At 45.0% G+C, this 72,089-nt stretch overlaps 1 protein-coding gene and 1 pseudogene across 1 annotated transcript; both read right to left on the minus strand.

The window, feature by feature from the left end:
* Positions 1-1,546: 1,546 nt before the first annotated feature.
* On the minus strand, positions 1,547-4,542 carry LOC149343737 (uncharacterized). The gene is made up of 5 exons (XM_089546042.1): positions 4,420-4,542; positions 3,035-3,100; positions 2,939-2,951; positions 2,810-2,835; positions 1,547-1,989 (listed from the first exon to the last, which is right to left on the minus strand). Exons 2-5 carry the CDS (start codon positions 3,084-3,086, stop codon positions 1,763-1,765), a joined length of 318 nt encoding a protein of 105 aa, XP_089402168.1. The 5' UTR covers positions 3,087-3,100; positions 4,420-4,542; the 3' UTR covers positions 1,547-1,762.
* A 26,271-nt stretch (positions 4,543-30,813) lies between these two features.
* On the minus strand, positions 30,814-56,814 carry LOC149343738 (uncharacterized; annotated as a pseudogene).
* Between the last annotated feature and the right edge of the window lie 15,275 nt (positions 56,815-72,089).

Genomic DNA, 72,089 nt, shown 5'->3' on the forward strand with positions numbered 1-72,089 from the left:
TATTACACTGAAAAAAAAATTAATTTTGGTCTACAGTCTTCGAATGAGGAGATAAACTGTGCCGTTTTTTCTCTCGCTGTAATTTATGTTTACTGCTCGCATAGCTTTTGCTTAGTAAATACATCCACTTTCTCACAAGAGGTCCCACTAAAGCTTTCAGCTCCGGGACCTCTTTCTGTAATGCGTACGTAGTCTGATGCACTGTATTTTTAGCTTATACTAAAGTTGAACTTGAACTTAAAGGAGATCCTCCCAAAAACCTTGCGGTTCCTGCATGCCCACCGTTTTATGGAACTAAGTTTAGATCTTTATCTAAAGGGAGCCTTTCGTTTCCTCATTGCGTTTCTATTTTGAGGCGTAGCTGGATAATATCATAAAGTTAAACGTGGTAATGTACAGCAACACGACTGTAACAAGTTCAAGAGCCGCGCTCATCGCGGAACCAGCGCTGTGACTAGTGGTTTGTTTTTTCATTGCGATATTTTGTTACCGAATGCCTTCAATTGGTGAGTGTTTGAGGGGGCCAGTATCTTGTTGGATTAGAGCGTATTGCGGTGATAATTATTTAATCTCACGGGGTTTGTATCTAGCTGAAAACACAAAGCTCGAAAGAAAGTACGTTGTTAAAAAAAAAAAACGGAAATTGACGTTTTACAGTGTGTTATCCTTCTTATATATTGAGAAGGTGTTAACGATAAAACGTTTGCTGAGCATTTTTCTGAAATTTCAAACGAGGTGGAATTCAAAAATATTGTCATCTAGTTTAGAGGAGTGTCCATATCTCCTCATAAGCCAAACCTTAGTGGAATGCGATGTCGTTATCGAAATCTTGGCACCTTTCAACTGATGAAACACGCATGGGGGTACTGAACATATCTAAATATAGGTATATGAATGGTGTAACGGGCCCACTACCAAGCGTTAGTTCGACCTTAAGACACGAGATAGGAGAATTAGCCGCTATTAGACTGAAAACAATGTGCCTCTGTCGCCGAATGTATCTTCGAAAGCCTTGCGCAAACAGCGGTCAACAGCATAAGTAAAATATGAGCAATGATGAGCTTGACGAATCATAAAAAATCAAATGTGTCATTCTGTTTCGAAAATGCATGGAAGCTATGCCCTAGATGACTTGAGGCCATTGAGACCAAACCGCACTGTTTTGAATGCATATAGAAATCACCTCTGCATAGACTACGAACATCTTTCTCACTCCAGCGTAGACAAATGAACTGTGATCCACTGCTGTGCATCGGTAGTTTTCTTTTTTCGTGTCAAACGGTGCAGAAATGCACTTCCCATTGCACAGAACAATGCTATCAACTCTGCTAAATACTCGGGTAGTAGGAAAAGTGGTATATTACAATAGACCGTTCGGAACCTTATCTGCATTGTTAAACTGTGCATAGGTTTGTACTGTTCGCGCTTCCTTTCTCTAGCGGATCATAATTTTACGCTAACCAGGAGCTTGATTATCACATTCATGCTAAGGGTACCTTGGATACGGGTAACCACGTTTGCTGTAATTCAAGAAGCACCCAGTGAGTTGCTTGCAAACATTCTTTGTTTTTTTTTTTCTGGTTGCAAATGAAGCACAATCGAACATTCAAGGAAAACTGAACATCCGTTGAAAATTCGGTCACCTTATCAGTTCTTTTTTCGGCACAGCGACGATATAGCACTGCGCATCATCAATACTTAACGGTGGGAAATCACTCAAAACAAATACTTTAGCTATCGATTACAAGGCTAACGATTGCCTCTAATCAAACAAGTCAACTTTCTCTCCGTTGTCAGCAGCGTCCGCAACCTTGTTCAGCAACTGGGCGATTTTTCTTATGTGTTCGGTGGTGAAGTCTTGCTGACTGATGGCGGAGTCATCGGCGGAGTAGAAAGATGGCTGGACTTCCGCTGACTGTTGAAGCCACCTCCCAAGTTGCTCTAGAATCCATCCCACAGGCTGCTTCCAGTACTCTTCCGTCGACTCATCTGCGATTTTCATCACTGAATGTGAGAATCCTTTGATATGTATTGCTGAAGCGTACTTGGTCGCAGCTGTGCACGTATTTTTTACATTCTCCAAAGTGAGATTATGAGTAATATTTGCACTTACTGCCAAGAATTCGTTTGAGATATGAAAACTAGTCGGCTATTTTCCATTAACGATATTATATTGAAGAAGGAATCGGTGACACATTTTTAGCCCTATAACTTTCGTTTTTCTCCAATATTTCACAAATGTTAGCTAAAACAATAAAAATATGCGAAAGAAGACCTTGTGGAACATTTTCTCCAAAACAAGGAAAGCAACTGGCGCTCATAACACCTACTGTAAGATAACTCGCGAGTTTATGTAGCTAAGAATTTAAATATTTTAACCAGACATCTTCATTAAATTTGTGAGTGATGTAGCAGCATGCCTTTTTTTAATTTCCACTCGGATGCTAGTTTGTTGTTAATGGCTTACTATTAGCCACAGTCTCACCAGCACATTGCTAAGTTAGCATACCTCTGAGAGATAATGCATAGATAAAATGTGTTTTCATCACAAAGCATCGGTAACCACGAGGTCTAGCCGAACAATATCAGGTTTCTGACACTGGGTACCTGTAGTCAAACGAATAGTTTTGCTGCACAAAATATAGCGGTGGCTAGCGACGCAAAAAATAACTGCGACTTGACAGAGATCCAAGCTGTCAAGAGTAATTTGTTTGTTTGCGCAGATGGCACACTTGTACAGCAATAAAATTTGCACGAACACGTTTCCCCTCTTAAGGAAAAGCAATTATTAGTTTTATTTCGTGCTTACCATGCTCATCATTTGCCCTTGGGTACCTGCGAAAGAAAGCAGTTAAAAATTATGCTGGGAGTTATTCCTATTCATGCTTAAAACGCAAGGTAAGGAAAGCTGTTTTCAAGATTTATTTCGGTTACTTACAGTGAGCTTCCATCTGAAACAAGAAAACATTTCTAAGCGTTACTACTTCTCTGCTTTGCCAAAAAATATTCTGGCACTACTAGTCTCTGCACTTACAGGCATCAGTCACTGCCACGGCAGCTACAAAAAGAAGCACCAGGACCTTCATGTTGTACGCTCTTCCTGTGCAATCAGAAAGAAAAGGGTTGATAACGCTACAATTAAGAAACAAGATTCATGGATGCGTCCGCATGCTGACCACGGTATTTTCGAGATCAACGCTCCTCGCTATGAATGGGCACACATCACTACCCTGGTTCACTTTTCAACAATGTAGACAGGGTTCTTAAATGAACCTTCAAACATATAAAACTGGGAACTGAGATAGATGGAAAGCTGTCCTCATTTTTTTTATAAAGTTTTTCATAGCTTCAGCTGTCTGTCACATCTTTGCACGTGGTAATACTTTATAGCTGCCAGCACTCTATCTTGCACAACGCCTCTTCCATTAAACTTCACCTTTCTCGAGAGCATGATAAACATTACAAAGAACAATTAGTTACTGCAGAGTAATCTTAAAATGTTACATTTTTTTTAACCGAAAACCTTCTGCGTGTGGCTCAAAGTGTGAAGTCAATATTTTTCGGCTCTGAGGCGTTACAATCCCGAGAGCAAGAGAACGAATGCACCAATTTCTCAGTGCATTGTTGAAAAAAGTTTACTGGATGCGGGCTTGTGGAAAATAATTTGTTTCATCGGCAGCCAATCAGCTCGTTCAAGCTGAGGGAGCACGCATGTTCCCCATGCTTATATCTATTTCTGTGACGGTTTGCTTCACCTTGCAGCAGTAATTTTTTCCTGGTAGCCCTCATCCTGTAAACTCCTGTTCAAGACCGTACATGTAAAAAGCAGCAGGGGGTACTTGAAAGTGATTCGTAGGGCACTTTCGTTCGCCACGCTCAAAAGTCTTTCCATTTTTAAATTTTGCACTCGTCGCATTGGTAGTTTTCAAGTTTCCAATTACTGAAAAAGATGGCGTGACAAGAAAAACATCGCTCAATGAATAAAGAAAATCGGCAGCTAATACATCGAACACTTCACCCGTAAAACCGTGTGCCGCTTTTAATAAAAAATTATACATAAGCTTAGTACAGACTGAGCTCGCAAGTTAGAGCTGATGCTGAGGCTCCTGGCGAACAGTAGAACATAGGGTCCTACCACGTATTCAAAATCATGTTGAATGGTACGCCAAAACAGCGCTGACGGACGGGACGGAAGAAGATGACACAAACACATGCGCTTTCTTCAATGGGCTTTCGCAATCAGCTTTCTTCCGTCCCGTCTGTCAGCGCTGTTTTGCCGTACCATTCAACATGAACCAACCAGCCCGACTCAGCCCTCTCCTTGAATTCAAAATCATGGTTACTTCTTATCAGTGGCATGAGGCAAAAAGTTAGTGGAAAGTAGCAACAGGATAAGCACCTTCCATTGCGAACACCTACCTATTGCCGAAGTCAGCGAACCGGGTGGGTGTCGCAGTAGGCGCAGTAGACGCACGAGTGCCTTTATATGCGTTCTCAAGCAGTCCTTTCTGTCGAACTTACATTCGTGGGTGCAAGAATACCGCAGAGCACATGCTTGTGTAGACAGTATGATTTCCGTGCCTTTTATCAGTATTATGCATGTGTCGACTGATAGCGTTCCTTAACCCCGACTGTCACTTTTCCCATGGAACATCACGCAGATGTTAAACACAGGCACCTTCTCGTCATCGACGGCAGCAGACGCCAACGCTCAGTTTGTTTCGTGACCTTTGGGATCTTTGGGAAGTTTTTTTGAAAATATAACATGATGGGATAGAGGCTTTCACTCCTAACCTTTTAACTTCTCTTAAGCCACCAGCGTATTCAGCGCCAGCTTCGTACCTCAATCAAAGGCATGTGCACCCATGAGTTGAACTCTCATTGAATATTTACAGCAATGGCACATAAAAGCTTATTTTCCGGAGCAAAAGAAATGCGGGATAAGGTAAATTGTAGATTTAGCTTGAAACAGTGCAAGTAAAGCAATTTGGGGTGTACACTGTGGTAGCAGCATTATTCTGCTATCCTCGTGAACAAAACTACGAAAAGCACCACCATGGACATTAACTTTCAGGCTCACCACGATGTGAAGGGACGGCCTCTGGTTTACTGCACACCACTGAGTCTACGATGTTTACCTCGAAGAAATTGCCTTCAGCATCTATCAGTGTAAAAAGCTCCCGCTGTCAAAAGCACTGCACTGGGAACCAGACCTTAGTCTACTTCATTAGGATGCATCTGAGCTTGAACATAATCAGCTTTGTTCAGCGATATAAATTTTCTAGCTATATTGTATGTAGTCTTTTACTCAAAGCGGTGGATATAGGCCACTTTGGTGCTCATGGCAGATGATCGTCGCTCGAGCATCTGAGCTTTAATCTCGAGTATTTTTAATGCTCGAGCGCCTGAGGTTAAAGTTGGGTGTGATTAATATATACAGATATACAAATAAATTTACCTTGGCTTCCTGTAAGAGTGAACGAATGTGTAATGATATGCTGACATTACGAAAAATGTTTCCCCAGTTGACTAAGAAATAACAAGCATTCAGTGAAAAATAAGGAAAATACTTGCATAAAGTCAGAGCTTGCTGCAAAACTGGCAATACGTGCCATTGCGTTGTTTGCAAGTAGGAGAATTTGGCTAATTTGTCAACCATTCAGCAAACTAGGCAGCAAATAACTCCATATTTAAGCAACCAACCTCGTTCTGTTCGTGGAAATTTCTTACATTGTTTGAGCATCAAGAACCTTATCAGTCCTGCGTACACACTTCAGGTGCATGTGAGAGGCCACATTACGACCTATTCCCAATGGCCTTTCAAGAGTAAACGAGCTTATCGACAGCACATGACTTCCCGATCAAACTGGAGGCATTTCTTTGGCACCAGGTGGCAGAGAAAGCGCTTGCTTCTCCGACGAAGCCATTCTCTGCCATTTAAGGGCACTATTCCTGTCGTTATTTTCAATTGCAGCACGTAATAGCATAAATAATTCAGAAGTCAGAAGGCCATTGCGTTTCGTGCAGGGCGCTTCCGAAGGGGCGTTCTCCACGCCGAAATTTAAGTTTCATTTTCTGTGATGAATCATGGCTAACTACTGTTGAAGATCTCGTTTCCACTGTTAGAGCCTCAGAGCCGCCGCGGTGGCTTAGTGGTTACGGTGCTCGGCTGCTGACCCGAAAAACGCGGGTTCGATAACGGCCGCGGCAGTTGAATTTATTTGGAGGAGAAATTCTAGAGGCCCGTGTACTGTGCGATGTCAGTGCACGTTAAAGAACCCCAGGTGGTCGAAATTTCCGGAGCCCTCCACTACGGCGTCTCTCATAGCCTTAGTCGCTTTGGGACGTTAAACCCCATGAACCAAACGAAATTGCTAGAGCCTCAATAGACCTGGCGAAAAATTAAGCAAGCTCTTGAGAGGTTGGTTCATGATGTATATAATAAATTTACATACAGTTTGCTCAAACTTATACAAAATTGTGAGCATTTTACATAAATTTACAAAAATATATTTATAATTTTTATAATAAAAATACAATTCCGTAACAATTTATATACAATACTGTATAAATTTTTGGAAAACCAATAAGCTCAGGCGAAAGTTTCCCTCTCTTGCTGATTTTTGCAATAAAGCTGCGTGAGAAACACCCGCTAGTATAAACAGCGCTGGTACCATAGGCAGTGGCAGAGAAATCTCTAAATGACCTCCTGGACAAAGAGAATTGCACCTAGGTAGAGCTGAGCTATGATGGTTGTATTTAAAGGTTTGCTTTGGTTTAGTTTATGGGGTTTAACGTCCCAAAGCGACACAGGCCATGAGGGACGCCGTAGTGAAGGGCTCCGGAGATTTCGGCCACCTGGGGTTTTTTAACATGCACTGACATCGCACAGCACACAGGCCTCTAGAATTTCGCCTCCATCGAAATTCGACCGCCGCGGCTGGGATTGAACCCACGTCATTCGGGCCAGCCGCCGAGAACCGTAACCACTGAGCCACAGCAGCGGCAAAGGAGTGCGGTCTACTCCACATTATGCTGCCTCTTGTGGTTACGTGTGGTCTGGGTAGGCCTGAGATCGTTAGGACTTGTGAAGAGCGCTGCAGTATAGGATAAAACTACTGCCTTATCTTCCGCACTACGAAAATGAAAATATGTCAGTAAATCACCTAGCTAGTTTGTTGCAGAAGAATTAGCATAGGAGCATATCAATATAGGCAGAAGGAGGTTCAAAAGTGAGAGACTGAGCCAGGACCTCCATTCAATAGCAGCAAAAATTAGAAATCGAAATGATTTGGGACGAGGAATACTGTTCACAACCGCGAGGTTGTAGCCTCGCCACCAGATTGAAGGCTGTTCTTACCTTGCACAGGTTTTTGGTGCGCAACATGCAGAACATTAAATTTCGCATGTCGCAGAAAATCCTGCATCGTAGTCGTCGGTGGCGTGAGCAAAAAAGTCTGATTGATCGAAGAGGTGGCTATGTCACACATGGAGCGGTAAATTTTACAATGAATGAAACATTACAAACGACATTAGAAGGTCGCAATAGGAATCAAGCGCCATTAAAACATGCAAGTATATGAGGCTAATTATTTACGCTGTAAAGAAAATTGTGTCGAGAGATTTTTTTTGTAGGCTGATCCACTAAACATCATCTATGATTCGCCATAGCGGGGTCTGCGTATTGGTCATGGGACGCTTCAGATAACTGATAAACTTACGGGGTCCGTGGAAGCAAAAGTGTTGGACTGTTTTCAGAGTAATATCTTGTTGGGACACTTCCTGTCTGCTAAGCCGCATAGGTACGTGTGTTGTGTTCCTATCATAATCTAAACGAAAACTCTACCGCTCACCTCCTTCTTTCAGACAGGGTGAGCCCTTACACTTTCCCTAAGTGGGTGCTGTACACACTAGCAATCTGGACAAGGCCGGTGCCAAATCTAGAGGATGTGCTTCCACCGGTTCGTGAACACGTGAGCCTACAACATGTGTTATCACAGGAGCCGGTGTGGGGTGTGGTTCAACCATTTGTATCGCTTCTTTCAAATGCTGGCTTATTTTTAATCTATTGCCTTGAACAAAATTGAATAACGTTGAGTTGCTTCGCAGGCCGGACATATCATATCCTGCGCAGCGGCTTAAAAAATTTTTAAACATTACTACGGAACGGCATTTCGCTCAATTTGGCACTGTCAGTGAGGAAGGACATAATGTTGTCGATAAGGAATATTTTTTCCGCTTCCTTGAATAAAAACACACGTTCAAGCTTGTTTGCCGTACTGCCGTTTAGAGGAAAGACTGGGCTCAAGTCAGCAAGCGAAAACGCTGGGCATTATGCCGAACTGCTACCACTCGGTGCTCCTGATAGCTCCGCATTTTACCATCGAGTCGCCTCTGGGAGCGTGTTTGTGCAGGTGTCATTTTCATTTCTCTATCGGTGTGGTGCCGGCTATAGGAGGAGGCACATTTTCTTCTGAGGACTCTTTTCCTGTTCAGAACAAACTTCAAAATTGAATCTAGAACGAATTCCTAATTTATTTCAAGTCGCATCTGTTTTAGCTGTACTCTGAATGGGTTCATGGGCTACAACTTTTAAATCATAACTTGACATGGCTCAGAAAACCCTTAAAGCACTTAAAAGACTGATCAGCTGATTTAAGGGAAACAATACAGAAATACAGAATGATAGATATCTGCAAACAGTGACAACGCCTATTCATACGAACGCAACAAACCTCAGTTGGCATAAGAACACAAAGAATTACATATGATACTTTAATGCAATAAACAAAACATCTTAATAAACGTTGAATTTAATATACATTGCAGCACTATCGTCTTAATGTTGCAAAGAATTTTTTCAAGTTCAGGAATGTAAACGATAGTAGAAATGTGAAAGTGGAATCGAAATGAAAATGAAAGTAAAATTTTGAAGGCATAGATGATGTTTTCCAGTTAGTGCCGGCCAAGAGAACTTGCACTAACTAGAATGAAGAATACAATTCATTGTGCTTTCTCTTATGCAGGTGTATCCCTATGACGACATTCGATGCAAGGAGTCGAAAACTGTTGTTGCCGGGCTGCTAGACCACACGGAGCGATGTAACCCAGTTTAGGATGAATTTTCTGCAAAAATGAAGCGTTCCTTCAACTCTTACATTTAATGGCAAAGAACACATTTTCTACCGAAATAGCAATTCCCCGAAGTGTGTTATCAATTTTCGTCTCAATATAAGGCTATTTTTTATCCCATAAACCTACGCTAAATTTGAAGTGCTGTGTTTCGAGGTCAAGAGGAGTTTCAAAGATATCTAATTCTTAGTGCGGACCAAAATAAAATAAAAACTTGATTGCTTTCAAGTTTCGATTCCAGCGAAAGCGACCATGCGTCACGCGCATTTTTCTCTTCCCCAGGCGCTGACATAAGAGTACCGCTCGTGAACGCTCAAAAAAGCAAATAAATTGGCAAGCATTGCGTTTTTTTGCCTCCTGTATAAGCAATACTTCGATATTCGACGAAACGGACGTGTTTATTCACATGCGGCATGGTAGCATATCTGCTTGCGAATTGCCGTAAATGTATCAGGTGTATGGAGGAGAAATTTTTAGAACATTCTCTCACTGCTACTCGTCGTGCAATATGACGAATTTGTTTGCCGCTGCTGTCCCATCATTTCGCATTGCCTAGGCGATTGTTTAGGAATAATACGCATCCTTTTCATCGCCTCTAGCATCTGGCAAAGACAACAAGAGATGCGACAAGTATTGCTTGCTTTATTTATGCATCATAGGAGTCTCCAAGATTATTTATTAGGGAAGTATAAGGAAAGTTGCGAGGCGACCATCAATGATGCCAGGAATCTCGCCACTGGCTGGTGGCTTAACCCCTGCTCCCTTCTCTTATGAGGCCACTGATTACTATGTGGGGAAGCGAACAGCTACCAGAGAAATCTCTAACTTCTTCCAGACTCTGTCGCTGACTAAAAACGTGAAGCCGAACAAATTGGCGTTGAAACGACATTCAAACGCTTTGTGATACCATTGTGGTTCACCTGTCACTAGCGTGCGGTGGATTCGTCTTCCCGTCCACGGACTTCCTTATCCTAACGCTGTTGTACCATCGTCTCCGCACTGAGACCTCAACGATGGTGTCCTATCGTGGTTGAGGCTTTTGTTCTGCTAAACAGGCCCCCAAATCTAAACTGTCACGGAGCCTTCGTTACCGCTTGCGTTTTGCGGCAACGTTCACTGAAGTTCGAAGTTGCTCATAGTGATCTATATCTCCGCTGCAGTACGAGCAGCAGAGGGAAGGCACGCTGAGATGCCACACGTCATGTCAGGCTGATGTGATAAAAGTGTTCGGGTTCGCACAACTAGTCGCGCTAACAGCTAAAGTTGAAAAATTTTAAATGTAAACGAGGAAACAGTGTGTGGATGGAAATGACGAGCAGTTCAATATTTAATTTGGCTACCACTATACTGCACGCTCCTTTTTCACTCCTGTGATTACAGGGACAGATAGTAAAGTCCTAGCAGCGGAAATCACAGATCTATATTTCTATTTTTTTTTCGAGCAGAAATTGAGGCAACAGCTTTTTCGTTAATTTTACGTGCAACCATCTCTGAAACAAACCAACCTTTGGTCGTAGCATTTGAAAATTGCGCATATTTCGGTGCTTTATGCAAAATTAAATTAAATTTATGCAAAACAAGAAATTCCAGCGTCACCTCAATGAAAAGAGACCTCGACTTGCCGTCCCTCGCATCACGCCGCATCATATCTCGTTTGTGCCTTCTTCCCGCATTCTATTATCACCCACGGTGCAGACATGAGCTACTAACAACACCACTACGAAGATCTTCCCGTTTAAGCCACAGCCAGTCTCTAGCACGAATTTCCACCCGCACCCTTGCAATGAGTAGCTCTTTTTTCCCTCATGCAATAGTCTTATGGAATTCCTTGCCCGAAAACATAGCCGAATGGACAGACAGAAAACAATTCCGTAATAAGCTAAAACTTCAGCCATCCTGAATAGACTGTCCCCTTTGTACTCTTTTGTTACTTAGTTTAGTTGTATTTCTGCGCCTTAGCGTAATTTTGTTTCTCTTCCGCTTGCTTGGTTGCTGTTATCTGACTTAGATGTATGTCTGCATTTTTTACTGTACGTTTTTCTTGCTTTTGTTTTTGCTTGCCTTCATTGTATTTTGTATTTTGCTCTTCACATTTTTCCACGTTCAAGATTTTTTTACATCATGTTAATTCGCCTCCCCCTAATGTAATGCCCTCGGGCCCTTAAGGAGAAAATAAATGAAATGAAAAAAAAAAATTAGCGCAGTGATCACTTACAAATCGCTTATGAAAGCTCTGCGCTTGTGTTACAACAACCTTCGCTATCCAAGAGCAAACAAATTTTGGCAGACAATTAAGCCTCCATACGAGTGTGAATGTGAAAGCAACACTCTCTCCGGGTGCTTTGTTTACGGGCATTGTTTCTACATGCAGTAAAGTTCTTTTTTTTTCTTGTGTGTTTGCGTAATGGTTGCGCACCAGACCGCAAGCGTTCCGACCCTCTCTCAGCAGAGCGATGAGGTTTGCCGCGTTTACATGTCGTGGACGCGATTTACGCCACCTTCACCCCCCCCCCCCACACACACACACACGCACGCACTCACGCACGCACACACACACACACACGCACGCACGCACACACACACACACACACACACACACACACACTCGCGCGCATGACGCTGAAGGAAGAACGGTTGCATCACAATTTTAATACGAAAGTCTCAGAAGGCATGTTTTTCACGTGTATACGTTGTCGGTTTTAATACCCATAGCAAGCTAGCCTTCAGCTTGACTAGTACATACAAGATTTACGCACCGAGAAACCGTATGACACCACCAAGAACGCTGTACGACAAACGGCTGCAACACATCCACTAGCCACAAACACGACTGCAGGCATTCAAACACTGAACACTGCACAAAGCTGCGTGCCGGCAAGATATCTGTGGTGGGACGGCAAGGCGGAGACTGAACGAGCGCTCTGCCGGCGGTGCCGCCGGCAATAATAAAGCAGCCACTGAGCCTCCGTCGTGCGTTCGCGGTTCCACGAATTTGGTAACCCTTCGACCAGGGACAGGTGCTCATGTCAAAGTCTCGCTCCGTACACTCTGCGCTGGAGACGGGATGGCGCATCGAAAGTTCAGCGAACTTTACAGCTATCATTACAGAATTTGAATATGCCCGCACGTACCAGTCGCTAGACATCAGCCGTGACGGTTGCTCGGCAATGACAGCTACGCTGCCCGCTCATCTGCGCTAGGATTTTCTTGCCAGACCCGCCGTCTCAGCCCTCAGAATCATCGAACGCTGTGTCGGGTTGTGGTCGCTGAATGCAGGCCGCCGTTCGTTACGAGAACTTCGTTGTCGGAATCGGGAACGGGATCCATCGTAACGTTGGTGCAAACTTAAATGAAGCGACGACCGCTAATAGAGGCCTTTAACGTCCGGCCGGCAGTAGTTTTCATGTCGGCTGCTGCTGGAAGGCCGAGCATCGCTCGTCCTCACCGATAACAGACTCCTTGTTTTTGTTTCCGTCGCTTTACATCACTGTTTTCCTATTTCTTCATCACAGAATCCCAAGTTTGAATCCTAGCGGCGGGGTGTGGACGTCGGCCTGTGCCGAGTAGGTACAGACGAACGACGTTAATAGTACTGCTTGGAGTGGCAGTGCTCAGCTTGATGTGTGCGTAATAAGGCTGCTAGATGACGTCACCTTATTTTTCTTGCAATGAGGGAGATTTTCTATACCATCTGCGAGTACAAACACACACACACACACACACAAACACACACACACGCACACACACACGCACGCACGCACACGCACACACACACACACACACACATGCGCGCACGTACACACACACACAGAAGGCCATGGGCGCATATGCATATATGATCATAGCAAAAACACATTGTAGATTAAATACAGCAGGAAAAATTTTAGTGCCCGTTTTCTAATAATTTTATTTCACCAGCTCGCAGAAAGACATTCCTGGCGATACATGTGGGGCGTCTCCGCAGCGGTGGCTCAATGGTTACGGTGCTCGGCTGCTGGCCCTAAAGACGCGGGTTCGATCCCGGCGCGGCGGCTGAATTTCGATGAAGGCGAAATTCTAGAGGCCCGTGTGCTGTGCGTTGTCAGTGCACGTTAAAGAACCCCAGGTGGTCGATTTTTCCGGAGCCCCTCAATACGGCATCCCTCATAGCCTTAGTCGCTTTGAGACGTTAAACCCCAATAACCAAACCAAACCAAACATGTGGGTCGTCTCTCCTCGTTTAAAAATGTTTGTGAAAGTTCGCGCGTTCATATTTATAACGTAGGTCTCCTCAAAACGTGACTCACCGTTGTTATATCATGAGCCTTGCAAGAGCAGCAATGCGCGGGTAGATTCTGATCGAGTCCAACGCGTTTTCTCATGATCCTGCATGTTCCGGGGCAGTTTCGTTTGCACAACATCCAGTTTTTCAGAAATCCGACCCCAACCAGCTTCTAACGTGCTTTGCTAGGCTGTCCAGGACGATTGCCAGGATGCAATCGTTCATGTAACTAGACATGTTCTTCGAAGTTTTACTTTGAACTTTGCGTCCTTTGTTAGAGCTGAGATGTGTGCCCACAGTGCCTTCTGCTAAAAGTGTGCATTTATGACTATAAGGATAATACTACAATGTTGTATAGGGACGCGGCGCAACCGCTGCTACCATTTAAACAATGCTGCCGACTCTGCACTGAGAGCTTTTTTTAACTTTAGAGAGTATTTTGCCGAATTGGTTGCATTTCCGTCCGCTTCAGGTCTCTAGCTTTATCTCTCCCAAAGATGTCCAACTTTTACACGGTTGCGTCTGCAGTTAATCTGCGGTTGTTCACTTAGTGTGGCTTAACCGAAGGCTTGCTGTGATTGCTGTGGCATTGCTACCAATTAAGAGTAAACAATTTGCCGGCATCTCTTTATGTCTGACAAAGCAAATCAGGTTTAAATTTGTAAACGTTTTTGGGAAATAAGCACCGGCGCTCAAACTACCTAAAATTTATACTTCTGATGTCCATGTGTAGCAATGTGTACTAAGTTTCAACATTAGTGAGTCAGTTCCAGATGATGTGTATCTGCACTTCGTATCAGAAGGGGACATGGTTTGCTGAAGAACCTTTCTTGATTTTACGATGCGGCTCTTTCATCTCGGTAAACATTATGTCCTCCACCACCAAATCTACACCACCTTGGTTGATTCCCCTAAAACATTTGGTCAAACATTATGCGTTACTATTGTGTGAACACACCCACTTGCCAACGTTATCGTACATGAAGGTTTTTCTGCGGTCTAAGGAAGCACATAAAGCCCAACGAAACCTTATCAAAAGCCTGCCGCACAAGCAAGATGCAATCATTGGCGTTCACGTCTTTGCCCATCTAGTTCCTCCCGTCGAGCGGGCACTTCGTAAATGAGATTGATGGCATAGCAACCGGACTACATTGCAGTACCTGAAGGCCAGGACAGGTTCGGTCGTCAGAATAAGCCGTCCAAGGCGAAAAAGTTCTACGTTTCACCTGTACCAGAGGAGACCTATAAGGCTGAGCATTTCAACTCAAAAAGTAAGCAGCACTGGCCATTTTATCCAAGTATAATAAAAATACTACAGGCGTCACTATGATAACCCGAGAAATGAAAAGGAGTCGAGGACAAACATGCGCATACATAGCGCTTAGTGTTTTCTAGTGTTTTAAGAACGTAATACAGAGAGAGAGAAAATAATTTTATTGAGAGGAAAGAACAGGTCGGCCGCTAGTAACAAATGCTGACGCTGTTATGGCGGTTCGATCTCATGCCAAAAAGTTCCCCTCAAAACCGATGGCAAGAGACCAAGATATTTCTGATCAGTCCTGATATTTCATTCTGCGGCTTTCTTCACTATTTCTACTTGCACGTGAAGATACTGAACTTTGATACTGCATTTTATTGTTTGCCGCCGCGGTGGCTCCGTGGTTATGGTGATGGTGGTAAAAAACTTTTTATTAGAAGACCTCAAAAACAAATTACGCAGCAGCATTGCGGGTGGCCTTCAGACTGCCGGTTGTAGCGTCCAGGGCATGCCTAGTCACGACGTCCTCTGCCCAGGTCACCAGCCGAAGTTGGAGATTCAGCTCGGAGTTGGACAAAACAGCCTCCCAAGCTGCGGTCTGTTAAGGTGCCAAGAGGCACGGGGCAAGTGTGTTGGGCAGGAAAATAGGATATGAGCATAGTCAGCTCTTGGGCTGTCGCGTAATCGGCAGGCCCGCGAGTACGCTCCGGGGTGGAGGAGGGCAAGACCTGCGGCACCAACGCGTACGGCCCGCACCTTTCTGTGGTTATGGCGCTCGACTTCTGAACCGAAAGACGCGGTTTCGATCTCGGCCGTCGCAGTCGAATTTCGATGGAGGCAAAATTCTTAGAAGCCTTTGTACTGTGCGATACCAGTGCATGTTATAGAACTCCAGGTGGTCAAAATTTCCAGAGCTCTTCACTACGGCGTCCCTAATGGCCTGAGTCGATTCCGGGCGCTAAATCCGATAAACCAAACCAAAACCAAACCAAACCACTTTATTGTCGTGCTGATCTACTTGGTGCTAGGAAATCAGCAAATTACCAGAGGTGTCCAATGAGCAGAAGTTTTTGTTTTATTTGGAATGTAATCAACTCTCCGCTGTAAGATAGGCCTCTTCCCACTTCACACGACCGGCGACTTCGATGTCCAGCTGAGCCAGCCTTCTTGTGAGGTTGCTGCTGGTTTTTTGAGGTGTTAAGGCATTTTCTGGTGCGGAATAAAACTACGGGAACGGTTGCCTCGTCTTCTGCAACCATTTTCCAATCTGCTCGAGTGCCCAGCCTAGTGGCTGCCGCCAGTATTCGTCCGTGCCGTCGTCGGTAGGAATGGCTGAAAGCGAGAAGATGTCGTGACATTAAGTTGCTGGGATCATCACTGGCCTTTCTTTGTGCTACTTGGCGCGCAAATAATGATTCATAATATCGTTGATGATGATGATCAATTTTATTGGCCCAAGGGGCAACATAGCCCAAAGCGTGTCATGGGAGATGCATTTTCCATCAGACAAGGTGGGGTTAAAGGCACATTTTCCAAGCATTTCTCACTACAGAAGCGCAGCACCAAGTAAGGGAAAAAGTTGCACGTATTGTTCCCCGGTGGCACTGGGCTCGAATCCATTGTTAATAACTCTGTTCGGCGATGAGAAGGCTAAATTGTTCGGCAAATTCACTGTAAATCTCAGCGAATCATCGATGGTAAGTTTGTTATTCGGAATTTAAAGCCATTTCTGTTAACTGTTCAATCTTTCTTTAAATGATGCGTATTTCGTATACGGTGGTTAATTACAGACGGTGCGAACTGTGGCGGAATAAATATTTAAAAATGCTGAAAATATAAGAGGCTTTCATTGGAATGCTTCAGCTCCTGGCAAGATAATATTTAAGAGGAAACTTGCAAGCCATGGCTAATCACCAAGTGAAGTGCAGTTTGATGATGATGGCGATGATGAATTTTAATGCCGCAATGCACCTTTTGCCAACAACAAGCATGACACAGGGTCATTTATTCTGCTGAAAGTGGGGTCAAAGACAAATTTCTTAATCATTACAATTAATTACAACATTACAATCATTATCATTACAACAAATACAATATCAAAAGAATAGTGAACGTTACAAAAAAGAATAATTTTAACGTAGCAATTATAGAAGGTGCGTTAACCTTGAAAGTCAATGTGAATGCTTGATTGAGTGATGTGTGCGTTAATCTTCATACAAGTAAGATGATAACAGAAAATGAACGTATATAAATTAATAGCGTTTAATAAACAAATGCCGTTACATGAGGTAAGCGATGCAAAATACTGAGAGGAGAATGATAGGAATAGCATAAAGGTATTGGAAGAGAGCAAAGTGGATCAGTGAAGACCGACAGGTTAATGATATTCTACCTGAAAAAGAGGTGACGAAACGTGTACACAAGTAGGGCAAACATTAACAATACAGAACAGAATGTCCTTTTGAGCACTGAAGCAGTTTCCAATTAGAGGTAAGTTAGTGGGCAGAGCAAGAGAGCGATGATATCGTGGTTGTGGCGGGGAGGCCACAGCTGGCGCCAAACATGTTTCATCATTGTTTGCTTCTAGCTAACACACAATAATACTAGCGAAACGTTTACAAGAGGTGAATATATTATGACCTAGTAGCCAGCCGGTTTTACAGTGCAGAAGTGAGAAAAACCTAAACCAGTCGATGCAAACTGAATCATGGATTTTATTGGGGAGAGTTTTAGAATTCAGTCTCCAAGAAACATTAAGGCTATCTCTGTTAGGCCTGTGCGTGCTTGATTTGTCGGTACCGATGTGAGCTTTTTTTAACCCTGCAAACCTTACAAAATTACTACCTTTTTTTCCATTTCTTTACAGTCACTCAAAACGTCGCCATTTTTTTAGGTTTCCAAAATACAGACATAGGAAATTTGAGCGTTTCTCGCTCTTGTGAATGCCAGCATACCAAAATGAGTGGTATTTCTGGCATTGCATTTTCAAGGCTCCACCAGTTTGCTTGACCTAAGCCTTGATAGATACCTAATTATGGTATGGCAACAAAACCAGCATACGTCATAGACAATGCGGAAGGATTGTTCACCAATTTATGTCACAAAACACATCAGTAAAATTTATTTGAACACCATGCTGCGTTCAAGGGAAATAGTGCCGGCAGTTTTACAATTGACTCAAATAATTCGGCTGAAATTGCAAATAATCTGTGCTTGTGATTAGAGTGTTGTGTACTCACCATCGATGCTCTCACTTTCCGCGTAAGTTCTGAAAATAAAATTAGAATCATTTAGCATAGCGCTTTAGAACCTACAGCTGTAAACGCCATCACAATTCTACTTTCAAGTATTATTAAAAAAATAATGCCTGTATGTGTCGTCCACTCCCAGTGGGCTTCCACCTGGAATATAAAAAAATGAAACCTATAAACGAGGGCAAATGTTCGTGCAGATAGTTAAAATACAACTGCATTGAGTACTTACGGCTCAACGTAAGTGAAAGCAAGAAAGCCAGGAAGCACACCAGCCCCTTCATACTGTCAGTTGTCTAGAAAAGACCTGCAAGGTAGCGAGTATTCATTTGTTTGTTTTTTTTCATTTAAAGAGAAATAACTAAATTTCTTCCGCGGACGCACGTCTGCACGGGATGTAATTTGCAGAATATATTTTATATTTAACCGCTTTTCATTTTTTTTTTTTGGGGGGGGGGGGACGTAGGTATGCCTGTTTACCGGTTTAAAGGTAGTCATTGCTCTTGATAGTTTTCGTTCAAAAGCAATACACTGATAGCGACCCCTTCATACATTAGAGTGTACTGAAAAAACAAAATCTCTGCATCATCTCCGCTCCCATTCCTCTCCTGGCGCGAGCGTTATGTCGCTTGCTGACGCTGCTACTTATTCGCGGACCGCGGAAGGCTACAGGTGAACATTGAGGTATTTTGTACAGACTTTCGGACAACATTTGCAATGTCATTAGCAATTATAACCAATTTGGTCTTTGAATGAGATGCATATATGTGCAGGTCTCTATGTGCCGATAGTACAGTCTGCATGTGGCAGGCATGTGTAAACTTTAATACTCCTTTAACTTTTAAATTTCCGCCTCTGAATTCTAGTTATATCAATCAATTCCCCTCTCTGGAGTATCAGAATCAATTGAAGACAGAAGGCGAATTGAAAGGTAAGGGCTTAGCTTGGAAGGGAATTGATGACTGTGCGCACATACTGCACCTATGCACCTGAAGGCTGCACTGTATGGGAATCTTAGTAAGCGCATTACCTTTTCCCAGCTTGCAGGGAGGACTAAAGAAATTTAGCTAGGGAAAAAATAAGGCCGCTTTTCTTTTCTCTAATTTGTTTAAATGCATTTCTGGGGGCGTAAACGTAATGAAATCTAAACTGACATTATATTACGTCCGTCGCATGGACGCACATTTTTCTGTATGCTCATTCATAGAGGCTAACTTCGAGCACATAATGTTTGGCACAGTTAGCGGAAGAAAGGTGCAATGAAAGAATAAACAGAATATCTTTCAACAGACATAACAAGAACGTTGATCACGATGCTCTATTCATTATGCACAGTAGCGGCTTCCCATCATTCTTCATAAATATTTATTTCCACGGCATAAAAATAGAGCAGCCAAAATATGGGCATTGACTCAAGAACACCTCCTTTTAGGTATGTTTGCCTGGCACATGTAAACAATACGTCAGTAGGAGATACAGAGACATTGCAACAAAAGCTACACTACAAAAGCGAACGGCTGAACCCAATATACCTAGCTTCACGTCACCAATAATCCTGCAGCCCCTGGTCTGAAAAATGCTTTGCTGTATAACAATGGCCCCGTACGATGGGGTACATTATAATCGACCTTCCTTACTGCCTCTGATATGGGACTGCAATAGTTGGCTGATTTTATTTCCTTCTTGAAAGACAAAAACGAAACTGCCTTTTTATTATACTCTGAAAGCGAACGCAAGGCCTGACTGTAATAAGCATAATAATGTCCGTTACCTGTGACGCCCTGCGATCAGTGACGGTCCGTTCTGCTCTTCTCACCGCAATGACATATATACTCAACGTTTGCCACTCCTATTGTTGGACGTGCTACCGTTTCCTTTCGCAGCTTCTAACAGAGGCGTTCCCTTTCGAGTTTAATATCAAAGTGTTGTAATGCTGGGCGTTTGCTGTTATCGGCCGTGTCTTATCTCCTATGGCTGCTCGTTCTCTGCTAAAGATAGCACTTGCTCAGCATTAATTAGCACGTAGACAACCTTCAACCGAATGTGCAAAGGTGACCCATTTATATTATGCGCAAAATATATAGAAAACTAAGGAGCGCCCGTTAGTAGCGTCCGATTTTAATTTCACTCATTCCAAATTGAGAGGAATGGCACAAAAACTTTAAATACTCAGTTATCAAGTTTGCGCGAACTACCTTTAGTAGACGCGAGAAAAATGAAAGATTTTGTTCAATGTTTTGATGAAACTGGTATTGAAGGTGTGTGAATATTTAAAATTTCTGAATAGTGAATCGAATATACTCCTATTCAATCAGCTGAACAAATCAAATGGTGCCCATTCAATATTATTCGAAATCAATAAGGTAAGATTTGTGTTTTGGGGCAGTTTTCGTATAATGGGCAAGAAATTCGAATCACACATGCCGTAGGCTTCTTTGATGACTGTTAAAAAAAGGGCAGTGGTTTATTTCTGGTTAAACCTGGAGGATTGCGAAAGCAAAGACGAGAGAGAGAGAGAGGGGATGGAGAGTGCGCGGCAGCGGTGGAGGCCCCGGCACGCTAGCTATGCGCCGCTACTGCGCATGCGCAACTGGCGAGGGCGGCGGCGGCACCTCACCCGCGCAGCGTCGGCAGCGGCGCGCCAGCTGTGCGCCGTGTGACGTCACTGTTCCTTGCGCATGCGCAGTTTGACCGTTCGTCAGCTCCTCGCAATGGCTGGGCGACTAGCATAGTGTTGCTTTCGCAGCAAAACGGAGCGCACTGCGACGCCACACAGCAGGCGGTCACGACTGCTTTGCGCGTTCACCGCCGCAACATGGTCAATCCGTGTTGCGGCTTAGTACATGGTACTCAAACATATCGCTTCCAGGACTGGGCGACGCAGCAGGGTTCAGGCAGGTTCGTATAACTACCCCACCCTCCTCCCGTCAAACTGTACTACCTGTGAACCTCATTGAAAATAAGCTGTATGATGCAATAACTTCATAGAGGCTTTACCATACAAATGCTATACAATTTTATAATGATGTATGCGATTTTATATTCAATGTAGAATTTTGTTACAAAATAATGACATTGTTATGACATTGCTCTCATAATTGAAGGACGTTTGTATGACAAAGCGCATTAGATGACTGTATCATACAGCTTTATTGACTACGGGACCCAGTACACGCATATTCTATCCCCTCTTTGCATCGCCTATTCCCACTCGCCTATTCACACGTCTGCCCCAGCCTCCTGGGAGACCGCCCTTCTGACCGCAATAGCTGGTGAACAGCGGAAGTGATTGAACGGGCTACGCTAGAGGAGAAGGCCAGGGGACTCTTCGACTCAGACGCCCTTCCGGGAAGGTTTTTATTTCTGTTACTAGATAAAGTTGATTCGCTTGCTCCTCATCTGACTTTATACCTAATATCGTAGGCCATCGCTCATAACTCTCGTTCGTTTAAACAAAAATGAGATGTTTCGCTAGTGTGACCGCAGGCGTCAGAGAGTTATCTGCAACAAGATGCAATTTCTCGGTGGGCGTGGCATGACTATCACAGAGTGATTATACTGACTTCCTGTTTCGTATCCTTCAACTGAAGATCACGTGTTTGGACAGCTACAGGTTTAACTCCATGACTAATAGCGTGGAAGCTAGAGGTGTGCTGTTTCGCACGAATATTCGTTTTGCACAAATATTCGCACAACTAGGAATAACTATGCGTATATCAGATTTGTATTGGATTTGGTATTATTTGCGGTGATATTTTTGTCGACTTAACAGCTCTCTTATTCAGTAAACAAAAGGACATAATTTGGACAACATGAGAGTTAGTGTGTTTAGAAATATCAGAAGCGCGAAAACATGAGACTGTTGCCGCTTTCCGGTTCAACATTTCTGCCTGCCGCATTTTTGCCATTACGACGGAATCTACTGTGGAGGGAAGCGCATCAAATCGCCTTTGTTGCCACAGCGTAGCGCATGACTTCGAATGTTCTAAATTAGCGCGTTGACATCATCCGTGACTTAAGAAAGAAAAAGGAAAACCTAGTGTCCCACCATTTAAGCGCTATAGGAAGCTGGGCTTTGCACCAGTGGCTGGTCGCTGTCCCGAATACCTAGTTATGGTAGCCGGATGGCCTATTCCATTAAGAATTTAAATGGTTTCAGTGCGGCACTTTTAGATAAATGTACCTCTGTTCGTGTGACTTGTGTCATACGAACTTTGCACCTCTCACCGCTTAGGCCTCCAAAGGCAACAACTGAGAAAGCGATCCTTTGCTGATGAAGTCCATATATGCCCCGCCCCCTTCGCAACAGCTGTCAGGCCACTGAAATTCTGGCTAGCTGTGCTACGCTTCCAAGCTGTGGTGCTTACATCAGTAACGCAAGACACGCTTGAACTTATTCTCACAGCCCAGCTTAGTACAACCTGGCTGCAACCTGCTTTCGCGCCTTATTTCAGGCACGTAAAGACGTGTAGCACAACAATGCGCAGTAGCGATGGAATGCGACACCGCTTTCACGAGAGATAAAAAGCATCGGAGAAAATGCGACGCAATCCCGTAATATGAATTATTGATATTCGTAATATTTCGAATGACCGTTAACCAAGGACCCCAAATATTTTCGTTTGGGACCTGTTTTTTTTTTAGCACAAGCACAGCAGAGGCCTAAAAATGAGCTCGTACACAAGTATTCTTGAAACTTTTGTTGTGATGATGAGTAAGAGTATGGTTGCGTGCGAGTCTGTTTCTAAATTCTCTGCTGCTTACTCTGAAACATACTTCACAAACGAACTGGCTTGGACTCATTTAGGATCAACGATACAAAATCGCGGATAGTTTGGACATTTAATCTGCTTTCTTTAATAAACTCAATTCTGAATACCACTGAGAAAGGCATTTAACAGAAAGCGACTAAGAAGCTCTGTAAATGAGCACGCAAAATACTCTGTTTGTAGGCAAAACTTCTCGCACATGATGCACATACTCACATACTCACATACTGCACATACTCGTTCTGAACATACTCACGCGATCATCGTCCGCTATTCACGGTGAACCTGAGGGCGAAAGAGCCACTGAGAGTGAAGTGGGAATTTTAAATAGTGTCAGCAAAAATTTTGGCTTGAATGGTACGCAGCTTTTGCGTGCACTAAAAGTACTTCAATAAAATTTTGCTAGTTCGCAAATCTTTCTTCGACAGTGAATGCAGCGCTATAAGGAAGATCGTAGGGTGAAAGCACTTTCTTCTATGTCGTGTAGTCCTTTCATGCTGTGGTCCTCCTTATAACGATACATTCACTTCATAAAAGAGCTTGCGCGCCGCGAGTGGAATGCTGTGCCATGCGGGGCTTCGCATGTTCTCGAGTGACGGTAGAGGTCGGCCGGGTTTCTGGCGGCTGCAGCGCATAGCACTGTGTGGTGCGACGATTCTCTTTCCTATTTTCTATTGTAAGTATGCGCTGCAACCTGGCGCCCATCTGGAAAAAAAATCCACGACTCGTGTATAAAAGAAAAGAGCGCTTGAAACCGCTTAACACTCTGTGGTGTAGATCGATCATCCCGCGCGTTCATGCGCGTACTATGGGATAACCTCCGGACCGACACCACAACGGCCCAACGAGTTCAACCAGTGGAAGAACGGGGCAACTGCGGAAGCCATTGTTTTCGAAAGGAACCCTTCCTGGAATTTGCCCCGGCATTGTTGCGGTGCATTTCATTCTTGCACCTGCCTTCGAGAACATGATGATGTCTAATTATTGGTGAATTTATTTTTTTTCGTTCTATTTTGCTGGGGTATTAATGTCTTAAGCAGAATTGTTAAGCCTAACGCAGTTCCTCGGTTTGAAACAAGCATAAGGACTTCTGTAGAGGCATGTGAATGCTCCTAACAAAAGACAGAAATTCTTAACTGGAGGAAAGAAATATAAATGGAGCCATCACACAGCGAGAGAAAGCGGTATGTGTAAGAATCCGTCTTTGTGGAGAAGCAAAGCTCAGGTACAAAAACAATATTTTTCAATACTATCTTAGTGGCTGTTGAGAGCGTCAGACAAAGCCGAGCATCTGTCAAGGAAAGAAATACCGCTCCTAGCATTGAGCGTCATGTGTCGCGAATCCTACGTCATTCTACTGCGAACGCCCCTATATCAGCATTGTCCAGCAGTCGGTGCGATAAGTGCAGTTTTTCATAAAGGTGTGCGAGCGATGACTGTTTGCTTGGTCTGCATATCCTTGCGGCACGGTTTAGCTGTATGAGAGTGGCTTGCGCATGCATATCACGCGCCATCGTCGCCGTTATCCGCTCGGCTGATAGCCTGCGGTTCCGGGAAAACGGTAGGGTGGTTACCACTATTGTTCTTCTCGGCGATCAGTAGCACGTACGCCTCGCCGCTTCTGACGTCCTCAGGCTAGAAGTATCGCTAAAATAAAATCGGTGTGTAAAAAGTGTGCCTTTTTTAAAAAACACATTGAAGCACGACAGCAGTCACAGGCGCCAAATCTAAACTCCCTACCATCGAAAATTCCTTACCAATTCGCTGATGCATGCCATTCCTGATATGACGTTTCATATCAATGTCTTCGATGATAAGAAGATTTAGTGGTAGCTTAGTGATCAACACGCTGCTGAATTGGCACTGTGCAGGAGCAGTTCATGTGCTCCAGACTGCACGATTAATAAACTATGCTGAGCAGCACTATATTCTTAGCAATCTAGATAGGTATTGCCCTGCGTGACGGTGACATATATATTAAGAGAACATTCAGAATAGTATAGAGGCATTGTGCACACGCACAATATACAAGGAGTACATGCTCAGCATATCTAGGGCTTCATTTCAGGTAGAATAAAGAATTATTTTCTCTCTCTGGTGTCGCCAACAATTCGATGTGAATGGAACATATGCGGGACGATGCGAGAATTTGGGCTGAAGCATGAGTGCTGTAACCCCATCCACACAACCGGCATAAATCTGAAAAAAAAAATAAAGGTGGAAAGAGAAAGACAGTCACACGTGCGCGCACACAGAATGCACACGTTCACCCCCTGTCAAAAGTATACGGCTCAAGAGGGTTGCTTGCGAAGGCTGCTGCATGCCTCGTTATGCATGTTCAGTGACCGTAACCCCTCGAAAGTGGAATGGCGTCGCGCTTAGAAGCAAACTCCTTGGGCTGTATACTTTTGACGGGGACTGTACATGGATGTCTCGATGTGCGCGCGACGAGTTATCCATACAGACGGAAGGCTTACGCAGATTAAAAAATGGCTGGCAGTCTGAAAACATCAATCGTATGAGATGCGGGTGGCTTCAATAAACGTATATTTAGTACACAAAAAATCAGTGCGACTTCAGCACCCAAGCTCCATTAATCTAGCGCAGCGGCTAAGGCACTCTTCCATGTTTACTGATAAATGCTTCAGGAAATTACGATAACCCGCAGCCTCTACAGTATTGTCACGTATTAGTGACTTCAGTCCAGAGAGCAGGAAGACAGTGAAAATGGATTCTGAATACAACTTTTCATTTAGGCTGACTTGTGTCCGCAAAGAACTGAATGAGTCGGCGGCGACATAGAAACAAGTATACTCGGCGGTCGTTGAACCGAATTCCATCCGCTCTGGGCGGTGCTCGTTCTAAAGCTGATAGCGAACTTTCAAGATAAAGCCTGGAAAGTTACTTGAACAGTCTGGAACAACTTAGAAGTGGTTACACCTGGATGGGATCAATCGAGATAAATTTGGTCACGCCTTGCATTTCAAACAAAGCGAGAATGCGGGTGACGGCAGCTTTAAAGAATTAACAAAGAAACACAACAAACATTCGCGGCAGTATTTACCATAAGGCTGCTAAGAAATACAACGCAATGGGCAGCGCAGTCTAGAATGTAAGTACATGAAGGGTGAATTTTATACCGTGCTCTGTTTTCTTCTTGAAACACCATCAGACAAGCAAGTGCGCATAGCTATAGAGAATATGGCGTTAACACGGCACACCTTAAAAGGGGCACGGAAGAAAAAGAGTTCAGTTTTGTCTTTCCTGACAATGTTGGATGCAGCCCATGTAACTTTGATCACTGGGATGTGCGTCAATATTTATTCCCTGAAGAAACCATAGTGGTGTGTTACTGACCATACTACTAGTCGTGTAGGGGGAATCTGCTCTGATAAACGGTAAAGCAATACTAGGAAAAAAAGGTTCTCCAGCGCAATATCCGAAAACATTAACACAGAACCGGCGATCCGTGCCAGCACCAAGAAGTGCAGTTTTTACGTTGCAAAAAATTGTACTGCGAAAACATTTCTTGCCTCATGAGTGGCATAGACAGGATGCGTCACACTTTCACTAATCCATATCCAATCCACTATCTAATCCAAAACCATGCAACAAGCCAACCCTTAATTAAAGCCATTATCCAAAAACCAAATCATAATCCAGAGTGAAATCCATAATTTAGCCTGAAATCCAACAAGGCACGAACTGTCGATAAAGAAAAATAAAATAAAATTGAGGTCTGGATAGAAATCGAAGCCGGGACTGCGGCGTGCGCCCCGACGCTTCTTTTTACGTTTACATCTGAACAAAGGAACGTCTAGTGAATTCAGAGTTGCCCTAGAAACCTATCTTCGAGATATGCACAAAGCGTACATGTGTAATTATGGTAGAGAGAGGGTGTGGTAGATGGTCCTTGGCGATCACAAAATGAACAAGGGAGGGGAAAACCTCAGGTTGCTTGAGCCAACGTTTCGACAAGGGGACTTCTCTTCGTCTGGGCAAAGCGTTCATCATTGATGAACGCTTTGCCCAGACGAAGACAAGTCCCCTTGTCGCAATGATGAACGCTTTGCCCAGACGAAGAGAAGTCCCCTTGTCGAAACGTTGGCTCAAGCAACCTGAGGCTTTCCCCTCCCTTGTTCATTTTGTGATGTGTAATTATGAGAAGATAAATTACAAATGTCGCAATTTACCGAATACAAAAATACGTTTCTGATAAATTTACTTCCTGCTTGGTGTGTCGTACCGCATACATACAGCACCCCCTGAAAACCCCCCTCACAAGGCACGACAATGGCCAGCAGATGGCGCGCGCGTAGTAACGCAGCGGACGCCAGCTCGTCCACTTAGCCATGCCCCGAGAACGTAAATTCAGACGGCGGACCGCGCACAGATTTATAATTTCCGCACGTAAGGAGACTTAAGTACAACTGATAATTTTTACAGGCAGTTGGCTAATCCTCATTCGACTTTATGTTTATCATATAAGAGTTCAACGTTTACCGGCTACTAAAAAGATGTTAAAAATGTTCCTCCGACTTTAGAACGTCCTATGAGCAGGAGACGCATCTAGGAAGTAAAACGCACGTTGTGTTCTAGATGTTAAAAACACCCGATGTTATTAGGCCTGCAAGCAAACATGCATGCATATCTGAAAGCCAGCTGAAGAAGTGTGTACGTTTGTGTAGAAGGAAGAGTTAAAAGTTTTCAACGCACCCCCCCCCCCCCCCCCCCTTCCGAACTGTACAAAGGACGCAGCAGTGACATTAAATAATCGGCTCCTGTAAAGCAGCCAAGCCTTACCTTCACCGCTGATAAGACAATTGCAATTCAGAGGAAAAAACTTCAGGGCTTTATCTTTATCTAAGCTTTCCCAGGCGGACAGAGTAACTTCCACGAACACTACTGGGTTCTGTTTTCAACCTTTAACGTCACGCACCCTTTGAGCTCTCTTCCGCAGCCATCGTTTGACTATAGCATTTCTCGAACTAAAAGGACTCAGGTAAAGAACATGCATGTTTCCGCCAGGACGAGATGCAAAAGTTTTATTCCACATCGAGCAAATCGCGAAGGGGGACGTAAAAAAGGACGATATCGAATTAGAAATAGGTCAATAATTGCCGAAAGTTTCTCGATTCACTGAATATGAATAGCCCTGACACGAATAGTGAGCTTTATCTAGGTGTGAGCTTTATCAAAGGCATTTTTAGCCTCCTCAGACAAGCTCTCAGATGAGTGTATATTTTATGTGTTGTGCATATAAATATGAACACCAAAGTCACTGATTTACGAAATTTCTCCTGGAGTCAGAAAAAAGTCATTTTTTGAGCACGCTGGTAAACTTCCAAAATACTTATTGGACTCCCCATACCTTCTGACGAATGGAGTATACTGGCGGACGCGCGTGCTGATAGAGATAGCTTATAAGCAAGTTGCGAGGCCCATGCTCATAGCATGCACGCAAACACGGTTCGACTCTCAATGTTCAACAAAAGCAGACATGGTGCCCACCTCTGTAAAGCTAAGCCCTTTTTTGAGCGGGCAGAAAACGCTTTACCATTAAATCTATTGAGCGCGATTCAAATTTAACTTTTCTGCTGCTCCATCCAAGCCTTCTTATTGTGATGACTAAGCGGTTTTGGCATTTTGATGAAGTTCACTTGCATTAGCTGATTGTATTTAGATTTCACCACATGTCATCAAGATGAAGTGCTTGAACGTTTTTGTAGCACTCAAGTAAACTGAACTTTCCTGCTGATATTTTTTTCATCAGACAGACAGACAGGCAGGCAGACGGACGGACGGATGGACGGACGGATGGACGGACGGGCGAATTATGAACGGAAAGGCAGGGAAGTTAACTAGGCAGCACCCAACATGCTACCCTACATGTGAGAAGGCAGCGAAGGGAGAGATAGAAAGGTGAGAGATGAAGGTAGATGACTTTTTCGCTTGCCCACACTCAAATCAAATCAGTTTATTCAAATATCCTGAGATGCTTAGTGGCATGGACAAAAAGCCAAAGGTGGCTTGACGAGGTCCGGGCTTCCTACAAGGCGTACATTGGAAAGCGCAGAATGTTCGAAATACAGCAAGTAAATCAGCAGAAAATGCAGCTGCGCACAAATAAGAAAGACGCACAAAATAAAAAACGAAAATGCAGTGAACAGAAGGCAAACATATTCCAGTTTTGAGAACATAAAAAAAATGTAGTGCACAGAAATGGCTAAGAATAAAAAATGCACAGCAAGAAAGTGAAGAAAACAACACGAACAAAACTACACTCATCACTGCAACTGTGGTTATTCCGCAAACGAAACAAATAAACTCACTATATTGTGTACATTTCTTAGGTTAGAGAAACATATTCCGTAGATCCCTCAACGATTTTTTGAAAACACCTCGGTTATCTTCACCAGACAGTTCGTTCAGAATAAATTTCAGACAATATTTGATCAATTGTTTCCCGTAAATTGTGTGGCATACATCAGCTTTCAACTTTTGCGGATTTCGTGTACAATACACAGGATAGTTGTTAGCAAGTCCGGCCAGCTCAGCTAAAGAATTGTCGTGTTTAATTGTTCCTGATTTGTAGCAACGGATTAGTCTATAGGGATATAAAGTCTCTATACCAATTATTTTAAATTTCTTAAAGAATTAATAGACGTTCAGTTGCGAGTGAGCACGTGGGCCGTGCTGTCGTCTTATTCTCTTCTCTTCGTCTTTGTCTTTGCTACTGTCAACCATAAATGCATGGATACAGTTCCATAGCCGTATGAAGAGAGACGGCGTCCCGGAATTACGCATGCAAAAACTAAAAAAAAGCTGAACACATATGGAGAGCGGTCCACAGGATGCACTTCGTCGTGTTCCTTCTCATTCCCATGAAGCACGCATTAATATTACCGTTGGACCTCTTCGTGCAGTAGGTTGCTCAGAAGTTTATAAATAGTTTTCTGAAATTATATTTGCACCACGGATAATAAATTGCTCCGGTTTAGTCCATGCTGAAGGGAAAGAAAGATGTTTTGTTTGGATTTCTCAACATGTGCACTTTTTTAACATTTTGCTGATAATGCCCGGCACAGTCTGCATATTTTCAAGCACAGCAGAAATGTTACGCTGATCATCTGAGTTCATGGTTGTGCGGAACGCCATGACGCATATACCCACGCTTATGGCGTCGCGGACGATAGTGCCTTCTGCTCGCAGCACAAGTTTGTAGATCATGTACGCGTATACAAGAGCTGTAAACTAGGAGCTGCTCCGTGTCCTGCACTCAAAATGAAACTCGGCGCCTCACGGAACTTAGGGCATCAAAAAAAGTTTCAGAAAGCGCATGCATACCTTTGTCTTCAAGCTGGTAGCAAATACCCTCCACATTAAGGCGCGCCTCCTCTTGCCACTAAATGGCATTATTACCTGTGCCGAGGATTAGTGACCGGTAAATAATGTTCATACTAGCTCTGCTGAATACCCTATCGATCACTTTTCTTTTTTTTTGAAGATTGTGATCACAGAAACCAATAATTAGAAAGTTTTTTCATTCTTTTTGTATACTGAACTCCACAGGAAGATGTCTTGATATTTTATGTTTTGTAAGCACTTGGCTTTGCGACTCCGCAGGAGCCGGTATGCATTCCTTCCTTATTGGTCTGATGTAAATATAGAAACAGGAACAATAAACGAGATCGCTAAGGCTTTAAATTTTTTCCGCTTTTCCGCTTGCCACTAACGTTTCATGTACCGCGAGTTATTGCTTTATCTAAAGCTTTGCACGGCCAGACATTGCTTTTCCGCTTACCACTATAACTTTTTATGTGTCACGTATTAATCCTTTATCTAAAGCTTTGCAAGGCCTAACTGTATGCTTAGGGAGAGGGGCACCAGTCAGCAGCGTAGACTTCCCATCCGCTTTCATCCTTCCTAAATATGTGAAAGGTTCCCAGCTTTTAGTGAATATTGTGAGTGTGCTCTTGAGACAACCATATCACCTCAGTATTTGACAAATAAAACCGAGTCTAAGGTCTCTATTAAATATTTAGGAACAAAAGAGCAGCTTTGGAAAGGATTGCAGAAACTCTCATGGGAGAAATATAGACAGCTAACACATTTGTTTTGTCAGAATAAACACCCATCCAGACTAGTTCAGATCAACTTTATTGAACGTTTTTGAAAGCCATAATGAAATCAAATGATTCCTAATTGTTTTCTGGTTTTCTTTTCTCCTGTTTTATAAGGGATATCGAAAGTGCTATCACTTATTTCTGTTGAATGAGCAGCGCTGAGAGACGAAGGAATATATTAAGCCTAGTTAAAGAAGTCAATGTTTTCTTTCTTCTCTGCGGCATCCGCGACCTTGTTCAACAACTGGGCGACTGTTCTAAGGCGTTGAACGGTGACAGCGTCCTTCGTTGCAGCAGAGTCTTCGGCGGAATAGAAAGTCGACTGCGATGCAGCGGACTGCTGCAGCCACTTTCCAAGTTGCTCCATAACCCACCCAAGGCGTCCCTTCCAGTACTCCTCGGTTGCGTCATCTGCGAAGTATAAAACGGATATTGAGACAACTTTGAAAATTGCGGCTATCGAAGACACCAATCCAACAACCTTTCATCTGAGATGCTTCATACCGATAGGACAAGGGCAGTCACGGACAAAACAATAAGGTCCATGCTTCGTCGGTCAGTCTTATAGCGCATTACCTAGCGAAATTTAGTGAATGGTTGATACATATCAAATAAACTTTACTTTTGCGCAGACACAAAAAGCGGCACACAAAATTCTATTCCTGTTATGCAATGCTAGAGTGTTTTGAACGCCGAAGCATGGTCTACATTGCTTTGTACGCGACTGTACTTCCAGTGGTTCGGGTAAGCGTTTCTTTCGGGACAAGCTCAGTGGTAAATTTGTTAGTAAGGTTGCGCAAAACAGAGAAATACAAGAATGGTATCACGTTGGAAGCACCGAGCAGCAGGTTACAGAAATATTAGAGTACCTTGCAAATTCAAACGAAGGGTCATTCATTTGTAAGAGCAATATCTAAGAGGTTGAACGCTGTAAACCTTACTTTTTGCGCCCAACGTACACTCATTTGGGTTCTGGTGACGCGCACTAAGTCAAGTTCATCGTCGTCTTTATCATCAGCAGGACTACGCACACTAGAGGCCTCTGCAGTGGTTCTCCTGTTAACCCTGCCCTGTGACTGCTACGGCCATATTATCCCCACGCAATTCTTAATCTCATCTGCCCAACTGACTTTCCGCTGCCTCCTGCTACACTTGCTTTCTTGTTGAATCCATTGTGTAATCCTTAAAGACCATCAGTTATCTTACTTCAGCATTAAACAATCAATCTCTTGGCCATTCGTGTTAATGACAGTGAGAGGGAATCGTAGGTTATCATACACGAGCTTGTGCCTTAAACTTGGAGCTATGAAACTATAAGGCGCCTAATATTTCCATAAACCTATATTAAAAATTTGGCGCCGGTAGGTATGGCACGCTCATTATTAATGTCATCGTACAGTAATGTCGGCCACATCTTGAGCAAGCAAACCAGAGCCAAAGGTTTAAAAAGCTGCGTGCGCTTTAAAATGGTTTGTTACTCATCAGCGTTTTGTTTACAGAAGTCACACGTGATTTTAAAGATAGGGGTTTCTATTGAGCCACATTGCTGCGCTTTTACAGTGGACGTCTCAAACTTGTAAGACAAGGAGACGTGAGGATGATAGTCACATCACCCCCCAGAAGCTTCGAATGTTAGGTAATTGTGCACTGTTAAAAAGGCTTTCAAAGATTTCAACATTCACCCAGAACATGTGAGAACTCTGCTTATAGCGTTAATTCTGTAGCCAGCACAGTGTGAGATAAATATATATCAGCAACGATTTCCCAAATTTCTCGCGCCCTTGGAGCGCTAGAGCAGAACATTTTAATTCTGGGCTCTATATTTTTTTTTGTGTTGCCAGAAAAAAATCTGAGATTAACAAGGGGTCCTTTTCATTGCAGCTTTCAGTATTTTATACAAGAATGGTATTTTAATAAATGCTAAGCGGAACGTATGTTTTACCTGCTTTATTTTGACCAGCCACTGCCAGGCTAAACACGCGACCAAAATACCAAGAATTTTTTTTTTGCCATAGATGTCAGTAATCCTTTCAGAGTGTTTTATGCCCTCTGGCTCACATCATAAAAGTTACCTACCCTGTTGTTCTGTCTCCCTAGGGTACCTGCAACGAAGAAATAAAAATTAGATCAGTGTTTCCCTACTGGCGGCCGTTTGTGCATCAAGTGTGCTGCTTCGGATAAGATTTTAGATGGCTCAAATCAAAATTCCTTTTCGATACTCACTGCGGGCTTGCATCTGAAATACAAGAAGAGAGAGATTGATGTCAACTATGGAATTTTTTCTGAAAATAGCATCGGACAACTGAGCTGCAAACTTACACGATGCGCTGACTGCGAGCAACACAAGCAGGAGTGGCACCAGGAACTTCATTTTGAAGTCGATTTCTAATGGAGGACAAAATGTAGAAATGCGAGGAGTGTTTGAAACGGTATTTCTGAATATTTAGCCACATGCACATTTTCTGTCTTTATCAAGCATAATTGGAGTGTCTCCGTCGCTTCCCCTGTTTAGGCTCTCATGCAAAAAAGTGTTCTCCTCTCGCCTCTAAATTTCACTCTTGTAATTGCAGCGAATAGACTTTTAAGAAAGAAACTGTTTAAGGCTGTCTACTTTCTATTTTAATCTGGTTCAGAAAGCATGTAAAACACATTTTCTTGCAAACACGAAGACACCTAATCCTCGTGACGTGATCATAGGTACAGCAGGCACTCTTGAAAGTTGGGAAGATTGTAGTGCTTCTCTCAGACTGAGTATAGTCGCAGATTGCTCTTTCCCCTTCCATAATCCTAATAATCTCTCTCTTTTTTGTCCCTTAAGGAACGGAGTCAATTTCAAGAGAAGGCAAGCGTACAAGGGGGTGGCAAATAGTTAGTTGTGCGTATCAGGTTAAGAAGTTCGCAGAGATTCGGTGGCAGAAGTTGGCAAAGGACAGTGTTAATAGGAGAGACGTAGGAGAGGCCTTTTCCCTGCAGTGAGAGTAGTCAGGCTGATGATGATGAGTTCAGTTGTCTGTGATCACGCGAAAATAGAGACAAGCCAACAGAACGAGTATCGTATCTCCTTGTTGATCTGGTCTTTCATTTCTTTGAACTTTTATCGAGATGTTATGAATATTTTCTCATTTGGGCTCATCTGAAGCGTAATCACTGCACTTACAGGCTCTTTCATTGTTACGTGCGGAGAGCTAACACATAAAAGGATTACTCCCTCATGCTCAAAAGAATTTGTTTATTGTAAAGAAAAGTGAACAGCAAAACATAGTGCCGCAGATCCGAGCATTCAGAAGATCCTCCGGCTTCAACTTGTAGTATGTTTTAAAATAATTTTAAAAGCTCAATGCGAGCCATTTTCACTGGACGCCATACAAGAAACTCAGCGTAAAGAAAGAATGAAAAAAAAGCCGTACCTGTAGCAGACGACGATTCGACTCGAATACCACACCAGTGGCCCTAGTTCCACATATATATATACGCATGCTTCCCTCTTGCTTTCGACCCTCCTCAGGTAAGGCGACGTGGCAACATACGCCCACAGCAGCACACACTGCATTTCAATATCAGCATATGAGTACATTCTGCCGTACAAAGAGGGCAAGATATCATTGTCATCCGCACAGAACTTTCACTCTAATCGGCAGCTGAACAATCCAAGGGCATATAAAGGTGCCTTCCTGTGCCCTTAATTCTCTCTACATCGACAGCTGATACCCACAATGAGGAGAGGGGAGTGTGCGCAGGCTAAATCTTGGCAGTACGCTTACCAATTGTCTACTTCAAGGGTGTTCGAGGAAAAATTTGGGGGAGTAGGCTAAATGCAGTTCTTCTCACTACTGACAAAAACCCGGCTTAGAATGCGGGACGTGAGCTTATCTCTTTTATTGTGCGCGATAGCGGCTATTAAGAGATTTTTTTGGAGAGCCGACCAGAGTACTAGCTTGGCCTACATTTGAAAAAAAAAAACGCTGCTAAATTTAGGAGAAGTGTTTCACGTATTCTAAGACAAAACCTTTCCGTTGAATTGGGCTTAGAACAGGACGCAGATACCAAAGAATTCATGTTTTTGTTTGTTTATTTAAAAGTTCCATTTAATGTCGAAATAGAGCATCATTATCAACACATATATTTAAATATAGGCAGCGCATTAAATCTAAAAAAACTATGTTAAATGCTCATATAAGTCGATCAGAGAGGTTTAAAATCTTGTTGGGAGCAAGTCATGAGTATGAAGTTAAGAAAACCTTGATAATTTGCAATCAGGTTCCCCGAGAAAATTTTTAGCAGCAACATTTCGGAACATTTCTACTCATTAAGCTATTCGCTTTTTCGAAATATGGGTGAAAAACACAGACAATTATTCAAACCACTAAATTGTAATAATACGAACATTTACAATGACGTAAAAGCACTACGGGAGATATTCTATTCAGAACGACGAGTGTCGATTAACTTAGAATCTATGAGGCCCAAGAGGATTAAGTTAACATGCTGAACGGAATAGAGCACTGAACGGCCTGGTATCAAGATTCAATTCAGAGTGCTGTGATTTCGCGATATGCAGTTTTCGCATCTCGTTCGCTTCAATAAATATTGTTCATGCGTCTAAAGTTCATGCAACGCAGCCGCGCTTTGCGATCACATTTTAGAGTTATTGTGGGCAAGCTTTTGGAGAAAAATAGGGCATGAATGCCGCATTTCCAGCAAGCGTTGACATATTGCTCGTCTGTGGTTTTACAAAAATTGTTGCGGGCAAAAATAGGAAACTGTTTGTTAAATATCGATTTGTTTATTGTTTGTGGCTGTTCAAGGTGCTGGAGTCCTTTGATTTGGTATTGCGCACAAGTCACCGTCACCGCACAAAGTAAAGCAAAGTATATTTTTGCTGTTACCGACAATTTAGGAAGTTTTAGCCGTGGTACTAACTTTTCTACATTAGCCTCTTAACCTTGGTACGTAAGATAGTATATGTTTGTCATTTATTTCTTCAATCGCTTTATAAGTTACATAATGAAGCGGTAAGCGGGCGCTACCGACAGCTGTATGAAACTTTTGTTGTAGGTTAAATCTGATGGCTCAGTTTTTTGTTCCTATGTTGGAGTTTATTCTCAAGTGAAAAATACACTATTCCGCAAACATTTTACACCTAAATTTTAATCATTTTTTTAACACCAGTCCGATTCAATCTCGGTACGTTGGTGATATGGTGATATGATGAGTAGCTTGATCAAATGCCATAGTTTTGTTTCGCTTCTTTTATATTTTCAGTGTTCTTCTTTGTGCGATAGAATTCCACTCTTGGTCGCGATGAAGCCTAACCTAATATTCTAGCGATCAATCCAGGGTCTCCTTACGACCTAGATAAATTCCACCTTCCGCCACCGTAGTTTGGTCGCGTGAATGGGTGGTAGGAGAAACAGTCCTCTTCCATTTTTGTTTTGCTAGCTTACATGACCTCTTCGTTCAGTGAAAATAGCTTTATTCCCATTAGAAAGTAGGTCATAAATGCATGCGAGACACAATTGACCTTGATATACACCGAAAGGCGCAACCGTGTCCACCTTCCATGCCAAACATTGAAACTCAGAGAAGAGCAAAACATTTGGAAATAATTCACACTGCGCACCAGTCTTTGGGCCATTAAATTGTTTCCGTCCGAAGAAAAAATTTTAGTGCGGTCGGCCACTTACTTCACTTCGCCGATACCAAAAAATTCCCTAACTTGTTTCCAAATTTAACTCATCTGCTTCTGTAAAGTGAAGTCTAAAGCTATCAATAGAAGTCAAGGATGAATAGAAGTCACTTACGACAGTTCGATGCACCTCACTTGTGACCCGCAAGAGTGCAAAATGATCTAAGAATTTACAAACAGTTCGATTGATGTGTTTTATTGCTTGTAAGCGACTAAGGCTATGAGAGATGCAGTAGGGAAGGGCTCCGGAAATTTCGACCACCTGGGCTTCTTTAACGCGCTCTGATATCGCACAGTACACGGGCCTCTAGAATTTCTCCTCCAAAGAATTTCAACCGCCGCTGCCGGTATTGAACCCGCGTCTTTCGCGTCAGCAGCCGAGCAACATAACCACTGAGCCACCGCGGCGGCAGTTCAAGAAGTGCCACAAAAACATAATCTAAGGATCCAATGGCTGAGAATACTTTACAAATCGCGGTAGAAGAGTAGTGAAACAAATATGCGGGGAGGGCTGCCACTTGGAATGTTGGTAAGAGTTCATGATAGAAAATACTGTCCACGAAGGCCATACAAAACGTCCATGCGGTGTGCTTCGCTGTGTTCCGCTTTCGTATGCCTATTTCCATCGCGATAGAGAAGCGCGGAGGTCGTCTGAATTAGATACCGGCATTTGAGTCAAGCACACATGAGGAAATTAGCCCCTGTCTAATACTAAGCTATCTTACTGTGGAGCCACGTCAGGCATTTCAATTAGAATTCGTAGACCTTAACAAAAAAAAACACAAAAAACGTTATTTTCATCCAAGGAGATCTATTGCAAACAAGCTTTTGCCTTTCAGGAAGAGGCACGCAGTCTTTTCGTGGAACGCATGCGTAGACCATGTGATGTGTGGCAATTCTTTTGTAGTAGTCCTGATATAGTTGACTGTCGGTGACGCAAATCGGTATCAGTGCTCATAAGTGGCCGGAATCTTACCCTTCTCTTCGGTTTACCGGGCATTTTTTTTCAGTGAGGAAATGCTCGGAATAAATTTATGGTGCTGATTATGTCACCATTCCTCGTTTAATTTAATGCTTCTCAATTTTCCAAGCATTTGTATTGCATCCTTACTTGTTTTGATGTAAGCAATCATGCATAAATCTTCTAAAACCATGAACAAAAACTCTGTTTAGTCTTGGGTGACACTGAGTATTACTGCTTGTGTGTTTTTAACACAGTTGTCTCATGTTACCAGGGTTACTCTTTATAGGCCAACATGATTAAGACCAACTTGACGTTTGCCAATCAGAGAAAACGTCGTGGCTTAGGGATTGATCTACAGAGCTCTACCTAGAGGAAAACAAGCAAAACAACACTATAGCAGCCGGTAACGTATTCAGGAATGCGAGAAAAGTTCCCAAAGCCACAAATGGGTTCTGACGGACGCCACAGTTGAAGATGAAACTACTACACTTCCTAGTGTAATGGTTCTTAATCAGTGGCTACCACATGCGGTTTTTTAAAGTGTCATGACACGGCACAGAACTCCGGTGTTTGACATTCTGCGGACACCAATGCGATGCATCCACTACATGGTACTTTGTATTTGCCATCGCTGGATCAGTGATTTTTGGCATGAGTATGAATGGGTGTGGCACAACAAGCCAACCTAGCACTTTTCCCCGAAGCGCACACCTTTATTTGACCCGTTTTTGTCCCATAATCGCAGATGTATGAATTCGAAGAAGTCACGGCGCTTATCGCCGATAATTTCGCTTTACATGTATACGCCCACTGCGATTACGAATGGTCCTTAAGTGGTATCATTGTTCGCGTAGTTGATATGCTAGGCTTGCTGCGTACTACTAAAACACAGATTGGGGCTAGCAAAGGGTAAGCGGTGTTTCGCAGTACCTGCTTTCTATTCCCAAAGCACTGGGCGGTTGTTGGAAGAGGTAGGTAAAAGTAGTAGTAAACGGAAAGATTGTGTAATAGTTCAGAACTAAGGTTAAATAATCAAAGGTTACGAATTCCCTTGGCCCAAGTCTCGAATTCTGATATTTATAAATTTCTACGCTCTGATGATCCCGCCTTGTATGTAGGTGTGGGAAATAAGTCATATTTTAGGGACTTTATGCACATGAGCAAGAAAATACAGCTTCGTGCCCAAAGAGATTTCGTTAGCAAATTCGGCGTTTTGCCACCCTCCCTCTCATTCATTCTCCTACGCGATAGAAAATAGCTCCTATAAGCCTCGAAGCTAGAGACTTAAATATCTAGCTCAAGGGTTTCAAATCTTTAGTTAAAACAAAACAATTCGAACTTGCAGCTCGGCGTCCTGCACTCTGATGAAAAAACTCCATACCAATGTGTTCCGTAGCAGCCAACCTATTCATAAAACACGTGGTAGCGCTTTGTGCATAAAACTCGCACGCCAGTTTCACAGCAATAGCAGTGCTTTTATTTCGCTGTTGTTTCATGGCGTCTCTCGCTATGAAAACAGCAAAACCCTATGGACTAATCCACGGTACTCATGGGCTACCACAATGCAGAAATGGACGCATTCTGCGCCTTTTCGTTACTATTCAAACACAGCAAACTTGCCCCTGAGCAAACTTAATTCTTGCGTTTTGTAGTGCTTTTGTTTTGTGTCTTCGCCCAGAACGGCGATCAAATCATAAATGAAGTTCGTTCAAGAGAGACCTGCAGACGTTACTGTACAAGAAGATTGCCACTTCTCTGCTGTTGCGCGCTGCTTACCAAGACAATTCTGCTGTTTCTTCGCGGCCGCACTAGCTCTGGGCTGCTGTTGCTTCATTCTAACGCTTGTGGTACCGGTGACATTTACCCATGAACCTCTTTTGACACCTTCTAGCTCTTTCATCTTCTTGTTTCGTTGTTTCGTAAAAACAGCGAACTTCTTTTAGTGTGCCAGCATTCATAGCCGCCATTCCCCGCAATTACTGTGGTGGCTATGTTTGTCTGAAGCCTGCCTACTGGTTTGCGGGCAACGTGCCCAGTTGTATGTGTGCATATACGAGGTCTGTTAGAAAAGTATCCGACCTTTTGCCGAAGAAAAAAACTGGCGTAACTTTAGCGTTGGAAACCTAATCACCTTCAAAGTAGTCTTCTTGGGACTCCACATACTTCCCCCAGCTGTGCTGCCATTGATAGAAGTATTCCGAAAAGGCCCCTTTCGGAATGGAGTTGAGCTCAGCTGTCGTTGCAGCCTTAATGTCCTCTCTTGTCTGAAATCGCGCTCCTTTCAATGGCCTCTTGAATTTGGGAAACAGCCAGAAGTCACATGAGGCCATATCAGGCGAGTAAAGAATCTGTTGAACTACAGCAGTCTAGTTTTTCGCGAAAAAAGTGTGAATTTAGTGCGAGGAATGTGCAGGAGCATTGTCGTGATGGATGCGCCAATTTTCTGATGACCTCAACTTCGGCCTCTTGCGCCGCACAGCACCACGCAGGCGACGGAGGACATCCGTGTAGTATTCTTTTGGTCAATGTTTAACCTGTTGAGTGCGTACGCGTGGTGTGCCACACAGAGAGTCAAAAAAAAAAGCAGTCAGCATCACTCTGGCATTGCTGCGCACTTGGCGGGCCTTCTTTGGTCTTGGTGACGTGGAATGCCGCTATTGTGACGACTGGCATTTGGTTTCCGGGTCGTACCTCTACACCCAAGACTCATCACCAGCGATTATGGTGTTGATGAAGTCGGGGTCACTGTTTGTGGAATCCAGCATATCCTGTGAGACTTCAACAAGAAGCTGCTTTTGCTCCACCGTGAGCAGCTTCGGCACGAATTTCGCCGCATCTCTCTCCATGGCCAAATCTTCGGTGATAATGGAATGTGCAGAAAAATTGGTGATGTCCACCTCTTCCGCAATTTCTCGGATAGTCACACGATGGTCCCGCGTCAACACAGCGTTCACTTCGGCAATGACGTGGTCATTTCGGCATGTTGATGGCCGACCGGAGCTCGTCTCTCTCTGCACTGATGTTCGGCCGTCTTTAAACCAATTGTACCACTTCTTAATCTGTGTGCTGCTCATAGCATTGTCACCGAAAGCCGTCTGAATATTCCGAATAGTTTCCACTTAGCTGTCGCCGAGTTTTTGGCAAAATTTGATGCAGTAGCGCTGCTCCTGTCGCTGCGCCATTTTCCTTGCAATAAAAAACAGACGAGAGCACTGCGCACTGCCTCATTCAAACGCTGCGTCCCAGCGACTTATGCTATCGGCAGGCAGGAAAACATTTGTGCATGCGCGCGAAGGTTCGATGTAGGCTGGTGCAAGCGTGCTTGCTTCAAATCCATGAGGTGTTCGTAAAAAAAAATAAACTCGGATACTTTTATAACAGACCTCGTATATACCGGGCGCTTTACGCACGGCAAACTGCTCCCCGCTGCAAGAGGCAGTTCAGTTAATGATTTGTCGCAAGAGGGTGTGTGGCTGCATCTCACAATCCCCGCCGATACCAGCAGCTTCCATAGCAGGGCAGTGGCGGATCTATTACTGCTGCACCACTGCGCTGGTAGTGGCACGACGACTCCTATCAATGAATGGAAATCATGGAATGACCAATGCGGCATATATCTGAAAATCGGAACCGAAGCAAAAAACGGAATTCTCGGCAAATTAATTCGCCTTTTTCCCAGCTATGCAAATCGAGTCATTTTTTTAATCCTGATTTAAATTCCTGCGATTCACTAATAAATCGTGGTTCATATGTGTTTGCGAAACTTGGTTATGCTTGTAGTCTGCTGCTCGCTGCGTTTCTGCCATTAAGCCGCTAGTTCCGAACACTGAACGCAAAATAGTTACAAGAGAAAACGCCTCCTAGAAGCATGTACAGGTTTGTCGTGGTGCTTTGTTGTCTGGAGTCGCTTTCTTTAGAAGGACATCACATGGTTGCTTAAGTCAAGGCGGGAATTTGGGCCTGTTGGTTATCCATGAAACAGCTAGCGCAGGAAACGCGATGACAGAAAGAAGACACACCACGAGCGCTACTAACAACAAGGTTTTATTGCAGCGGTGCAATAAATAGGTATTTGCATCCACAAACAAACAGAAAACAAAGAACCGCAAACGTGGCAGTCAAAAGTTAGGAGCTATCTAAGAACGCTATCTGTTTAGCCAGAAAACTGACAGAGGGAGTACTAACACAATCAGTGCCTCTTTTGCTAATTGCGAAGGCTTCTATAATTCCAGAAGAGGGGAAATACGGGCTGGTTGGTACATGTTTTACGAATTGGAAAAACAGCGCAATCAAAGACGAGACACAAGAGAAGGACAAAACACCAGCGCTGGTGTTCTGTCCTTCTCTTGTGTCTCGTCTTTGATTGCGCCGTTTTTCCAATTCGTAAAGCTTCTATAATTTCTCGCGTGAGCTGAGTTGAACACTATGATACCTCAAGACCTTGCAATGACGCAGGTCTGGCTCACACGCGCCTTCTTGGCAATCACGCCAGTACAGTGCGAGGCTGCTCTTGGAGGCCGGCGGTCTTAAGAACTCAGCCCGCTCCCTCAGGCGTTCATTGTGCGTCCGTCCACACGAGCTGCAATTGCGATGGCCTGTCCTATTATTGCTGCGTTGGCAATCTTGGCATTCTGATGAGGGCCTCGGCCTGGGCACTAACGTGCTCTTTGAGGCGGCGTGCTCTCATGCGGTCATTAACACACCGGCAGGTTTGGCCAATGTAAGACCGGCCACATCAGAGCGGAATGTCATATAACATGCCTTCCTCACATGGTAAAAAACGGGTCCGGTGCTTTTTTTTACATTACACCTCCTTATGTTCAACTCCGTTTACTAGTTGGAATAATCCAGGCAGGTTGTGCGGTGAAGAAAACACCACTCTAACTGCAAACCTTGCGCCAATCTTCATCAGCTTGTGCGCAAACGCGGGGACGTAGGGAAGCACCAGCAGAGGACCTTTTTCTTTTTCTTTTGTGGTCAGTGTATCACGCAATTCGCTCAAAATCTTTTCACAGAGGCTGCGAAGAAAGTGCTCAGGGAATCCTGCCGACCTAAGTCGGACTAGCAGTGCATCAAAGCTGGCTTTCAGTTAATCAGAGATCTGTTGTGGGCATTTCTCATGGCAATGATGATTATGCCACGCTTATCTAGTTTGGAGTGAGCAGAGTGGTAAGACGCGAAGCCTTTCTTGGAACGGGGCTCTTGGCAGCTCCACCTGGGCAGATACTTGCAGAAATCACTATCGCAGCTGAAGGTGGACGATCCTCTCTTAGTAGAAGTCCTCAGGTTGTTTGGAGGTTATTGGAAGAGCTGGGAATTCCAGGAAGACCTTATACCTTCTCTACTGATGTTAAGGAACTGCTCGCTTCCGCAAAACCTTCAATATCAAGTGGTGAGCGATAGTATCGACTCGTTTGGTTGCATCAAGTTCCAGAACACTTGCGGCACCAGCGTGAACAGCTTCCTTTAACTACTATCCTTTTACCTGCAGTACACGATCATAAGCTTCAATGGGTCTGTGTTCAGAAAAGGGTGTCTTAATCGGACCGTGTCTAGACACGCTCCGATTCCGGCTAGCTAGCCGGAATCTGGAGCGACCTCCTCCTAGCCGACTTCGACCGAAAGCTTGAAGCTGCTTTCTAGGCGCTTCCCTTCGCCATGGTATTCAGGTTTGTGGATGATTTCTTGGTCATTTTCAAACCTTGCAATGATGATGCAGCAGCTTATGTCTCGCATGCACTGCACATTTTCAACAGCCCACTCAGTGCTTTTTATTTAACCCATGAGCTTCCTGAAAATACCGAACGACGTTTTTTCGACTTAGTACTGATGATCAAGGACTACCATATGTGTTGGAGGTATGCGCCCCGTGAAAAGAAAGGCTTCGCGCCTTGCCACTCCGCTCACTCCAAGCTAGTTAAGGGTGGTATAGCCATTACTGCCATGAAAAATGCCCTCAACAGATCTTGTCGCCATGAACTGAAAGCTAGCTTTGATGCCCAGCTAGTCCGGCTCAGATCGGCCTGATTCCCCGAGCACATTTTCGCAGCCTGTCTGAAAAGATTTTCAGTGAATTGTGTGATAGACTGACCACAAAAGAAAAAGAAAAAGGTCCGCTGCTGGTGCTTCCCTATGTCCACGCGTTTGCGCACAAGCTGATGAAGATTGGCGCAAGATTTGCCGTTCGAGTGGTGTTTTCTGCACCGCACAATCTGCCTGGATTATGCCAACTAGTAAACGGAGGTGAACGTAAGGAGGTGGAATGTCAAAAAAAGCCCCATATTCGTTTTGTACCGTGTGAGGAAGGTGTGGTACATGACAGTCCGCTCTCATAAGGCCGGTCGTACATTGGTCAAACCGGCCGTTGTGTTAATGACCGCATCAAAGAGCACGCCGCCTCGATGAGGTCGTTGGTGCCCAAGCTCAGCCCCGCACCCGAATGCCGAGGTTGCCAACTCAGCAATAATAGGACAAGCCATCGAAACTGTAGCACGTGTGGACGGACGCAGAATGAACGCCTGAGGGATCGGGCTGAGTTCTTAAGATTTTCGGCCCCCAAGAGCAACCTCACGCTGCAGTGCCGTGATAGCCATGAAGGTGCGTGTGAGCCAGACCTGCGTCATTGCAAGGTCTAGAAGAATCATAGGGTTCAACTCACGCGAGGAATTACAGAAGCCTTCGCAATCAGCAAAAGAAGCACAGATTATGTTAGTGCTGCCTTTGTCAGTTTGCAGGCTAGAGAGCTAGCCTTCTTAAATAGCTCTTAATTTTGACTGCCACGTTCGCGGTTCTTTGTTTTTCGTTTATTTGTGTATGCGAACTTCCTATTTATTCCCTCACTGCAATAAATCCTTGTTGTCCCGTTTCCTGCGCCAGCTGTTTTCACGGTTCCTAAAATCTGCGTAGATAGTTTTTGCATGGGGAACATTATTTCACAGCGAGAAATACCGAGTTGACGAAAAAAATTGCTTCCCAGTTCAAAGCCTCGCAAACGCTCCCCTTTGCGCATTCAGGGGTCTTTTGCTGATTGTCTAGAGTCACCTATATATATTTCAGCTGTATTTTATTCTTTTTTTTTTTCACTTTATAGGCGTGTTATATGGATTAAGTGAGGAAAATTTGTAGATACTGTCCGGCGACGATGTAGACGTAAAACGCAATCCTGCATGAAAACGCAAAGCGTCTAATAAAGCATGGCAGGTTCCTAGCATGTGGAATGTGACATAACAATATTGGAAAGCTGGGAGCTAGATAGCGCGCCTATCTTATCGATGGAGCAGGTGCGTCAGTGTGCAGAAGTACTCGATCGCTGATAGGTGTTTTATCAGAGTGCACAAAGCGCCGGAGTGCAAATTGCACTCGGGATCCATGCTGAAGCTGTGCGCAATTTGCGATTTTACACGACGCACTTAAAATTTCAGTGCATTTACGTTTAGTACGAAAGGTATTCGTTAATATTCATTGCTTAGAACATTTCATTTACAAGTATCCTCTATTTATTAATGAAAATGTTTATTTACCCAGTAAAGTCTTCGCATGTTGAGTAAACGTGTAAATGTATCAGAAATAAGATAGTTTTTTCACACGTGTCACGCCATGTGAAGGGCTGTGAATTCATTATGACCACGTAAGTGAATTTAAAACGCTACAAAAGTTTGAATGCTGTGCCGCTATTACCTCTTTATATATTCGAATACTTCTATGTTGCTCCAACAGGCAGTTCAGTCAAGGAAGCATAGAGAGGCACTAAAAATAGGCTCCTAATTTGTGTCAAAGTTGGAGTTATAGAAAACATAGGCACAACGCGACACACATTGAAATTGAAAGACCCCAGCACCAGTTGAACTATATAATTAAATACGAATGCACAAAATATGCAAGATACTAGAAATTACAAGGGCTGGCTAAGTATGCATGAAAACTACCCATGAGCTGAAGCCTGCATGGATTCGGCAAGCAGAAAATTGAACTTGCTGATAGTGCGTGAAATAAAAAAGAATATAAGAAAAGAAAAGTAAGCGCAATTCTCCCTTGCCAATAGATAGCTGTATCGGCTCTTGAAAACCTCTGAAACGAATCCTGATCAAAATATATTTTAGTAAGAAGGATGCCCTGCAAAAATGCTACGCGGAATCATGCACGGCGTGAATATACCTGTAGGTCGGACCATTTAGGTCAGCGTTTAATATCATAAATGCTGCTTGGGAATTTGGAATATCCTCTTACGTGATGCATGGTCCGATTATGAACGCTTTTCAGGCTGGTGTGAGATCTAGCGCGGAAGGAGGAGGTCCTACACGATGGAAGCGTATTCGAGGATACGCTTAACGTTGGCTATGTTGACAGTTTGTTTGAAATTTTTTGACCTTTGGTTAAAGTTTCTCTTCAAAGAGTTAAGGCCATCCTCTCGGGTAAGTACGAGATGTGGCGATTCCATGCTCTACTATAGACATTGAGATCCTTATCTGATCCCTCACCGTCGGCACGAAATGAAGTTGCGCAGTGGTGCGGCTATCTCTGGATACCTTTGCACAACAATGTATTTGTCCTTTGTTGCAACGCTTCTCAACGCGTGACCTGCGGTCGCACCACAATCACGAGCCGTTCACGTGACTAACATACAAGTGCTATTCACTCATTCAGAGGCGTCGGGCATCTCCCCGGTGGCATTCGCATTATATGTCCATTTTTTCATTTATGGTCAGTGATAGGGTGTAAATAACGTTCCTTTGTTTTACGCTTACTATCTGTTCGCAATTACTGGCTCACCCAAAGATGTTCCTGCTGCGGGAATGGTCAAGAAGCAAATTCTACCTCAGACTGTAAAAGTCATGTGACCTTGATACTGAAACACAACAACTTATAAATGTTGTGCTTACAAGGAACAACAAAAATCGATAGATAAGAACGACTTCCGGACCGTACTTTAGGAGCACGACTGTTCCTTCTGTGCACCCATCTCTTGCTCTACATTCCGTGGTTCTTTCATTGTTCTGTTGGGAGTACACGAACATTATGATGATCAAGATGATGCAGCTATAAACCACCGGACGAATGGGAGGCGGTTACGCTTATTGAAGCTTTCATCGATGCATCCAACAAATAAGCGTGAAAAATGAAAATCAGAAAAGATTTTAGAACTAATGCAACGTTAAATTACATGAAATGAAAGTTGATAGAATGGCAAGACATAAGAGCTTAAATTAAGGGTCGCACGCCGCGGTTTGAGTCCGTATTCCTGAACGAAAAGCGGACAGTGCATGCACTTTCTTTTAGCTCGAAAGGCAAGAGGTACACTACATTGAAACGAATTATATGCTCCTATGAATCACATTGCTATAGTAGGAAAGGTGCCAGTCATAGGCTGCCTGCGTACAGATTTGGGCGAGCAATGAAAGAACCACTGTTCAAATGTCTGAACAGCTTTGTCGTTCAATCGATGGGCGAGTCATGTTAGGTATTGTACGTCACAGATCTGCGGGTATTGAAGGCACATGCGCAGCAACGTATATACATGCTCTGTTCTGAAAGTAGTAGGACTGGTTTTTTCCTGGGCGAACGGGCGGACGAGAGGTGCTCTGCGCGTGCAGGATCGTTGAAGGGAGATATTGGGAATGCTGGGGAAAATCGGCAGTCGGCTCTCGGCCGTTAAAAAGAGGAGGTCGCTTGTACTGTGAACTCCTGTCGAAACGTCTCGTCACGCAGAATCGTCGAGCGTTTACTGGATCAGCGATACGCGATCAAATTTTGAGTAAATCTTAGTAAAACGGGCAAAGAGACTCACAACATGATTAAGGAAGCCTACGGTGACGCTTACATGGGTAGATCAGGCGTTTTTGATAGGCACAAGCTTTTCCGAGAAGGTAAGGAAAGAGTGGAGGAAGACGACCGCTTCAGACGCCCTTCGACCAGCAAGACCAACGAAAATGTGTAGCGAGGGAAACATTTACTTAAAAGTTACCGTAGAATGAGTATCAGAAAGATTGCTGATGACTTGAGCATTCCTCAAACCCAAGTTTTTGGGATCGTGACAGAAAACTTATCCATGAGGAAAGCGTGCGCGAAGTTGGTGCCGGGAGTGTTGTCAGAGGAGGAAAAGGCCAACCGGTAGGATCTTCTTCGTCATCTGAATGAGGACCCCGATTTTTTGTCCAGCACAAGGCGGTAACGCTGTCTCAGCCCCCCTACAGCCTCGACTTGGCCCTGCCAGACTTTTTTCTATTCCCGAGAATAAAGTCGACGCTCGAGGGGAAACATCACGGATAGGTAGAGGTGGTTCAACAGGCCGTGACGAGAGAGCTCAACAGCATTCCGGTCCAGGCGTTCCTGGAGGCGTACGAAAACTGTAAAACTCATTAGCAGCAGTGAGTAGGTGCGGAAGGGTGCTACCTTGAAAAATTGTAACCGTTTGTACTATTCTCTTGAATAAATTTTGTTTAAAAAAATGAGTCCTACTACTTTCAGAACAGACCATGTATGCCTGCTAGCGAAACACCACAGTAACCCATGAAATGAACGCCGTACGAGAATACCCTCCAGTTCTCCGTTCGAGGCGGTTAATGTGGTCGTCGAAGTATTTATGCACGGACTTGTATTATTGCAACTTCACGGATAGTGGAAGGGGTGTCAAGGCGATTTGTATTTACTGGGACAGGATGCACACAGTCAATAGCTGGCAAACCTATGAGTCATTGGGTTTATTCAAGGCGCCGCGTGTACCCTGTGCTCTCAAAAATATTACATTAGTCAGTGATGCTCGGTGTGAAAAAGAATGGAATCGCACATAAGGTTCATAAGCATTTATGTTCTGTCAGAACCAGTGCGGATATCATCTCTACATTGGGTGTGCCAGGGCAGTAGCACGCACGAAGTTAATGAGCCTATTCTACGATGTTCGTAGCCGAGCTTCAGTTTGACGTTGGAACGGCGACGAATCAACAAGGTTTCGGCTGCACAGCTTAAATGCTTCCGCCAGTAGAGAAAAGATCTTCCTGGCTTTACAATGAGTAAAAGCCTGTCCTGGTATTAGGCTCCTTTAGTATGAAATGCTTGGCAAAATGTGTCATTGAACCCAACATCTGTGGATTCAAACGGGTCTGCGCGCGCTGTTTCACCATGGCGCTAATTGGCCTAACTTCTCTTGTGTCATTAGTTGAGAGGTAGAGGCGGTGTATAACAACGTTGCTAATTATTCAGCAGAAATTTATCGTTTAAAATGTTCATTGTACGGCAAGCCTGGTAATATTTAATGATAACTTCTGATGAAAGAAAATAAATAGTGAGCACCTTTATCTTCTCTTTTAAGGCAAAACAAGCCATTCAAGAATTCAAAGCAAGGAATTCCCTAAAGCAAGCCTATTTTTTGAAATTTCCAACGTTGCAATAGGGTTCAAGATACCGGAGGTAAGATACCGGAGGTGAAAAAGGGGTTCGCGAACAAACTTTATGTTGTTTTATCATGTCATTCCAAGTGGTGTCGTCAAAGAAGGCACATTCCCTTCTGTTTCATATAGCGCACCAATTGCTGAAGAATTTCCTGTATTGAAAATTCAAACCACGCCATTAAAAATATACATTGCTGGCAAGCTAACATAACTAGCATTCAAATGTGCTTTTTTCAGTTCCTGTAGCTCAAAGCAAAATGGCGATTTCGACATCACAAAACCCCGTTCCACGTCGGCGTTGGTGGCCTACCGTTTCGCAGTGAAATTTTGCGGCCTTAAACCATAACATAAAGACGTGGTTGCTAGAGTAAATTATTCATATTTTGTTGCGTTTTAATACGGAAATAAGAATCGCTGTTGATAGTATCTCGCCTCAACAGATCGCAAAATAGCTTCTTTCACCGAAGAGAAAAATTTACTGCATGGTTTAGACCACCTCGTGGAATTCAACGCAGCTATTGCTTCCAAAGCTGGCATCGCCTTACAGCGATGCCGGCGCTGTCATGGAGAAAACATTGCAGGTTCTGTTGGCAGGTTAACAGTAGTATGTACTGGCAACTTTCAACACTAATTATTACATATTCGGGATAACAAATCGCTGCCATGTTGCTAATGTAGTTGTAACGAGCAAGTCTCATTACTCAGCTATTTTCTAATGTGATGTTTTAGATACCCAGTACCTTCTTGACATGCCACAACCTCGAAAGGTGGACCCAGGTTCAAAACTAAAATCCTGAGTGTGTCTTCATCATCTTCAGCCTCACTATCCCCACTGCAACGCAGAGGCCTGTCCCATGTCTATCCAATTAAATGTGTCCTTTGCCAGCTGCGGCCACCGTAACCCCGCAAACTCAATTTCGCCCGCCCATCAAACTTGTTGCCACCCCCAGATACGCTTGCCTTCTCTTGAAATCCACTCCATTACCCTCAAGGACCAGCGGTTATACTTGTTATGTTGTTGTTGTCCTCTAGACAATGGCGCGTATCCTGCCTTCGCATTGCATGCCCTGCCCAAGCTCATTGCTTCCTCTTCATTTCGACTTGGATGTCATGAACATGCGTTTATTCTCTCAGCCCCCTGCCCACTTCTGGTCTCTAACGCTACATCTAACATTTTTCTTTCTATAGCACGCTGCGTTGTCTTTAAGCTGAACCTTTTTCGTTAGCCTCCACATTTCTGCCCCCTAGGTGAGCACGGGTAAGATACGGCTGTTTTATACTTTCACCTTGAGGTACACCTGTAAACTGGCCTTCATGACCTGACAGAACAGCTATATGCGCTCCACCTCCTTCTTATTCTTTATTTCCCTCTCATGATTCCGATCAGCGGGTCACTATCTGCCCTAATCAGACGCATTCCTTTACCACTTCCAGCAACTCACTATCAATTGCCAACTGCTGTTCCCTTGCTAGACTGTTGAACAATACTTTGAATCTCTGCATGTTTTGCTCTGCACTAATGTGTTTCGTATTTATTGACAAAAAATGTACGTGGTAAGAATAACGTCGGTCTTTTAACATGAACCTGCTAGATGTGCATTATGTTGTAAACGAACTGATTAACATATGATATTCAACGAGTCACAGTGAGTCGGCAGACTTTAGTGAAGTGTTATTCAGCGTCAGTGTTTCTAACTGTTTGAATCCTTCATTTTATTTAACCCATATAAGTTCGAATCCGCGATCTCATGTGCCGGAAGGAGAGCACGCCCTTCTTGGCTTATGAGCACCACTCAACCATTCACTCAAAGGTGACACTTGAGTTCAGCCTCGTTGGCAATGCGATGGCGAAATTCAGCGAAGCTTCGCTCTTTCGATGTAGCAAGCAGTTAAGAAACGCGGCAAGAAAATTACTTGTTTGTATTAGATGTTTATCTTACCAAAGTGACTCAGACCATGAGGGACGCCGCTGTGGAGAACTCGACATGATTTCGAGCACCTGGGGTTCTTTAATGAAAGTTGATATCGTACAGTACACGAACGTTCAGCATTTCGCATTCATCGAACTGCGACCGCCGCGGCCAGGATCCAGCCCACTTATTCAAGATCAGCAACCGAGCGCCACAGCCACTGAGTCACCGCGCTGGCTCTGCAAGAAAAAAAAAAACATTTTGAGGAACAAGAAGAGGCGCTATAGACAGCAAAAGGTAACAAGCATTTTTAAGGAACTGTACTTACTACGCTGAATGTTTCTCCACCACGTACCGCCTCTTCGAACCAGCACGGGCCTTTAAAAACCTACATCAGTTTACACCAACTTCAAAACATTCCATGGGTTTAGCGCAGGAGGCGCTAGTCGTATAGTAATAATACTACTTACGCTGAAGTTGAAATGGCTCTCTGCAGGAAGTGTCAGAAAGAATATTCTTGGAGGCTACTTGGTGTAAGATTGTCGAATTTCTAGCGCAGAAAGACGAAGACAAAACAAAACAAGTGAAGACAAAGCGCTACTAACTCACTTTTTATAGAAAGAATACTGCTTTTACATAGCAGTCATTCATAACAACAAAAGGAAATGACCATAGTTTAGTTTATTAGTTTATGGGGTTTTAACGTCCCAAAGCGACTAAGGCTATGAGAGACGCCATAGTAGAGGGCTCCGGAAATTTCGACCACCTGGGGTTCTTTAACGTGCACTGACATCGCACAGTACACGGGCCTCGAATTTCTCCTCCAAAGAAATTCAACCGCCACGGCCGGGATCGAACCCGCGTCTTTCGGGACAGGAGCCGAGCACCATAGCAGCCACTGAGCCACCGCGGCGGCCGAAATGACCATAGAAACTGAATATATCTCCTTGTTTTTCTTGTCCGCCTCGGGCATAAAACTGGGTGAACTGCGCTGTACTTATGTCCAAGATATCCGATATCTTTTTCTATGAGCGATATTAAAGGTTTACTGACTCATTTGTTCCCGGAACATTGAATTTATTGCTTCAAATATTTCCCTTCCTAGCTGCTTTTCAGATCTGCGCAGATATCTCTCGAATGCTTCCTCAGCTTCTCATTCGGACACCTTCCCATGTGACCTACGTGCCGTTTACCGCAAACCAGCCGAAAGGAATAAGCTACTTCTTCGTTGGAGGCTGCAAAGCGCTGCTGGAGTCGCTTAGAGCAAGCGATTGTTGCGACCTCAGCTTTATCCATCTTAGAGATTGTGGACAGTTCCTCAGGCGCACAAAAAAAGATTAACACCTGCACTTTTGCCAATTTTATTCAGGTTGTGCGAGATCCGGTAATATTACGGTATAACCGGAGCCTTCTTTCTTTGATTTTCATGAACCTCATTCAGCTTACTCGCTTGTACTGTTTTTCTTAGCATTTCTAGGCAAATGACGTCAACACGGATGGGTGGTATCTTACGCTCGACAGGCGCTCCACCTGGTTGACAAATCTTACATCCTGCGCGATGCAGGAAGGATACGTATAGTGAGGTGGTAAAGCACGATTGATTTGAGCCCAATTCCTCCGTTGGCTCTTTTAGAGTGTGCAGATTGGAAAGGGAGAAAGGGTGTGTTTTCTACGGGCTCAAAAACCCAACAAACGTGTCGGGTTTAAAAATGTAGTCTGTATGTTCAATCCTCATGAAATGTAATTTTATGGTCATTAATGACTCGTTCCAATGGTTTAAGAGGTTTTGAAAATGCTTACACGAGTAGAAAAACATTTTTTTGTCAAACTCAAGAAAAACAATAAAATCATCAACAAATCTAAACTTTTTGAACGTTAGTGTTTTGAAAACAACTATGAACGACTTTGTCACACGCTGATACAAAAGACGTCAGTGACACATGGCGCTAGGCACGAACAGATACATATTCCGTCTTTTTGTATGGTAGAGGTATTGTACCACTGCGTAGTTGTACATACACCTCAGATACATGGGAAGTAACTCAGTGAAGTTCTGTTCCATACACTTATCAGAAGCTTTTCTTTGGGCATAGAATACTATAAGTGCTTAATATCAACAGAGAAGGCTAGCATACGTCGAGTGTATTGTATAATCTCTTGCCGAATGTTACGGCTGTTTCTATGCATGATATATGTTGATATAATAAAGCATTTCTGTTATGCAAAGGTGTCAGTACCACCACCTAAACTGTATAGTTAGCAGCACGTTTTTTTAATGACACATTCACCAACTACAGCGCGGTAGTCCATCAAGTCATATAATCTTGCCCGCCGCCGGTCTGCTATGAGCGCTTTCTTACGGTATAGCTGTTAAATTTATGCTGCCAGCTTTGCAACTTGGTTGTCTATGTCATCCTGTCGGCTTGTGCAGTCTTCTAGTTTTGGAAACTCTTTGGCAGCACACAGCGGCTTCATCAACTTTCTGTTTTGCTCAGACGGGAGTGCTGAAGCATAAGTGGACTTATGCTACGCATATTCTATGTGTGGCTTCATGTCTTCTGTCGTCTCATCATACAGCTCCTGTGATAGAACAGGAAACCTGTTGCGCACTGTTGACTGCAACGTGCAGTTCCGTCGCCCTTCTTCTGCTAGTTTACCAACACCGATGAAGAATCTTGTCACCGTACGTACGTACGTACGGAATTTCGACCTTGTGCCGTTGCCTAAGAACCCGTTACTACCCGAACTTACCCGATTTGCACGCATAAGCTTGGGTAAGTTCTGAGGAGCTTGACGCTACCTGCGCAAGAGGTTGTTCGGGAACAGCAGCATGGGTGGCACAATTCTTAAGGCGGCTGTGATAGAAATAGCCACCTGCCAGAGGAGTGGCGCATCACCGCTCTGTAGTGGTATGACTTGCCGCCATCTGACCAATTAATTCTGCACATATGGGTGCCCCTATGCTATAAAAATTCGTAATCACCACTACTAAAGACATCGCGCCATACCTTCGAGGCCAAATTTAAGTATCCCCTCCAAATGATGAATGAACGCTTGCTTTTGCATGTCTACTCGTTTTAACTGCGTTAAGCCTCTACAATTGTTTTTCTTTAGGTACTTTGATGAAGTAATCTCACGGTCGTTTGACTTACATATCCCGCATTTGTACTTCGGCTGAACTGTTTCGGTTAAATAAAATCTGGGCTGACTGCATTAGGGAAAACTTTTTGCGGTGTCCCTCTCAGGAACATCTGCAGCAGTGCTCTGTTCGAGGCATGTACTGTTAGGGGCGTACAATGCATTCCTTACAGTAAAATCTCTCTGGGAGAGTCTCTGGTCATTGCATACTAACGAGAAAGAGGCCGTTGTTCCTATTGCAACATGCGACAAACACTGTATGTGCTGGTGGTATCGCATCTCTTGCTCCGTCTCCGGGGAATCGGTTAAATCCAGGTCATACAGGACATACCTCTGCAAAATATTCGGCGGGTGAAGCAGGGATCTGTGCTACTTTAAACATTTCCCGTTCGTCCTCTTCTGAGACCAAGTGTACAGTGACGCTATTAGACCTCCTGTGACTCGCCTGTAGCGCTGTGTCATTTTCCGGTCGACGGTTCTGGTGTGTATCTTGGTAAAATCAAATTGAACTATTCCCCTGATATTAACAGGGGAGGAATGCTTGAGGCAAGGAGTAGGGTAAGCGGCAGCTTGCTTATCTGACGCGCCGCTTACCTTCTTTTCTGTTGATGCTTCGACTGGAGGCCCTAAACCTTTGACCAGTCCCGGTTCCCGTTGGAAGGAATCAGTAGATGCTTGTTGTTGCACCTGCAGAGCCTGCGATACCTCTGTGTTTACGTAGAATGGCACTGCACTGGCGCTGGCTTCCATGTCGCTCTGCGACAGGTTCTGGCTCTAGGGGTTGACTCATGACCCCAGCCGGAGTCGATCAAGGGAGGACCCGATCCTGCGGTCTTCGTCCCGCTCTCAGAGATCGTTCCGACGACCCGAGGGTCCCTTATGTTCTCTATACTTGACGCCTCATCAGCTCGAAGGCTCAGCACGGCCCCAGTACGCCTCACAGCACAGCCACGTGTACTTTTGGCAGCTCCGACCTGATGGATCGAGTAATCGGTTGTCTTCTTGCCACGGGTGGCTTGGCTGACCTTAAGATTCTTGTTTAGCACCTTTATAGCCGTTGAGAGACACGGGCCAAACAAAGACTCGAATACTTGAGGAGCACAGAGGAGCCATGGCGCAGAGCGAAACGTCTTCTTACTCTTAGGTCAGGGATTCGCTCCAAGACACTCGTACATCATAGAAGCTTGCTTCAGAAAACACCCTCTGGTGTCGATTCTTCTCCCCGATTACTTGACCTTCACAACCGATAAACGCCCTCTTCCCAGTAAAAGATGCATTTTCGTGATTATAACGCGGCAATCTCTCTACACTGGCAAACTTCAATTTTCCTTCTGTGCTCTTTCAGAAAAAAATTTCCTTCTGTGCTCTCTCAGAAAGAGTATCCCTTTTATTTTTGTGTGTAGATTAAAAAGTGTGTCCGGCATAGGTACCTCCTATATACCTTTAATAATTCTGCTATGGCCGGGGTTATTTAAAGTTTTATGATGTATTTCATATCTGAGTGCGAATAGAGAGAAGTCTACCTTTTACGTTTTTTTTAAGGTGTTGAAACTCTGCATTACTCCACACATAAAACAGTACCCAATATTATTTCAAGCACATGACATGCAAAGAATGTATATGCTTAGAGATGGGTATAAGGTGGAACCAGGTAAGTAGAAAGTATTGAGGAAAGTTTTGTGGATGTAAGAAAAGAACATTAGCGCAACCAAGACGGACACAAGAGAGGACCACACAGGACTAGCGCTAAACTTCATCTAACTTTGTTCACTAACAGCGCAGCAAATATAAGGAAAACCAGGAACATGCCGACAGATAATAAGGGAGTGATTACTCATTGACGTCCACCCGAGCGCAGCCATACGGCCACAAAGGAAAGCTATACAGCTTTCACAGAAACTTCGTAGTTAAAGAAAACACTGTTTCCACTTCGAGTTATAGATCAATTCGCTCTCGCCCTACCATAAGCTTGCCGTCCCGGTTAGCTCAATTGGTAGAGCGACTGCTCCGGTGTGGCGGTGGTCCCGGGTTCGAACCCCGGACCAGGACGAATTTTTCTTTAACTACGAAGTTTCTGTGAAAGCTGTATAGCTTTCCTTTGTGGCCGTATGGCTGCGCTCGGGTGGACGTCAATGAGTAATTACTCCCTTATTACAAATCTACTCCACCTTGGGGGATTCCCCTAAAATATTTGGTCATGCCGACAGATACCAGTTTCCACACCACACTATCTACAGAACCGTTCAAGATACGCCATCTCCGATTTGTAGAGGTTCACTGACGTATCGCTAACACACGATACACCTCTCTTCCTTATATGATATGCTTCCAATAGTTCCCTCGCCCTTGTGTCTTTGCTTTTACCTAAAATCTTTATCTCATGAAACCGTGGTTGGCACTTTCTGCAAAACTTGCATCTTGCCTGTGGCAAATGTTCTGCCGCTCGAGGGCATTCATAACACTCAGCGCAGTGCTGAGAAAGGTGTGCACCACTTACGTCTTTCACTGACCGGGCGTGCTCACCTGCCCTTTCATTAATGCACCGCCCTGTTTGGCCCACATAGGCCTTCCCGCATGACAGCGGTATTTCGTATACCACCCCGATGCAGCAATTCACGAACTTCTTCGCATGTCTGGTGCGGTACCCACTCTTGTCTTTGCTCGCGATGCGCGCGCAGAGCTGTGCCAGCTTGCGTGGGGCCGAGAATACAACCGGTACGCCATGTTTGTTGGCCACTTTTATCAAGTGGTGGGCTACGTTGTGCACATATGGCACTACTTCAGGTTTCACAGCCGCTTTTCTGTTGTAATATGGCTGCTGCATCTTGACGGCTTTCATCTTGTTCAACAGGGCTTCAGCAACCGCTGTGATGATTGTGCCAGGAAATCCTGCCGAACGTAATCTTTCCACCTCCTTGTCAAAGCTCGCTTGCATGGAATGACAACACGATTTCATGAGAGCCGATTCCAGGCAAAGCTTGGCAATAGCGCGTTTCACAGTTTTTGTTTGGGCCGAAACATACGGTAGTAGCTCCTTCTGTGCTCGCGTTGCATATTGCCAACAAGAATGACCTTCACCCACAGTGATGTTGATGTCTAAAAACTGTAGAAAACCCACCACAGGCAGTTCATGCGTGAACCTCAATCCCCCTCCCATTTCTTTAAAAGTATTTAACACAGAGCTCACGGCGTCTGTGTACGTCAATTCATTCTGCTTTTTAATAACTACTAGGAAATCGTCAACATACCTAAAAACCATTAGTACCCCCTTTGACAAGCAGGTGGAAAGATTACGTTCGGCAGGATTTCCTGGCACAATCATCACAGGGGTTGCTGAAGCCCTGTTGAACAAGATGAAAGCCGTCAAGTTGCAGCAGCCATGTTACAACAGAAAAGCGGCTGCGAAACCTGAAGTAGTGCCATATGTGCACAAGGTAGCCCACCACTTGAAAAAAGTGGCCAACAAACATGGCGTACCGGTTGTATTCTCGGCCCCACGCAAGCTGGCACAGCTCTGCGCGCGCATCGCGAGCAAAGACAAGAGTGGGTGCCGCATCAGACATGCGAAGAAGTTCGTGAATTGCTGCATCGGGGTGGTGTACGAAATACCGCTGTCATGCGGGAAGGCCTATGTGGGCCAAACAGGGCGGTGCATTAATGAAAGGGCAGGTGAGCACGCCCGGTCAGTGAAAGACGTAAGTGTGCACACCTTTCTCAGCACTGCGCTGAGTGTTATGAATGCCCTTGAGCGGCAGAACATTTGCCACAGGCAAGATGCAAGTTTTGCAGAAAGTGCCAACCACGGTTTCATGAGATAAAGATTTTAGGTAAAAGCAATCACACAAGGGCGAGGGAACTATTGGAAGCATATCATATAAGGAAGAGAGGTGTATCGTGTGTTAGCGATACGTCAGTGAACCTCTACAAATCGGAGATGGCGTATCTTGAACGGTTCTGTAGATAGTGTGGTGTGGAAACTGGTATCTGTTGGCATGTTCCTGGTTTTCCTTATATTTGCTGCGCTGTTAGTGAATAAAGTTAGATGAAGTTTAGCGCTAGTCCTGTGTGGTCTTCTCTTGTAGTAGAACTTGTGTTCGTCTACTCTTGTGTTCGTCTTGGTTGCGCTACAGTTCTTTTCTTACAAACATGCACCATCTAGCCCAACAAAAAGTTCTTTTAAAGTTTTGTGGAGTCGGGTAGACTTTAATAAAGAAACCCATTGCACAGTAGCATTTGTTGGGCAGCACCCACGCGAATATTAAGAAATCTGCACAGCCATCTGCAATCTGCAGTTTTCTGCAATCAGAACGATCATTCTTCCAGATAAAAGTCAGTGCACCAAGAGAAGGTTTATTATTGTTGAACTTCAAAAACTGAAGATACATTTGCATAGTTGCGCCAATTTCATCTGTATCCGTGTGTCGGCAGTGATGCAGTTTTTAATACCCGGCTACTGATTTGAATGATGTGATTCGCTGACTTATGATTCAGTAGCTTACACAGTTTTGACGCCGCAATTAACGAAAGTAATAACAGAGTTGATGACTGAGTTATCATTCGAACGCAACGTCTATGTCGATCAAAACCTCAGATCATGCTTATGCAAAAATGAAAACAAGCCGAGTTGTGGCACTGGTCTAAAGATGACGAAGACGAGTAGTATTCGAAAAACCTCATTGAATACCGACGTAAGAAGATTGCCGGGTTTCATTGGGCGAAAAATTTTGATGAATAATTGCCAGTGCTTCTTCGTACTAATATTGTAGAGCGCCGTGGGAAGGAAGGACCCGAAGGAAACGGTTGCAGGCTCAAGGACAGGTTTCCTTTTAATGCATCATCATCGTCCGAGTGCCATTTCGGGGCCCGAGCGTTCTAGCACGCGGGTCGTGTCAGCTCTCGTCGTTATCGGCCGCTTCAGTCGTTCATAGAAGACGCTGCTACAGGGCTCCCTACAAGCTAGCAGCAGAGCAAGGAGTGAAAGGTATACCGGGGGGCCACTCAATGCTGCGCGGTGCCGAGATGGTGGCGGAGAGAGAAGAGTGGTGGTGGAACGAGAGGGGTGGTACGTGAAAAGGTAGGCAGGCTTCAGCCTCTCCAAGGGTATAGTATCGGGCGAACCGTCCATACCTATGAAGTATCAGTTAGGACAGCGATCCAGAACACAAAACGGCCCGCGGTAGTGCGGCTGAAGAGGGCGGCGTTGGGAGTCGTGCCGAACAAAAGCATGGGTAGCCTTCCTGAGGTCCGTCGAGATGTAAGGTTGATGAGTGGGTCCAGGGCGCGCCGGTTGAGGTCGATGGTTGGGGAATACTTCGTGAAGAAGCTCATGTAGTCGGTGGGGTGGGGACAAGAGAGTGAAGGGTCAAAGAAGTCAGTCGGGAGGCATAAGGAAGTGCCATAAACAAGCTCAGTCGTGGAACAGCAGATGTCTTGTTTGAAGGCACATCGTATGCCAAATAATGTGGTAGGAAAGCATTGTACCCACTGCGTTGGCGATGCATGAGCGATGAGGGCCTCCTTGAGGTGGCGGTGAAATCGTTCGATCAGGCCGCTGGTCTCGGAGTGGTAGGCGGTGATGCGCAGCTGAGTCGTGCTGAGAAGGTGAAGGAGTTCGACGAATAGTGGTGGCTCGAACTGGCGACCATGGTCCGTGATAATGACAGATTGACAGCCAAAGAGGGTCACCCACGAAGACAGGAGAGCAGATGAGACGGTGGAGGCAGAGATATCGGGAAGCAGTGTAGCTTCAGGCCAAGGATGTGTACCTGTCTACGCAGGTAAGTAGAGTTGACCTTGACAAAGCGGGAGGGGTCCAATAAGGTCACATGAAGGTGACTGTGCAGTCACCTGTACTCATGAAGGTGACTGTACAGTCACCTTCATGTGTGACTGTAAAGTGACGGTGCAGTTACATATGAAGGTGACTGTACCGTTCGTAATAAACTTGAATAAAAAGAGTGCCAGTAATAGTAAGCTTGACGTTTTGATATTACTATGGATGCACGATGCAGATTGCGCACTTGTACAAAGGAAAGAATACAAATTATCACTCATTAGAAAAGGGAATGGTGCAGCCAAAGCTATTGCAATCACCAAAATTATTGTTAAAGTGTTCTTGATGTGAGAAGGGCTCGACATTTAAAGTAAGTTTTAGTATGGAATCATGCTCCTTTTCTACACAGAGTATGAGCAAGTGCAGCTTGAATTAAAAAGGCAAACTTCGCTCCTCCGTAGCCATAAGTAGTCTTTCCACAACCCAGCTAGCCACGACTTTCAAATGCCCGTATATACATATACATCAACTTTTTTCTTTAGCGAGCTAGAAACCTCATAACAGTTTAAATCGCTAACACAATTAGATTTTTACTCGGTTTGGGGTGACATTGTGGCCTGAATCTAACCGAATTCATATTCTGTGTATTTATGCCAGAAAAGGTGCGCTCCATTGTTCAGTGTGTCGTTGCAGTAGATAACTACAACAGCAGTTTCAAGGAAAACTATCTGAATCATTTGTTTAGTTACCCGTCATTTCACCTGAAGCAAGGAAAACAGGTCGTATCCACAGCGAAGCTACTTATCTATCTTACGACAGGAAAGTGCGCGCAAGGGTCAATGAAGGTGCATGCTTTTAAGGCGAAACTGCATACGTGAATAAATGGAGTCATGATATCACCGGAGCAGTCACACAGAAACAGTTCCCAAGAAAAAGGATAGAGCTGTGTATTTGTAATCGTCAGCTCTGTTACTTTTTTCTCAGCGTGCTGTAATTGTTATGACAGCAAAACAATGACCAGCAATGAAATTGCTTACAAAGCTAGGATGCTGCGCTAGCAAGGATTCACACTGTTTAATGAATCAAGTTATCTTCAGATTCTAACTCCTATTCAGACCAACCATCATTTATCAGCGGCCACTCATTCATTTCAGCAGCATCACCGAGCACATCCATCAACAAAGAGGAAATTACTCGAAATTTTGTGACATTTTTAAGTTCAATAAATACTACTCTTTTCACAAACAGTGGGCTTACGTTTATAAAGAGCAAGCAATTTAGGCACTAGTGTTGCGGCTTCATGTTGCAGTCCTTTGGAAGCACTGAGAAAGTCAAAGGCACACGACAGCTGTTACCATTCCTGTAGCAATACTTCGCAGCAGGACTGTTTGTAACCACCGACTTCCATCCGCTGTCCAGCATTGTGTAGTAGCCTACTAGAGTGTCAAGGTGGAAAAATGGATAGTTATTAAAGAATAAACGTTCCCTGCAACTTCTCGTACTTTTTCTTTTCTTAACTAATAGTGGAGCGTTAAGCACGTAATTCTATTTTCTGTCGCATTTTGTTGCGCTGGAAATAAAATAGAGCTCTATTGTTCCTTACGTGTGAAATCTCCCTTTCCTTGCACTGAAGAAGTGATGATGTCACGCGTGGTTCAGTACGGTTGGGTACGTCAAAGTAGGCGACTGCAGTGGACGTCGGTACCAGCCCTAAAGCTGAGCGTTCGCTTGCCCCACACTTCGGCTTCTTTCTTTTCTCAAGGCGAGCTCACGCGCATTCCGCGCGGTCGTGTTTTCATGAGAGCGATGACGACGAATGGCGGTGTCATTACTCCCCGGCAAAAAGAAGCATTGTCCCGTTGCTGGGAGTGAGTGGAGAGGTCGGAAGGAATGAACGGATTTAGTGGGCGAGGCTACCGCTCGTGAAAAGGCTTCAGGCGGACCACGTGAACCACTTCAGGGCACGGAGACTGTCGGGATTTCTGAAATCCATCGGGAATGACCTCGTCGTTGAGGTCGCCCAATGACCTGATCACGCGGTATGATCCGAAGTAGCGATGGAGGAGTTTTTCACTCAGTCCTTGTCGCCGAATGGGGAACCACACCCACACACGGTCGCCAGGCACATAATGGACGTCATGACGGCGCCGATTGTAGCGATCTGCATCTCGAAGTTGTTGGTCCTGAATTCGAACTTTGGCCAGTTGGCGAGCAGCTTCGGCGCGTTCCAGGAACGTGTAGGTATCAGTGTGAAGGCTAGAGTCGTCCAGATGTGGTAACATTGCGTCGAGCATCGTCGTCACTGCACGGCCGCAAAGGAGGTGGAATGGGGACATCTGCGTTGTTTCTTGTATGGCCGTATTGTAGGCGAAGGTGACATAAGGAAGCACTTCGTCCCACGTTTTGTGTTCAATATCGACGTACATGGAAATCATGTCAGAAAGCGTTCCGTCAGTCTTTCAGTCAACCCGTTCGTTTGAGGGTGGTACGACGTTGTTCGGCTGTGGTCGGTATGACTGTAAACCAAGATCTCCTGCAGCAGCTCAGCCATGAACGCAGGGCCTCTGTCAGTGATCAGCACTTCAGGTGCCCCATGGCGGAGCACGATCTGATGCACGAAGAACTTGGCGACTTCTAAAGCGATGCCGCTGGGTAGAGCTGACGTTTCTGCATAGCGGGTAATGTAGACCGTCGCGACAATTATCCATTTGTTGCCAGAGTTCGAACGTGGGAACGGACCCAGCATGTCCATTCCTATTTGTTGGAAGGGCCTTGTGGGTGATCTAATGGGCATCAAGAGCCCAGCTTGTTTGGTTGACGGTACCTTGCGACGCTGACAGGCTCGGCACGTTCTGACGTAGTGAGTGACATCAGCACGGAGACGAGGCCAGTAGTAATTCTCTTGGATTCGGGCTAGCGTACGGGCTATGCCCAAATGTCCAGAAGTGGGCTCGTCATGGAAGGCTTGGAGGATTTCATTGCGCAGGCTAGCTGGTACGACGATTAAGTATTGCGTATTGTTCGGAGCGAAATTTTTCTTGACCAGGAGACCATTGCGGATGCATAAAGATGGCAACACGCGCCTGAAAGCGCGCGGGGCGGTCGTGTTGCTGCCGTTGAGAAATTCCATTACATTTCGAAGTTCGAAGTCGGCGCGTTGTTGGTCAGCGAGGCAGGAGGCGCTGAGAGCACGCAGGAAGATGTCGTCATCTTTAGAGGCGTCGGTAGAAGGGTCGACTGGGGCGCGGGACAGGCAATCGGCGTCAGAGTGCTTTGGCCCGGATTTGTACACGACAGTCATGTCGTATTCCTGGAGCCGCAGACTCCATCGGACGAGGCGAGCGGACGGGTCTTTGAGGCTTGTGAGCCAGCATAACGCATGATGATCGGTCACCACCTTAAAATTTTTTCCGTAAAGCTACGGTCGGAATTTCGAAGTGGCCCATACAATGGAAAGGCATTCTTTCTCGGTAGCGGAATAGTTTGATTCGGCTGGTGACAAACACCGACTTGCGTAAGCAATGACGCGTTCTTGACCTGCTTGGATCTGGACCAGGACAGCACCTAAGCCGATGTTGCTGGCATCAGTATGGAGTTCCGTGTCGGCGTTTACGTCGAAGTGAACCAGAACGGGAGGCGCCTGCAGGAGGCTTTGAAGGCTGCGGAATGCATTTTCTTGCGCTGCTTCCCATCTGAAAGGTATGTCCGACCTTGTTAGGCGCGTCAGCGGCTCGGCAATGCGAGCAAAATCTTTCACGAAGCGACGGTAATACGCGCACAATCCAAGAAAACGGCGGACAGCTTTCAGGTCTTGCGGTGGCGGAAAATGGGCAATAGCTGTTGTTTTTTCAGGATCAGGCTGAACACCAGCTTGATTCACAACGTGCCCTAAGAACTTCAACTCTGTATACGCAAAGTGGCATTTCTCATTTTTGAGCGTGAGTCCAGAAGACCTTATTGCTTGTAGGACCAATGCGAGGCGGTGAAGATGCTCCTGGAAAGTCGGGGCGAAGACGACAGCATCGTCAAGATAGACGAGACACGTCTGCCATTTTAAATCGGCAAGGACGGTATCCATGAGGCGTTGGAAAGTTGCCGGTGCAGAGCACAGTCCGAAGGGCATGGCCGTAAATTCATACAGGCCATCTGGAGTAATAAAAGCTGTTTTTTCACGGTCCCGCTCATCGACCTCAATTTGCCAGTATCCTGACTTGAGGTCCATCGAAGAAAAGTATTTCGCGCTACAGAGGCGATCCAGAGCGTCGTCGATCCGGGGGAGAGGATAGACATCCTTTTTGGTGATTTTGTTTAAGCGACGGTAGTCTACACAGAACCGCAATGTTCCGTCTTTCTTCTTCACAAGGACGACTGGCGCTGCCCAGGGACTCCGGGAAGGACGAAGTACGTCGTCGCGGAGCATTTCCTTGACTTGGCGGCCAATAGCGTCGCGTTCAGCGGGAGACACTCGGTAGGGGGACTGTCGGAGAGGGTGCACGTTATCGTCCGTAATAATGCGATGCTTCGCTAGGTGAGTTCGTCCAACACGCGATGATACCGAGAAGGTGTCGCCGTAGCGCAAAAGAAGATCTTTAACTTGTTGCTGCGCCGGGGAGAGTGCTGAATTGGCGTCGAACGTGAAACCAGTGACTGGGCTCTGCTGTTGCGACAACGATATTGTGGAAATACTGGGTGTGCTGCTGACATGGGCGATCGCATCAACGTGAGCCACAACGGTTCCCACGTTCAGATGTTGGTGTCCTCCACCGAAATTGGTTATCAGCACTTCTGTTTCTCCGTCGACGAGATTAACGACTCCTCTGGCGACAGCAAGGCTCCTGGCAAAAAGCAAGATCTGGTTGCCTTCCGCGACGCCTTCGAAATTCCGCACAGTCTTGGCGCCGACAGAAACCATAATACTCGAACGAGGTGGGATGGTGACGTGGTCATCCAGGATGCAAAGTGTGGTCGGATGGTCTGGATCTCTGTGTATTGCGTTCTCTGTGGAGAAACACATGACCTTTGACTGGAAGTCGATGACCGCTCCATTCTCGGTCAAGAAATCTATCCCGAGAATGACGTCACGTGAACAATGTTCGAGTACAACGAACGTTGCCAGGTAGGTTGTGCCTTGAACTGCTACCCTTGATGTGCAAGTCCCGGTCGGTGTAACTAAGTGACCCCCGGCTGTACGAATCTGTGGGCCCATCCACAGAGTGGTGACTTTTTTCAGAGTTGCGGCGAAATTTCCACTGAGGATAGAGTAATCCGCCCCTGTGTCGACGACTGCAGTGACGTCTGTTCCGTCGAGGGAAATGCTCAGGTTTGCTGTCGTTGACGTCGTGGGAGAGGTACGGCGCGGTGTTCGGTCACGCTGCGGTGCGGCGCGGGTTCACTTCGATTCGTCAGGTGGCATTCACGTCGAGTCGGTGTATCACGGTGTTGGACGGCAGTCGGTCGAAGCATCGGGTGGCCACCTAGTTGCGGCGTAGGAGGGTCTGTTACATTTCGTCGGTGAGCAACCTCCGCCTCAAAGGTTGCTGCTTTTAGTTTTTCTGGCGGGGGCTTGGCGACCTTCCCCGCGGAAAGTCACCGTAAGATCGACGAGGAGAAGAGAAACGACGTGGGGATGGCGACCTGCGTGTCCCGCCGCTAGATTCCGCCAGATAGTCGTTGATTTCCTTGGGTCGCTGCCCAGGCTGCGGACGGGGTGGATCGGCAGGGAACCCCTGCAAGCCCATCTGACGATACCGGCAATTGCGGTACAGGTGTCCCGGCTAACCGCAGTGATAGCAGAGTGGACGGTAGTTGGGAGTGCGCCATATGTCACTTTTACGGGGGGAATACGCTGGAGCAGGACGAGCAGGTGGTGGCGGCCGAAAAGGGGCCGAGGTTTCCTGAAGGCGACTCGGCGACGGCGGTGGTGCGCGACGAGCAACAGCGGCGTATGTCATTAGCGGTGGGGCTGTAGACGGCTGAAAAGGAGCTGGGGTTGTAAGCGCCTATTGCACCTCTTTCCGAATAACCTCGGAGAGGGTAGAAACCGTTGGCGCAGGCGGCGTAGCCGGGAACAGCTTCTGGAGCTCCTCGCGAACGACAGCGCGCACGGTTTCGCGGAGCACGTCAGTAGTATTGATTTCAGTGGCTGCAGCAGTCATGGCGGCGAAAGGCTGACGCTCGTATTGCCGAAACCGCATATCGAGTGTCTTTTCCATGGTGGTGGCCTCCGACAGAAATTCTGCTACAGTGCTCGGTGGATTGCGCACCAGTCCGGCGAAGATTTGCTCTTTTACACCTCGCATAAGGTACCGAAGTTTCTTCTGCTCGGTCATATCCGGGTCAGATCACCGAAATAACTTCGCCATCTCCTCGAAGTACACAAGCACGCCTTCATTTGGGAGCTGAATTCGAGACTGAAGGAGCAGATCGGCCCGTTCTCTTCGAAGCACCGTGGTGAAATCTTTCAGGAACTGCTCTTTAAATACATTCCACGTTGTTATGGACGACTCCCGGTTCTCAAACCACGTACGAGCTGCGCCCTCCAGCGAAAAGAATACATGTTGAAGCTTGGAGTCGTCTGCCCACCTGTTGTATCGGGCCACGCGCTCAAATTTCTCCAGCCAGTCTTCCGGGTCTTCGCCTGGAGAGCGTTGGAAGATCGGTGGCTCCCGAGGCTGCTGTAGCACAACGGAAGGTGCACTAATCGTCGTCTGCATGCCTATTTCGGGCTGGACGGTCGTCGACAATGGCACTGGACGAACCGATTGGGTCGAACGAGACTCCAGGAGCCCAAACTCGGGTTGAAAGCCTTGGAGCCGGCGGCTGCCGTGGTGTACAGGCGTCACCTGGATGGCAGATGACCCTCGAGGACTTGAATCCCTGCTTGCTGGAGGAGTCCGAGGCATGGAATGCGTTACCCAGCACCTCCACCAGATGTCACGCGTGGTTCAGTACGGTTGGGTACGTCAAAGTAGGCGACTGCAGTGGACGTCGGTACCAGCCCTAAAGCTGAGCGTTCACTTGCCCCACACTTCGGCTTCTTTCTTTTCTCAAGGCGAGCTCGCGCGCGTTCCGCGCGGTCGTGTTTTCATGAGAGCGATGACGACGAATGGCGGTGTCAATATGATACGCTACGAAGCGATGCGAACACTTTCTACGAAATTACGTTTATGGGGTATTATTGAATGAAGGCCTTTTAGAATCTAGCGCACCGCTACCAGGTAAACTGAATGTAAAGTAGGTCGCAACCGTCAGCACAGCTGACATAGCTTAGCCGAGCAGTACCCGGCCGTTATAGTCGAAATACTTTGGCAACATATAGTGGTTCACATGAAAAGATTTGCTTCCTCCAGGAAGAACTGTATCAAGTGCATGCGGGTTAATACACAATTTCTTTAGCATGTTGTCCTGGGTCTTGGGCCTGTGTTTGGATAACTAAGTTTAGTGGACCGGAAGGGGCTTGAAATGTATGCGGCCTGGTGGTTTCCCAACTCGTGCATAACGTGTTCGTCCCAAGTGGCCCAACAGAAGCAGCCATAATTTCGGGCGTAGTTCCGCAGGAGCAGCTTCGAAGCTGTCCTAAGCCTAGGGTACGCTGTGGAGGAGTTAGGAATTTGACCTGGAGGGAGTTTGGTGGCAGAGGTCCGTATGAACAGGACAATTAACTGTGTCTATTTACAGGATAGGCACTACATACCAGACAGCAGCACCTCGCCATCAATTGTAAATTTGTGTTCCCCTTCCGAGACTGCTGAACATTACTTTTGGTTTTCTGCGTATTAATTTTTAAACCCAGCGTACTGCTCTGCCTTTCTAACTCATTGATCATGCTTTGCAGTTCATGTCTTGAGCGACTTAGCAAGGCAATATCATCAGCGAATTGCAAATTACTAAGTTATTATCCTGTAAATCTTTTTTCTAGCCGTTCCTAAGGCAGACCTCTGGGTATCTCTTGCAAACAAGTGGTGAATATCATTGGCTACAACGCGCCTTCCTGCCTAACTCATTTTGTTACTCAAATTTTATTGCTGACTCTAAGCTGAATTAATAGCAGGGCACCAGTTATAGATATCTCCCAGTTTTTTTATGCAAGGCTCTTGTACACCCTGATTCCGTAATGCCTGCATGACTGCTGAAGTTTGGTCTGAGTCAAATGGTTTTCTTAATCTATAAAGGCCATATAAAGGGATTGGTTATACTCTGAGTATTCATCTATCATCTGGTTGACCGTGTGAATATTGTCTGTGATCGACCATATTGCTGTATTTCGTAAATGCAACAATGCAACTTGTTTTTAGGAGACGCGAGAAGACCACCGAGAACCTGCCGCGCGCCTAGCACGGCATCATTTCTTATTTCTTTATTACTTCTCGTGCCACGGGCTGTTGCGCGCCGCTGTAAGCGCTTTTTACTGCGTAAGCGGTTATGGTGAATGTCAATGGCAGAAGCGTGGTTGTGTCTTGTTCGCCGCCAGAAAAGCTTTCTTGATCACGCGACGATCCTATGCATACATCTTGTGCGTTGCGCCTAGCGACGACTTCCTCGTTATCAGGTGGGGCGCGCGCTGGCCGCAAGAGGCCGCCAAACGTCTTGATTCTCGGCTCAATAAACATCCAGAAATAACTTCAATCCACGGCATCCTGCGCACCGAACAGCCACAGCTGTTCGGATGAAGTCGCCAGCGGAAGCCTAATACTTTGGTCGGGTTGCGAAAGGGCTACGGATATATAGCCCAGGCGGAGTGTCGTGCTTTTAATTCTGGACGTAGATGAAAGGAAATATTCTTAAAGGTGCGGAGGGCTGGAAAATTAGACGAATATTCTTGCGTCACCTGCCGCAAACCAGGTGTACGACAGGATGCTCATGTTCTTATCAACAAGCTTTTCACTACATAAAACACTATTCGCGGCACCGCCACAATAGAATCACAGTAGTCATTCACTCACGCGTGTCAGCAGCATTGAAAACAAAAATAAAGGAAAAAACAGTCTTGAAAGCAAATGCAGCTATTCCGAAAGCACCACATGGACAAGCTGGAACCGAACAAGCACATTAGCTAGGGCGTCATTCGTATGCTACGAGCAGAAACCCTTGCCGCTCATTGATGAAAGGACAATTTTGTTTATTTGCGATTTCTTGCGACAACCCTGTGGTGCGTACAAAGAACAAAAGCCAAATAAATACAAGCGCAAACCATCAAGACACACGACGAAGAACGAGAACACACAAGCGCTGACTTCCAACTGACGTTTAACGCGTGAAAAATGTGCTTAAATACTGATTTCAAACAACACAAGGAATATCTTTGCTTGCCACTTCTTCAAGAAGAGCAACTCAAGAAGAGAATAGATAGCGGAGGATGAGATTGCAGGACCCGTTGCCATTAAAAGCTGCCGTTGTAACTCACTCAAAGGGCAACCCCCGTTCTGCCGTGACTAATGAGGGTGGATACTGCTAACGCCATCACGTGGCATCGCCCGCGTATGCTGCCAAGCCTGCTTTGCGACATCTGATTGTGCCGTATCACTTCTCAACCTCCGACCTATAGTTTCAACAGAATCAGGGACCATCGGACCATCATACGACGTTGGTTTCACTCAAGTGCTTGGCAAATACGCCGTCGTATGTTACGCATCCCCGTCAAAGGAATCCATTACAACGACTTTCGTTTCTGGAGAAACGACATGATTCAATATACGATTGGCTTCTTTCGCACAGTTTATCTCGCCGTTATTAAAGACACGTTGAGCAAGGTCATCACGCGTACTGCAGTGCAAACAGATCAATGCCGGCGTTGTCTCACATGCGAACACTGGATAAGCGGTTGAGAGCTGGTATATATTATTGGATCTAAATGAAACAAAAGAAGTACGCATGGCTATTACATGAAAGAAAAAAGACAAACTAGCTTTACTAAGAACTCTTAGGAGGAATTTCAGAAAAACAGAAATGTATCTGGAAAAACAGAAGTAGTTAATGATTAAAAAAAAACTTTCGCAACTTCCAGTGGTGCGACTCATCCGATTCGGTGGTTCAGGCAGCGTTTAAGAACCTGGATAGGTGCCCATTGCCTTCTACTTTTGAGGGGTTGACTCCGGACAGATATGCGTGCAGCACCAGTATATGCTACCAGTATATACTTTTCCGCTCACCAAAGTTCAAGGTTTTCAGGAAGGCGTGGAGTTTTCTATCCGGAGGCACTGCGAGCCCCTCCCGGCAATAAAAGAGCTCTACTGCGCTCCGAAAATAGATAAGATTTCTGGAGCCATAAAGCAAAATTTTTGAGCCGCAAGTGCCCACTACCAGGTATCTGCCTCGCGAGCGAATGAAAACTGAACACTCACGGCAACCCGGCCTTAGAAGTCATGTCGTCCGTTTCATAGTCATAGAAACGTGTCTTCGAGTGGAGACAACTTGCGATGGCAGCAAGCAACAGAAGCCGCTATTAACAGCGTTTTCTTTTCTTTTAGTGCGCTTAGGGTCAGCTAGCCACAGTGAGGTGCGCTCCGTATGGTTACTGCAGGATGATTATTCTGATGCAAGTTGAAAGAACGGCGTCGCTAAGCTGATCCGGCTACTATTATTTTATTTATTGATGCCGCAATAGCAAGAAGGGCAGGGTGGGCCTACTGAAACCAAGATACAAGTACAATGTTCACTAAACTAAAAATGTCACAGAGTATTAATGGAACAAAAAAGCACCAGAAGCAAAAAAATCATTGAACGCAGTACAAGTAAACAGTAGTCATGGTAAATTAAGTAGTACACATCGAAGCTAGACTGAATAAATTAATACTAACCACCAAGACTATAAAATCGTTAATAACAATAAATTCAGAACAAGTTGGAAGTCAGAGGGGCAATAAAAGGGAAAAGTAGTAATTAATTTACACTCAAGAATCATGTCAGCTTGGTGTAGAACTGTGTTGTAAGTAAGCTTATTCTACCCCTTTTCTGCGTTGTCATAAGCAAAAAAAAAGAGAGCAAATACATTATCCACAGAAGTATTCAGGGGCGTGCCAACTCGAAAATAAAGAGGAACGCTTTTCATTCTGGTTTAATGGTAGACACGAATTAAGCGCGTCTTTAAAGGGCTAAAAGGAAATGTCGAACTTAGCAAGGAGGATTGATTAACGTTCGGGAACATAACTGATGTTGTTTTTTGTGCGCGGAAAGGTAGCTGCGTTGATGAGAAAACCGCTAACGAAAGAAAGCCGCTGCAGGCACGCGTGGCGTAAACGCGTGCCAAGTATGCCTCATTGTAGTGACGCCATCACCATCAACGTCACTCTCCCCATCAATAATTCGACGTCCGTTGTGAATGGAAACAGGTTTGGGGATGCTCCTCCTCCTCCCTGGCGTCACTACACAATACCCCTTCCCTCAAGACCAAACAGGCCAGGCTCAAGATGGTGGCGCAAACGCGTGCCAAGTGTGCCACATTGGAGAGACGTCATCACCATAAATGCCACTCTCCCCTTCAATAAGTCGACATCCGTGGGTAATGAAATCAGGTTTGGGGTTGCCACCCCCTCTCCTCCCTGGTGTCGCTACGCAATACCCCTTCCCTCAAGATCAAGGAGGCCAGGCTCAAGATGGTGGCGTAAACACGTGCTAAGTATGCCTCATTGGAGTGACGTCATCCCCATAAATGCCACCCTGCCCTTCAATAAGTCGACATCCGTGTTGAATAGAAACAGGTTTGGGGATGCCACGCCCTCTCCTCCTTGGTGTCGCTGCACAATACCCATTTCCTCAAGACCAAACAGGCCAGGCTCAAGATGGTGGGGTAAACGCGTGCCAAGTATGCCTCATTGGAGTGACGTGATCACCATAAATGCACTCTCCCCTTCAATAAGTCGACATTCGTGTTGAATAGAAACAGGTTTGGGGATGCCACGTCCTCTCCTCCCTAGTGTCGCTACACAATACCCATTTCCTCAAGACCAAGCAAGCCAGGCTCAAGATGGAAGCGGCTGTCCTCATCCGCCTCATGCACTGGGCGAGTTGCCACTGTGTCGCCTGTCTTAAGGTGGTACATGTAAGCTGTGGCGTGCTGCTTCCTCAAGATACGCAAGGAAATACGATGAGGCACTGTCATATTCATGTAAACGCGACTTGAGATTACACAAAAGAGGAAGCTTTCGGAGAGTGACGTTGCGGTCCTATGGAGGCTTTATCGTTCAAGTCGAATCGTTCACGTCTACATGATCAGGGCAGATAGCAAAGCGTGGCCGGAAGCGGCAGTTCATTGCCGATGAAGTACGCGGCCATCGCAACACAGCGCAAGGTGCTGCAACGTTTCCCCCCGCAAGTACCCGACAACTCAGCTACACTCAGCGGCCACCAGTTCCCTCGCATTCACCCATCATAAAAATTGCTAAGGTGCCTCTATAATTTTTTGTCGTATGTGTTCGTTCTGAGCACTTTGCATAAAGCAT

The sequence above is a fragment of the Amblyomma mixtum genome, chromosome 5 (assembly GCF_055824585.1).
Source record: "Amblyomma mixtum isolate Tamu chromosome 5, ASM5582458v1, whole genome shotgun sequence".
Taxonomy (NCBI): domain Eukaryota; kingdom Metazoa; phylum Arthropoda; class Arachnida; order Ixodida; family Ixodidae; genus Amblyomma; species Amblyomma mixtum.

Excerpts from the sequence above, each read along its gene's own strand:
- LOC149343737 (XM_089546042.1), bottom strand. The coding sequence starts at position 3,086 with ATGAAGGTCCTGGTGCTTCTTTTTGTAGCTGCCGTGGCAGTGACTGAT. Across the intron at positions 1,990-2,809 it reads AAGGGCAAATGATGAGCATG|ATGAGTCGACGGAAGAGTAC; the intron begins GTAAGCACGAAA and ends TGAAAATCGCAG.